The sequence below is a fragment of the Magnolia sinica genome, chromosome 19 (assembly GCF_029962835.1).
Source record: "Magnolia sinica isolate HGM2019 chromosome 19, MsV1, whole genome shotgun sequence".
Lineage (NCBI taxonomy): Eukaryota > Viridiplantae > Streptophyta > Magnoliopsida > Magnoliales > Magnoliaceae > Magnolia > Magnolia sinica.
The window spans coordinates 3982776-4054864 of NC_080591.1; the positions used below are offsets into that span (position 1 = coordinate 3982776).

Consider the following 72089-nt stretch of genomic DNA (forward strand, 5'->3'; position numbering starts at 1 on the left):
TTGGAAGGAGGCATGGCCTTATCCATCTGAGTGAGAGGGCTATAAGCTAGACTGAGTATGACCAGCTCATAAATGGGTCCGCTATCGATGAGCCGGGCTTGATATTGGCAGGCGGATAGTGAGGTCTCTTCCACTTGCTTGGCTGTACAACTAGGGAGGAGGCAGTCAGTGTGGAGTGTAATAGACCCCGATGATTTCTCCAGAGAGCAACCATACTGATATGTGGACTTATTGAGTAAGAATTGCATATCCATTCATTCATTCATTCACTATCCACTCGGGCTGGTGGTGCGTAACTATTTATTACGTATACCTTTGCATGACCAGAATTTTGATTGGGCACGTGACTAACCTGAGATCAGGAGTTTACCACATTGAGTCGGACTATGCAAATTTAGGTATGGGACTGGTTTGGATGGAAGTCCCTTGTGGTGAACCCCGTAGCCTGCGATACTACGTACTATCATTCCGACTTCATATTCCAGCGTGGCCATTTCATTCGCACCGCATATTACATTGCATTCGCAATACTTAGCATTTTGGGTTACTATGTTTTTACACTTATATGGCCTAGATGAGGTTGGTGGTATTCGTGACTCATCAGGATTTGCATATTGCATTGCATCCTCCGCATCTGTTATTATCTTATTATGTTTTGCATCGCATAGTCTTGGTACGGCTGATAGCACTCATGGACTTACCAGTATATTCCGCTTACTCTGATATCGTATCATTCATGATCTTGTCAATATTTTCACTTATTTCGATGATGTATGATTTATAGGCCTTATGGTATACTTGACACTTATCTTGTGCACACACTTTCACCACCCTCTAAGCTTTTGTAAGCTTATGCACGATAGATGCGTGCAGGTGGCGTTAGGTTGCAACAGCGTTGAGGTTGGAGTGTGCAGCTGTCCTCTGGAGCTTTGATTTCGATATATATGTATTTCCCTTTCTGTATTATATCCAAATGATTATATTAGTGGATATGTGATGATGATGTTGCCTTTATGATTTAGGTATACTTGTGGTTATGCTTCTCATGAGACAAATGTACGTTGAAAAATTCCCCTTGTAGGATCCCAGGATCGAAACCTGGCATATGTATGCTAGGGGCTGAGAATGGGGTACTACGGAGGCTGTCAGCACCGGGTTCGGCGATCGGAATTCCTGTGAATCCGATTTTCGGGTTTAGGGCGTAACATTATGGATGTTAGGGTGATGTGCATGAGTAATCTAAAGAAAACCTAATTAAGAACCTACATGATAGGTCCGCCAACTTGCTTGAAATGATAAATTTTTGTTTAATTGGTCTTCAACATGTTTGGGCATGAAATTGGTGTTACATGTTCTTTGTCACATTTGATTTTTGAATGATCTTCCCTGTAGCATGTATGATTGCTTCATTTCTTGTTATATTTTTGTAATATGAGTGATGTGTTGTCCTTGGTCTCTTAGGTAATCCAGCACCACACACACACACACATTTACTTTATACTATTAAGAGTAGTTGCATTCATATTAACAATCCGAAATTTTATGCTCGATGTATTGTACGCATGATTCTACCTGTACTAGAAGATGAACTCTTAATTGCTTGAAGTATTATTGAATACAACCCATTTTCTGAGTTGGTCAGGGAACTGAGATTTGTGAAGGTGGTTCCATTGGTTGGACCGTCCAGTGACTAGTCTGACTGATTTGTGCGGATGCAAACGGGTGACGGTAGCAGGACTACATGGGTTGCTTGCACCCGATGTCGTGTGTTGCGTGCTCGCCTAAACTTGGGCGGTTTAGTCCACCGACTGACCAACCATATTTGTTAACCATGTTTGCTCATGCCTGTTTGGAACCTGGAATACCCCTCGCCCACTGACAATAGCTAGAAACTGATCCACAGTCTCATGACCCGGGCATGGTGGAATGAGACACTATGTCCAAGCTGTCTGCCTACGCTGGGGTGACGAGTCTTCCCGTAGTGACCGCGAGCGATCCCACTTCCCAGCACTCCCTACGTGCTTGCAATCAGGGGTGGGGAGTCCGATGGGATCAAAGATCGCAGGGTCTGGCCTTGCACGTTGATGGGTACTGGCTTCACAAATAGATGAGGGCATTGATATCGTTCGTCGGGGTATACCAGTTTTCCCAACCTGCTGGATGAACGAAATTAACTTAAAAAACTCAGTTAATACATTATTTACGCATCGCATTAGTTAGGATTTGGCGACTCGGCAGTTAAGGTTGCAATGAGGGAGTGTTGGTCATGCGTGACCGTGAGACGAAGTCGCTCGAGAGGGTGTTGTGGGTGAGGTCATGCATCACACATAACTCATGCACATGCATTAACAAAGACTAGTTAGTGATTTATGAATTTATGTTTTTCATTAAATTCATCATGGAATTGTTATTTGATGAAACTTATGGCTAATGATACCCACTAAGTTAGTTACTCACTCCTACTCTGGGACAGTGTTTTAAAATACCAACCAGACACGTCATTAGAAGCAAGTGATGTAGAGCTCAATGAGCTGAGCGGGCGAGCATGGATGAGGAAGAGGAGCTTCCCTGCTTTCAGACTTTCTACGGATCCTTCTAGTCTGAGTTCGGGCTACCGCAGGTTGTGGGCCAGGGCTCTAGTCACTTTGGCTCATGTATGGGTGAGACTAGTTCCCTATTTAGATGATTTTGGATTTGTGGTTTGAATTTTTTTATATTTAAGTGGCACTTGATGCTGCTTTATGACTTACTTATGCTTCATGCCTTATTAAACTCTCCATTGTTTATAAGATTATCCAAATGTAATTAAAATCTGAAGCTCATTGGGACACTCGTGGCACCAGGGAATTCAGGAGTCGACTTCCTACATGGCCCCTGAAAACCCGGGGTGTTACAAAAACCCAAGCAAAAACTCATGTGCTAGACCCCGTATGTGCACACAATCGAGGGTGTAATTGGTTGTGTGGCCATTTTTCCGAAAACGGAAACCCCGCCCATTCCTCCTTGCCACACTGGCATTTTCCACATCCTAACCATCCATATTATAGTGGAAAGATATGGAAAATTAGGGTGCATGAATTAGGAGGGTAAACAGACTCCTCTATAGTAGGGCACACCAAAGCCTATAAGCCAGAGAGAGTGGAATAGAAAACTAATTATACATCATTTACACACTTGAAGTTTCCTCTGTCTAAAAACATAGAAGAAAGTAATCTGTGTACTGAAATTTGCAATAAAAAGTCCAAGCCATAACAAATGTGAAGCTACACAACTCAATTATTGCATAATTACTATGATATAGCTGCTCATTTAAGTACTTGAATATTTCTCAATCTACCTCCTTCCACATGTGAACACATCGGCCCCAAGCATGAGGTCCACCCAATAGATGACTCAGGTTAGCCCTTGACCCCTGTTAGAGCTAATGTAGTTCTCCACTCTCCTCCACCTAGGACAGGTTAGGGAGAGACTCTTTAAAACATCAGCGGCAGCAAAAATAAGTGGATTATAATGTATAAATATACATTATAGGATGCGTTTTTGTGTTTTCTTGAAGTATGACACTATCATGAACAAAGATCCATCATCGGACATTAAAATATGAAATTTTGAAAGTTAAATTTCATTGTGTTTCATCAAAAAATCTAACCAATGCCACGGCCCAAATATGGGTCCCCAATTAGGTGTCATAGTTCCTGAATCTAATGTACAATTGAACTTCCATTCACATGTCTGTAACTTTGTGGCCCACATGATTAATGTGGCAGCCTGATTTTTCAAAGAGATCATTAATAGATGAGACGCACCTGATGGACACTTTAGTTATTGCATATATCTACCTTGCTAGCACATGTATTGAATAATGTGTACACACAGTGAGGTTAGCAAACTTCGTATATATAATGAAGTGAAATACTACTTTTTATGCTTTGGATAAAGTTGAAAAAATAATAACAAACTATTGTAGGGGTTGTATGCATAACGAAAAATGAACTTATTTAAAAATTCAATCCAATGATTTCTCATGAATCCCCATGTACAATAATCTCATATTTCTACAAATTAAGACCATGATTAAGGGTTTAGATCTTACCTGTATCTCCACCTCGGGCAAAAGTAGTGAGTGATTTGATTGTGAGACTTTTTCTATCGATATAAATTTTAATGTTGATCCTCTAATTGAAGAGGTCTCTCCTAGTATATTATGGACAAAAGAGTGGAGTGAACATACATTTAATCCTCTAGTAAGGTCTAAGGCTGGTACAAACCGTTAAAGAAGTGACACCCAAAAGAGACATCTGTTGCGGGACTGCAAAAGCACATAGAGATGAATCAAGCAAAGTATTCCAATTGCACAATCAAGCCCAATCACAAAGACTTTGAATTTAACGACAAAGAGAATATCTGATTCGAACAAGCCTCAAATCACCCCTTATAAGCCCTTGAAAACCTTAGGAATGAATTAGAAAGTACCTTAATACACCCTCAATCCTGATTATACCCTTATATTTAGCCTTAAGAAGAATCACAATCGAAATCGAAAACAAATCCCACAAATACACAACTCTGGGTAACTTTACGCATTCTTTTGATGGTACTCTGATGGCATCGAACATCTTTCAATGTCATCGAACAGTTTTTTATTGCATCAAACTAAGTCCAAAATGTTCCAACGATTAAACATGAAAATTTGAAATTTTCACGATGGCATCGAGCATGACTTCGATGTCATCAAACAACCTGTGATGGCATCGAACAGGACACCTAAAGTGTCTAACAACCAACAGAGAAAATTCTGGAATTACGTGTTGGCATCGAGCAGGCCTTTGATGTCATCGAACAACCTTTGATGGCATCGACCAACCTTCGATGGCAACAAAAAGGGCACCTAAAGTGTTTGACAACTAACTCGATAAATTTCGGATTTTACCGATGGCATCAAAATCTGCTCGGTAGCATCGAACTGTCATCGACAGGCATGTTGATTTACATATTTAAGACATCAATCAACAATCTCCACCATGTCTTCAATCGTCGTTTTTCATATCTCATTTTTTCCAACCTCTAATCCCACCTTGCACCATAGTTCCACCATTACTTCTCGTGCACACTCCGTCGTCTTTTACGTCTTCGCCAAGTCCAGTGAAATTATACATAATTTGAACTTTTCTCTGTGGGAACCACCTTAGTGAGCATATCCGCCAGATTCACGCTAGTGTGAATCTTCCCCAGAATCACGCCTCCTTCCTCAAGCACCTATTGGATAAAATGGTGACGAACATTAATATGTTTAGTATGTGACTGGTAAATAAAGTTTTTAGCCAAATTGATAGTAGTTTCGCTTCATAATTAATTGGCACGACCTCCTGGTGAAGGCCCAACTGTTTTATTATCTCCATCAACCAAACACCTTCCTTGAATGCTCTATCATTATCATATACTCAGTTTCGTTTGTGGAAAGAGTCACCACAGACTGAAGTTTCAATATCCAACTGATTGCTCCACCCGTTAATACAAACGAGTAACTAGAAGTCGACCTTCTACTGTCCAAACTGTCCACGTAATCAAAATCTACATATCCAACTGACTTGCCTCTTAATTTCTCAAAAGATAAACCTAGTCCTTCGTACCTTGAATGTGTAGGCCCACGCCTGTTAATTGGACTACCTAAGGATTTGTGTAAGTGGGACCCACGCCACGAGTGTATTGTGCGGTCCACCTCGGATTGTGGCAAAAACCACAACTTTTAATCTGAGTGTCGCAATGGGGTGTGACGCGCGACGTTGAAATCACAGTGCCTATGCGGTCATCAAGGTATAACTCTCATGTCATGGTGGTAATAAAATAGGATCACGATCGAAGCTCATCGATCTGATCCATATAGGACATGTCGACACTGAAAACGAAGTGTATGGTTGATCTCCTGGGGTCATAAGTCTTACATGTGCCACATAAAAGCTTTAATTCTCTGAAACAATATGATGATTCATAAACACATAATTAGCGCCAACCGAACTAGCACACTACAATTTATCTTTAACTTATAACGTGACCCTGGTCCAGCCCAACCCTCTAAGGCTATGGCCAGGGCTTATGGCTTTAGGGCTGGGTCAGGGCCAACCTGGCCCAGCCCTAGGTTTGGCCATTCCCACCCCTACACGTATTGTACTCGTATATTTCTTCCTCTCTTCACACCATCTCTCTCTCTCCTTGTTCCTTCATCCTCTCCCATGTGCACTGCATGTGCCGTAATCTAATACATTTAATACCCCGTACTCGGACGCTTAAGGCAGATGGTTTAAAATATTTCTGTCATATCTGGCAAGAGAATCAACACAAATCTTCAAGCATTCAATTAATCAGGGCGGTAAAAACTATGCAAAAATTAAAGTTATGGAAAACGGTTTCAAAGAAAAGGCGCATTATTGAGTAATACAGAAGTGGATCACGTGATCTCATTAAAAAATATTACCATTTCTCAGATTGAGAAAATCTTTAATACTCTGGCAGAGCATAACTATTCACACACATGCACATACAAATTGTACATATTAGCATATAAGTAAACCAAATTAAACCATTTAAATTATTTTCAATATTAGCACCCACCAGGCATCTAATCCGCGTCTATGCAAGAGAACCGGGCTCATGTGGGCCCCACCACCTACGTCGTGCCCATGCTTCTCATCCCCGTTCGTTTTGTCACGTGGGAAATGAGCTCGTTTTGCATCCGTCGCGACTCAGAATGTAGTGTCTGTCGCTGCCCACCGGACCCACATGCTGAGTTTTCCAGTGGTAGGAAACATGACGATTCTTCCGGTAGATGAATTTAGAATAATGACAATGGTGAGTAATAGTTTTTCTCTTACCGCGGGGCCCACCTTCATATATTTGTTCTGTGTATCCACGCCCGCTCATCAGTTTTTATAGCAAAAATATATTAGATCCAAATATTAAGTGGACCACATCACAGGAAACAATGTTCATTGAATGTCCACCATTGAAAAATTCCTAGAGCCCACCTGAATTTTTATTTTCCATCCAACCTGTTGATAAGGTCGCTGAGACCTGGACGTAGGGAAAACATAAATTTCAGTTTGATTTAAAAATTTTGTAGCTCCTAAAAAGTTTTTAATGGTCAATAAATATTATTTCATGTGGTGTGGTGAGATTTTGATCCGAATAGATTTTGGGACCTTGCCCCAAAATGAGATGGGAAAACTTATGGACCGCGTAGATATAGAACATATTTATCAAGGTGGAACCCACGTTTAGGGAAGCACCCTACGGTGGTACCCGAGAGCTTGAACGGTTCAAATCATTGGACCATTTCAGCAAGTGAGCCCCACTGGATGGCGACACACTCTAGAATGCCTGTGTGGCGACAAAGGTAAGACGAACTCTTTGTAGAATTTTGACTCCTACTTGCAACTTGTTCTGTCCCACTTTGAAAATATAGTTATCCTTGATTAGATGGTGATGGAAAGTGGGCCCACTTTGATTTCGTCCATGGTAAGTTTGGCTCGAATTTCTTGACGATTAGTCATTGAAAGAAACAACAATCGGACAGAACTAAAGGATGCGTTTGCTGTAGTCACCTAATACCTGTCATTCTTCAACTATAGCATGGTTTTGATATAGGCTGATATGGGCACGTAACACCTACCAGTCCTTGTCTATAAGCATGCCTTGATATTGGCACCTACCGCACGGAACGACTTGTCTGACTCATTCACACTTGACTCAATCATGATCAAGTGGGTGAGTAGATCCAAACCTAGTAGACTACGTCCAATCCAAACTTAAACTGAGTCAAATTCGGGTTATCTAGTAACTCAACTCGACTTAACCCGAAATCCAACTCAGTACTGACTCAACTCAATCCGAAACTCGACTTGAATGCACCTAGGTTTTAAGTTGTGATTTCGACCTGGCTCAGTTCTGACTTGACCCAACTAGGTACTTGTAATCCGATTGGACTCGGTCCTGATTAGTCCAGGCCAGACCCTAGACTCAGATTGGATCAGGTGGTCTGAACTTGATACCAAGTCGGGTTGAGTTTGGGTCAAGTCTATTTTAAAACCAAATTAAGTTGGGTCAGCCCTAACTCGGTCTGATTTGACTAGATGCCCAGCTCTACCCATCATTCCTCAACTATATCGGAGGCAAATTGCATACATTAAAGATGGACAGTTTGATTGAGTGGTTATTGAAGAACAGCAAACTAATTGAAGCGATGTTGACAGCGAATGGTCTAGATATAATTATATAAAAGATGGACAACCTGATTGGGACAATTAAAATTGAAAGATCAAAACAGATTGATATTGGAGACCAATGGTTATATTGGGCTGAAGTTAGAAATGAATGGTCTGATTAGTCCAATGTATCAGCAGCAAGTTGGGAAACTCAGTTGAAGTAAGCTCCACGCCCTGCAGTGACTTCAGCTGTCTATGGGGCGCCTCTCTTGAATGGTACCTCCAACTGTACATTGAATTCGGCTGAAGAGAATGTGGTGTTTGGGTGTCCATATTTAGATCACAAGAATAACAAGTGTTAGAAGGTATTATCTATCCGCTCTGGTGCTCTATCGGTAGATACTTGACATAGGGATGGACGTGATGAGGCTGATCACTGTCTTCCTCAAGAGATAACTACTCTGAATCCATGAAGCTTCTCAGGATTTCTCTCAAAGATTCCTCAAATACAAAGGAGAAAAGAAATAAATTCGAAAATAACTTGATTATGATAAAAACAAATTTACAGCGCTTTAATTACTGATACCAAACTTAGAAGTTTTGGAATCAAATTCCAACTCAAATCCATAAAATTCATGACTCACCAGTAAACTTGCTATTTATATATGGTCATTATTCCTACTAGTAAAATTATTATTTATAAACGGTCATGATTCCTACTAAGACTTCATGCATGACCTACTAAGACTTTATGGTTTTCTCCCAAAAATAGTAAGTGTCCATTTTAGCCTAATTATGTTATTTTCCTAAAATGTCTAAGCCCTTTTCATGTTGGGCATGACTCCTAGAGCTCTAAGGATCAAGAGTTATGATCAAACTAAGACTTACGATAGATAGTAAAAATGAAATTAAAAAGGATTTTCAAAATCTTGTAAATGAGCTGGGCTGGCCTGCCTTGACTGGACCCTTGGCTGGAGCATCTGGCAGAGGGGACGGATTTGGACCATGTACAACAGGCCAAGGATCGGACTGGGGCTCAAGAGTCAAGCCCGTTTTTCAAACGGGCTGAATTTGGACCATGTACAACAGCCGCCGTGCCAGCCCAGTCCAGATCCAGCTCAGCCTGGGCAATTATGTCAGAATACACCAAAAAAAAAAAAAACCACAGTACTCATCTCTCCACAGCAACCCACACCCCCCTCTCTCTCCGAGGCTAAGCCTCAGGCCCAGCATAACCATGTCAGGCTGGACTCTATCACAGGTTTGGGTCTACATTGAATAATGCGAGCTGAGCTTGGACAAAGCTTAGCCCGGCATACCGACACCGGCACACATTTCATGCATGGACGAGATTGAAACCGGTCACTTTGTATTCCCAATAGTGTATGGTCCAAAAATCACAATGTTTGGACAGTCCTAACCTTTTCATCACATTCAATAAGGAAAGGTTCACATATTAGACAGTTAAGATAGACCAATCAGAGCAAATAAAAGCTCTGCCCGCGTAGGGTTATCAATGTGTGGTCTGGCCCATTAGAGCTTTGAGCATGGCCCACTTTGGGATGAGCATTGGACCGAGATATTAGGCCCGTGGTCCAAGGCCAGGCCTAAGATTTAAGTCCATTTATTAAATTGACAGAGCTCGATGGCCCGGTCCTCTCTGAATTTCAAGGGATTCTTTTGTCATACATCATGTGTGGTGGGGCAAACAAGAACGGTCCAGATCTTGCACAAAAGTGGGTGGCGGGGTTAGGGCTCACGGGTTGGGCTCGGACCTGTTTCTTTGGGCCTATGATGGTCCAGTTAAGGCTTGGGCCTGTTTCTTTTGCCTGTCCCCGGCTAGGGCTTACGAAAGGTTTTACTTTGCGGGCTGGGCTTGGATAGAGGTTATCCCAGCCCGTTGACAGCTATATTCACACGGGAGCGGATTAGGTCAACACGGTGCGTCGCTGACCGTGGGGCCCACCTTGTTGTATTTATTATATATCCATGCCGTCCATCTTTTTCCTAGCTCATTTTATGGGTAAAACCAAATGCAAAGCGTATCCAAATCTTAGGTGGACCACACCATAAGAAACATTGGTGATTTAAAGCCCACCATTAAAAACTTCCTAGGGCTGACCATAATTTTTAATTGCTATCCAACCTCATTCAAACCTGGATGGAGGGAAAAAAAATATAAGCTTTGATTCAAAACTTCCGTGGCCCACGAGAAATATTTAATGGTTAATCACCACTGTTTCTTCTGATTTGGTCCACCTGAGATTTGTATATAATTCATTTCTGGGGTCATGCCCTAAAATGAACTGGAAAAAACGGATGGACGGCGTGGATATATAATACATACATCATGGTGGTCCCCACAGTCAGAGCCGCACGGTGTTGGGTGAGGCCTGGACCGCACCTAATCGGGAAATCGGATTGCATACTGAGTTACTCATGTGGTTTATCCACGCCGTCTATCTGTTTTTCTGGATCATTTTAGGGGTTGAGCCCAAAATTGAAGTATATATAAAGCTCAAATATACGATACCACAGGAAACAGTGGAATTATTTATTGCCACCGTTGAAACCTTTCTAAGGCCCCCAGTGATGTTTATTTGTCATCCAAACGGTTCATAAGATCACGAAAACATGGATGTAGGGAAAACACAAATATCAGCTTGATATAAAACTTATGTTATCCCCTAAGAACTTTTCAACAGTAGACTTTAATTCACACTGTTTCTGGTGGTGTGGTCCACTTGAAATTTGGACTTGCTTAATATTTGAACTAAAACCCTAAATTTATATGATAAAATGGATGGACGGAATTGATACAATGCATTAATGACGGTGAGCCCCACAGAGTTTACTCAGTACGCATTTCGCTTCCCCTAGTCGGCTTCCTGTTCGCATAGGATCCGCCCGATTATTAAATACCGGTTATATTTGGAAAAGTGGGCCACATCAGATTGCATTTTGCAATCTTTATCGTCACCCATTCCCAAGGTACCCGCACTTTTAGACGTATCACATGCATATGATATGCCTTTTACAGTTGTCCTCAATAATATATATGCTTAATGGCAATTTTACCAAAAACTGCCTGAATGATATGAAATTTATATTCTAGTACTTTTTTAAATTGGTTTTCAAAAGGCTACATTATTAGCAAATGGGTTGGTAGCTTGGGTGGCCAATCAATTTTTATTTTTTTTTATACGTAAAATTCACTTTGACCACTAGGTGTGTCACTTAATGATTCGAGTGATCCACATGATAGGAACTAGTACATAGGGAAATGCTTGACTTCCAAATTGTTTCTACTAGTGTGTATCAGTGAATCCCAGGTGGGTGTAAGTATTGAACCATAGGGTTAAAATTTTGTGTGAAATCTAATAGTTGGAGTAAATTTTATATAATTACGATGGGTGCTATAAAAATTAAGGATAAACATCTCTCTTCTAATTGTTCTTTGTGGCTTGATTTCTTTTTCCAAGCCCTAAGATTGGACGAAATATCCAACGGTTGGAGTGGGTCTCACGTAAACATCACATTGGGTCCTTAAAATCAAGAACATAATCCCATGCAATTTGGCTTTCATCTCAATCATCTTTGGAAAGTAATGTAGGTACTTGATTTTCTGGCAAGGCACACGGTGATACGAATGTGAAATCACTCTCACTATTATATGTATAATCTAATTTAAGCTTGTAACCAAAAAATCAGACTGACTTGGGATTGAGGTGCACCTCCAAATGAAAGCAGTTGAGAGAGTTGTCACCTTTGATTTTTACAGGGCCAACCGTAACGATTGTTTGAATTCCACACCAACCATTAGGTGTCACATCAAAATTTAGGGTGGTGCCTAAAAATTAAGTCCATCCATGATTCAGGTGATAATAAAAAGGGAAATAAATTGGAGGGTAATTATTGTTCTATCTACTATTTCAAATCATGCGGTCCACTTGTATTAGGGCTGGGGTGGATTTTACGTCTACATCACGGTGGGAACTACCCATGCGGCCAGCCTATTTTCTAGCATACTCACCCAACTTAGAAGGGATGGTAATCGAATGATAATTATAGCCATTAGAGAGGGCAGCTTTTTTGTAAAAAGGTACTGAAATGTAAATTTTATAATAATTAGTTAGTTTTTGTAAAATTTTATATACCATGAATAAACTGTTGATATTCTTTAATCTCCTCTCTCCGAATCCTACAGCTACAGCGTAATATGAATTTCTACGGGATGGATTGCTTTGTAAGACCCAAGTGGGCCACCCAAAATTAACCATGATCGGATAATCACAACCATACAGTTAAAGAGATTCCTTTATTTGAATGAATACAACCGCCGGATCAGTCGATATTGGAGCCGCATACAATCTACAAAGGGCCCCATCTATCCAACCGTCCACATGATCATAGGCAGGCCCACTTTGACCAAAATGTAAATTGGCACCATAACAAGGTATAGGGAAGATTAGCACCGTATGATACCACAAATGTGAGAATCCCATTCCTATATGACATTGGCATGATGATGGAGTAGGGACCAAGGAATATAAAAACGACGATGGAGAGAGTGACGTCCATTCCTTTTGTGAACAATCCTATCAAAACCGTCCTTTTTTTAAGCAATAAACGACTCGTGACTCAGTTCAACCTCGCATTTATTCTACCTTTCTTGTTATACTCTATTTTCTCTATCTTATTCTCCAAGACAAGCCAACTTGCTGTTTCCAGAAATTGACCAAAATATATCCCTGGGGGGCTGACATCTGTGGGGTCCACAATGATGTTTGAATGAGATCCATCCCTTTCATGAGATGTGTGCCCTTGGATGTTAGGAGATTGGGATAAAAATCAGCATGATCGGAAAGTGGACCACACCACATGGGATAAAAATCCCTTTCATGAGATTCCTTTATTTGAATGAATACAACCTTATTGGCTGCTTGTGGGGCCAACCTGTTGTGTATATGTCATCCAATCCATATATCAGCCGTGCCCCACTGGGATGAAGGGACACAACAAAAATCGTGCCTTTCCAAAAGGCAGGTGGGCCATACCGAATGTATTTATGGCGTGTTTGGTCCGTGGAATTGAATGGCATTGAATTGTATTAGATGGGATTAACATCGTTATTATTGCACAATGATTGCATGTATGGAAATACCATTGTATTGTAGCCATTCAATCCCATGTTAATTTGGTAGAAAAGTTTTGCTATGGGAAAATACGGGATTAAGCAAAATCAGGTTTGATAGACCATGGAATTGTAATCAACAGACCAAATTCACAACAGATGTCGTTTACTTATACACATATATAACTGAAATGTCACGTGTAAATGGTGTATATGGTTGGACGGCATGGATAAAGGGATGCATCAATGTAGGGCCTACATGTGTAGTGGATTTCAAAATCCATGAAAATCCTGCATGGAACCAAATGCAATTTCATGGGACTAAATGCAATTCCATCCCACCTAATCCCAACCTTTCACATCATCTCCAAATGTTGGATTGAATTTAGTTATACCAAATGCAATTCTATCCCACGTAATCCCTTCTATTACCCAAACGTTTCCAAAATGTTTTGGGAATTATTTTATGTTGTCCCCTCGAGTATAGCCCACTGCCCACTTGAGTGTCTGATTGGCATGATTTTTGTGCTTTTGGGGGTGTACTATACAATTGATTGAATCTAGAGGTTTTAGGAATGATTTTATGTTGTTCTCTTGGGATGTGGGCCTATGTTTGGAGCATGAGATGAGGAGGTATTGAATTATATTTGGTTGAATATAAATTCCATCGTGTGTAGAGGTAGGCAGGATCTGACCCGATTCAACCGAACTGATTAGATCCAAACCGAAATCTAGGGTCGGGTTAGATTAAGTAGACTCACTCGTGTGTAGAGGTGAGCAGGATCTGACCCGACTCAACCGAATCAATCGAATCCGAACCAAAATCCAGGGTCGGGTTAGATTAAGTAGACTTACTTGAATCCGACACCAAACCGATTGGAGTTCGGGTCACGTAGCAACTTGATCCGATCCGATCCGAAATCCAATTTAGTCGGATCCGATCCAATTTGGTCGGATCCGATCCGATTCGGACCGGAATCGGGTGGTATAAAGTCAGATTTTACTTCTTTTTTTTTTTTTTTTTAAACATTACCCTTCTTTTACCCGAACCATAACCCTACTTGAGCCGACGCCGCTAGATGAACCTATTCGGCACCGCAACCCGAGCCAATTTTCTCTCCTTCCCCCTTTCTTTCTCTCCTCCTTTCTGTCCCTCTTTCTCTTCTAATTTTCCTCATGTTTCCTTCCTAACACCGGAGTCTCCGGCTTGGCTTGACTCAGATTAAATCAACCGAACAAACTCAACCCGATCTGACTCGATTTTCCTGACCGAGTCGAACTTGATTCGGGTCAGGCCAGCAAAGAATAGGTTCGGATTGAGTCAGCCTTGTTGGACTCGGTCCCGAATTGGATCGATTTCAAGTCAGGTACTTGCAAAAACCAGATTGAGTCGAGTTAGACCTAATCCGGTCCGACTCGACTCGATACCCACCTCTAATTGTGTGTTCAAGAAAGATGGGAAGGATTTGATTATCATCGAGTCCAATTAAAAGCTACGGCAAGATTTCTCATGGATTTCAAAATCCATTACATTTGTGGGCCACATTGATGCATGATTTATCCACACCATCCATCCATATGCACCCTTGACACATGACAATCAAGTTGCATACGCATATGCCTACGCATATAGGTGACCAGCATCAATTGTGACATCTGGTCTGCTTTTTATAAATTCATGGTCCATCAAACATAGGTTTCACTCAATAAAGTGGTTTTTTCCAAAGGTACAATTTAATCCCAAACGTAAAATTGGATGGTCAAAATGCCATGGTATTTTCAGACATATAATCCTTGTATAATAAGGATGTTAATTCAACCTAATTGTGCATATAAATATCATTTAATCCAGTATTTCAAAGCCCACCTAAGGTCAATTGAGGTTAATTCTTGGGCTCCCGAATGAACTTGAGGTAGCGCACCCGATGGACATAGACGGAACAAATGTCATGCACACATCATGGGGGGCCCACAGAGCTCAACACTACACTAATGGATCTTTCCATGTGGATTATGATTCTTCCATTTTTATGAGAACATTTAAGGGTTAGTCATAAAATATAGTGAAATTGTTAAAAATTTCAGAGCCGACGTATGGTGGGCAACCACATAAATCTCGGCGCCTAGATACATGGCCATGTTGATGATTTGGGCTTTTATCTGATGGTCCTAAATGACAATGGGCCACCAGGGAAATTCGCACCCACTGGGCCATCAATCATGTGTTTGATCAGCGGCTCATTTGACGGGGAGATGTTGACAAGTTGCACATGTGGATTGTTGGGATGGTGCCGATTTCGGCGACATGGGAAATCCATGGTTAGCTGCCCTCCGATGGCTAAACTATTTTCAATGTATTTATTTAATACAATAATATGTTATGTGTGGGATTCAACCCGTTCAACAAGTTTGCCCTATTACGAGAATTATATACATAAAAAATCAGTTCCATCTATTCATTAGGTGGGTTACAGGTTGAAAACAATGAATAACTGCTGATAAAATAACAAAGTACATGCACACTAGGTAGAAAGCCGACAGAGGCAGACTTTGCACGAGATAATTCTCATGAGAGGTCAAACCTTTTGGACGGGTTGGATGTCTCACGAATACGGCATGATGGAAATCATTCATTGGTTGGATGGTAAGTCAGTGGTCCATTTGCTATATACGGGCCTCTCTAAATTGAATTTAATAAAAAGCATGCACGTGGGTAAACTGAAACTGAAAACATGAACTGGACATACGTTGTGGCTTACTTTTCAGCTAAGTTATGCTCATGGTGGGCCCCACCTAACGAATAGCTCCATTCACCACATGGGTTACATGGCTGGCATAATGCTAGGCAAGTTCATGTGCATGAGAGAGAGAGGGAGAGAGAAAGAGAGGGTGTGTCTCTCCTTTTAAGACTGGGGCGAGTCTGATGCTTGACTCATCTGAGTCGACTTGGACTCAACATCTGGTTCCATAAGTCAGCTCCAACTCAGGTGAGCTAGAGTTATTCAGCCCCAGCTCAACTCAGGAACGAACGGGTTCATTCAACAGCACATGGCAAGGCGTGTTTTTCAGTTTGTGCCTATGCATAGAGGCTTTGATACCAACTGCTATTTTAGCTTAATGCGGAAATTCCAGAGATGTTGTTGTGCATAGGATATAGAGATTTATGGTTTGGATGGCTTACCTAACTGATACGCCATAGATGAAAAAGTAGAATACTAGAAATCAATGCTAAGATCTTCCTCTCCTTCACACTCGTTTGCAAAACAATAGATGAGACTTAAGCTTCTACCATGGTGTAGGGTCGAGGACCCAACTATCTTATATAGATTACGTGGGGATGAGAGTTTGAAACCCATCACAACTAGGGGTGTACATCGACCCGAACTGAGTTGAGCTGACCTCAGCTCGACTCAACTTGAACACTCGCTGACCTCAGGTCGAACTCGGCTCGGCTCGGTCCTCGAGCCTAACTGGCCAGCTCGACTCGGTTCGGTCAGCAGCTTGGGCCAAGTTCGAGCCGAGTTCTCCATTGAGGCATTTTTACAAACACCTGAACCGCAACTTCAAAAACTCACAGTTTTACAAACAGAGGCAATGGTTTGACAAGTGTTTTATCAAACACCTTCTAAGTAACATAAAAACTTTAAAAAAAAAAAAAAAAAAAAAAAAAACACGTGAAAAAAACATGAAAAAGAGGTATTGGTTTAATGTACATACCTTGCTTGCCACCAGCCAAACCTTCTTTGCCACCGGCCACATCTCGTTGAGTCATTTTATCGAATAGTTGGTGAGCAACATCAATGGCAAAGTAACCAAGTCACCAAACTGGTTCGATTCGAGCTGGATTCGATCCGAGTCGAGTCGAGCTGGGGCTTGCTCGAACTCATTTTTGAGCTCAAAAAATCAGCTCGACTTGGCTTGAACTCAGCTTCGAACCAAGTCAAATCGAGCTTTTTCGAGTCGAGTAGAGCGAGCTAACCGAGCTACCTCGGTTCGTGTATACCCCTAATCACAACTCTCTCTCACGGCTCCACACTGACTTATCCTAGTCAAACACAAATAGCTTTGTCTATCAAGCTATAGCATTCCAACCATTCATATACAGATGCACTTCATAAATCACACTGAAGTGGGGTCTACTGGTTTACACGATCACACAGTCTAACTATCAGGTCACTCTAAACCGTTGATCAATAAGGGCCCACCTTATAGAGTTCTTACGAGAGTGTGTGTGGGTTTTCTTTTTTAAGAGTGGGACGAGTTGCATATGACTCATCCAAGTCATCATGGACCCAATAGCACCCGATCTAGTTCGATTACATGAGTCATCACCTCCAACTTGAATGAGTTACCTCCAACTTGAATGAGTTAGAGCGACTCAGTCCTGACTTGGGGAGGCAGGTTGGAGGGAAAGGGGCGCTTGAATGGAAGAATTAGCTTCTACTTTTTAAGAGAAAACTAAAAAAAATGATTTTTATTTTTTATTTTTTATTTTTTTTAAACACTTCTTATTGGTTATGTGATTCTTAAATTTTAATATGAAAGGTGTTTTTATTTATTTTTAAGATATACAATGTAAGTACTTTTGTTATATAAACATGTATTTCCAACCAATTGGACCACGAATACAGCTTGATCCAAAACATCAATGACCCCTGGGAAGTTTTCAACTATGAGCGTCTAGCTCCCACAATCTCCTATGGTGTGATCCACTTGGGCTTTGGATATGCTAGAAATTTTTTAACCCTAAAATGAGTTGGAAAAACAGACGGATATCTGTAGATAAAAACACATACATTACGGTGGCCTCATAAAGTTGACCCACCACCTCACTATACCATCTGCATCCCTTATTTTCTAACCAGTGGGACATTATCATCCCCTTATATATATGGAAGTGGTATTATGAGGTCTGACTTCATGGGAAGCTTCCTGTGAGGTTGAGCTGTGTGGGCTCCACTGTGATCTACATCAGACATCCACCCCATCAATGACATGCACCCTTCCATGGTAGGCCACGGGCCTAAAATTTAGGCCAATCCAAGAGTTAGGTGGGCTACACCATATACAACAGTTGAGAGTAGATATCCACCCATTGAAATCTCCATGATCATTTATTGGGCACACTAAGATGTGTTTTAGAAATCCAGCCCATCCATTGTGTGTGTTCCACTTGGATGAGAGGTCACACTAAGTTTCAGCAATATCCAAAACTTGGGAAGACACCAACATGCAGTTTAGATGTTATAGGCATTATTTCACCCTTGTTTAGAGGGTATGACCCACTTGAGTTATGGATAAGGCTGATTGTCTACACATCCCCTAACCTAGAGGGAACCTACCCAATGCATTGCCTGGATGTCCATCACACATCATGGTGGGGCTATGCAGCTCCCATGAGGTCTTGTTGTGTGGGCCCACCATAATGTATATCAGACATCTAGGCATTTGGTGGGTCCCTATTAGGTTGTGGGATATCCCAGGAGTCATCCTTATTCGGGACTCAAGTGGGGCCACATGACGCAGCGAAGGGTATGAAAGGATAAAGAGGAAAAAAACTGTCTTCCTCGGAGGAGTGAATAAGACATTGAATCCACGAGTATAATAGCTTGGAAACCAAGAGAGTTGAGAAAATTCAAAATTGCTTTTTTTTTTTTTTAATATATCCCTTAAACAAGATTGCAAAACTTTAAATAATAAAATAAAATCCTTTTTGTTTTAAAAAGTAAATAAATTAAAACTTTTTTAAAATAGTAAAATTTACTAAAATAAAAAAGTTTTAATCCAACTACGCACGATGATTCCTAAAAAACTCTAAGAAAACACTAAATACCAAAACTCTAAGAATAAAAAGCTACGTCCTACTTAGAACTTATTGAAAATAGTAAGTTTTTGGAAAAATGAAATACTTGAGTAAGAATAAGCCATTTTCTCATGAAATGAAAAGATGCGACACACTTGTGGGTATTTGTTGGCCTCAAAATGAAATTTCGGTCGAAATTCATAGGTCATGCATATCGTAACTCATTTTGGATCAAAATTATGGTTGATTTATGGTTTGTGCTTTGAACAACGATTTTTCTCGATTCGACATGAATTCTTTGATGTAATATGTCTGCTCTACATCACCTGATGCTCAGTTACATCATGCCCCACGTAAGACTGGGTCTACATCTGATGTACCATGTCTGCTCTACATCACCTCACCATCTAAAATTGTGTAAAATCATGACTTAAAACAAAGCACTTGTTTTGGCTCACTGCAAGTTTGGATAGGGCTAAAGCTTGGCATGACATCCCTTCAAGTGAGACACACACAATGGATCAGTTGGATTTCTAAACCATATCTTGGTAGGCCTTATAAACTATCACGAAGGATTCAATGGGTTTATATTCACTCTCAACAGCTATCTATGATGTGGCCCACCTAAGTTGTGGATTGGCCTGATTTCCATGCATGTGGCCCACTATGAAAGAGTGCATCTGATTGATGGGGTGGATCTCTGTCTCACATCACAATGGGGCTCATAGAGCTCAACCTCATGATACCTTTTCCCATATATATGCATAGAGAGAGAGAGAGAGAGAGATTTTACTGTGGGTAGCCCACTGTCTTAAAAGTCACGCAGGTTGGATGCTTTTCACAGCAGATAGCCAGGATGGCTATGAATTAGAATTACAAAGCAACGTTCACACTACAGTAGATGTGATTTGTTAATCATGGCCCAACTAAACAGGGCCCACCAGATGGGTAACTCTGACAATCTCAGCAAAGGGGCTGGAACTGTCAATGGGCTGACATCCATATAAGCTTGGCCAGCCCACAGCACGGTTTCACCAACCATTCGAGCGGTAGATTATCCCCCCCGAGTCAACTTAGTGGTCGACATGCGCCAAATCTCCACGTGTGCCACATGGGCCACCATCACTCTGACAGATGGCGTGGATATAACACATACACCACAGCGGGCCCTACAGCGTAGAGCGTCTCTGGGTGCAGCGCATGTACCGTGACATGTTCCATCATCATTCCCCCACATCTTCATCATTTTCCTCCAATCGTCCACGTCCTTCGAGTGGACCAATGCATACATGCACATCCATCTTTTCCACCCTAACATGCCACATGTAACGCCATGATATATATGTGCTTTATCCATGCCTTTCATCTACTTTCACGTATCGTTTCAGAGCATGAGTCCAAAAATGAAGCAGATCCAAATCTCATTTGGACCACACTAAAGGAAAAACTGATGATTAAATACCCACCATTAAAAACTTCTTAGGGACAAGAAAAGTTTTTAATCAAGCTTTGCATTTCCCCTTCACCTAGGTCCGTGTGACCTTATCAACATGTTGGATGGCAAAATAAATATTACGGTAGGCTTAAGGAAGTTTTAGTGGTGGGCGTTCAATCACCACTGTTTTCCTGTGGATCTGCCTTATTTTTGTGCTCATGCCCTAAAATGAGCTAGTAAAATGGATGGACCGCGTGGATTAAAAAGCATATATTATGGTTATGGTGGGCCCACAGAGCACCAATACGTCGGTACTGGTGGATATACAATCTGGGTCCATTCCAGTGTGCACACATGACCGGATTCGGTTGGTCAGACGTGCCGCCCAAGCCCATATACTTATCTTGGTTTGACGTGTAGCCCAAGCCCGTCCGGATTGCCTGACCCCCGGGTAGACAGATATTCGTGTGCTCGAGGATGTGTGAGGTCCACAGACATGTATATCATAAATCCACTCCGTCCATCTGTTTTGTAAGATCACAATAGGTTAGTAGTCGAAAAATTAGGAAGATCCAGAAATCATGTGGTCCATACCACACTAAACAGTGGGGATTAAACGCCTGAGGTGACAGAAGTTTTATATCAGGATAATATTTGTTTTCACATTTAATCTGAGTAGTAATAACCCTTTGAACGGTTTGGATGGCATATAAACATCATGTTAAGCTCTAGGGAGGTTTCAGTGGTGGACGTTTCCATTCCAACTGTCTCGTTGGTGTGGCCCATCTGAGTTTTGGAAATTCATGATTGCAAGGTAATCCTCCGATTTTGGTCTTTTAAAACAGATGGACGGATTGGATTTGTCACAGACGTATCCGTAGACTCCACGAAGCCCCTCGCCCAGGTATATCGGAGGCAATCCGCTGCCGTACAAGTGACCCGTAATCAATGCATACGTTCCAGAAGAAGCGAAATAAAAAACTAGTAAGGGTATTTTCGAAACTTGGCAATTTCAATATACGGAGCCAACTTCAGAACGTGGTCGAAAGTTCGAAACAGAAACGATTGTTAGTGTACCGTGTTAGTTCACCACTGTTTTAAAACTGGTGGTGACCCTGCAATCAAACAACATGGCATAATATTACGCCAATCAAGACCGTCCAACATGGCATATTTTATGGACGGATCAGAAATGAAAAATACTATGAAAAAGTAACAATTTGAATTTTTCTTCGGACTTTATTCCGCTGACTACTCACTACTATCCGTCCATTCGACGGACGTTAATTGGAAGATTAGAATGTCTTCATCAGTTTAATTTTAGATACATGGTCCATTTAAAATGCTTTCCACGAATTTGATGTTGTAGATGGTCGCACATGAGTGCCATGTGAGATGAGTTTGAGTCGCCACCATTTTCCAAATGGCAGTCAACTAACATAAAAAACTGTTTCCGTCACCCGGCCAAAATGAAGAGGAGTGGATTTGGTGCCGCCCCGGCATCACCAAAGACGGTGCAGCCCTTACCTCGAGGGCCCACCTTGATCGATAAATTCTACATCCACGCCTTCCATACTTTTCAAATTGTTTTAATTCATGATCTAAAAACTGAAGAAGATCTTGGACCATACCACAGAAAACAGTGATGGCTGACCATTAAAAACTTATTATGGGTCACAAAAGTCTTCGATTAAGATGATATTTATTTTTCCTCCATAAAGGTTTCTTTTAACCTTTTTGACAGGTTAGATGGAAAATAAACGTTACGGTGGGCCCTGGGAAGTTTTTAATGATGGGCCGTTCAATCATCACTATTTCCTATAGTATGGTTCACATGAGATTTGGATCTTTTTCATATTTTTTATTCCTGATCTAAAATGATCTGAAAAAACAGATGGACGGTGTGGATATAGTATATATATATGCATGAAGATGGGCCCCACGGTAAGGGCCGCACTGTCTTGGGTGAACCCGGAGCCGCACTTAATCCGCTCCCAACGTGATCCCCCAGCTTCTTGTCAACGGAACTCGCTCGACTGTGAGACTGAATTTTCATCGCATAAATCTAGAAAATACATATATATCTTATAGATCTGAAACGTTCTTAAAATTAGAAACAAATTCAAAATCCATTTATAAGAAAAAAAATAGTATAATAATTTCATAATAATCTCTAAATATACATGAATAATTAGACGGTTAAAGAGAAAGGAAAGAATTTCTATGATAAAATTATAAAATATTACATTAATAGAAATAACTATAACAAATTACTTTATAGTCGGCTTTGATCTCATACACGCACAATATTCATCCATTGGAACGCGAAGTAATTTATCTATTTCACGCAAGCGACTTCACTAGATAAATACAGATTGCTCCACCATCTCTCTATATAAAAAACGTTGGGCGTAAGAAAACAACATGCGTCTGGCACCGGCCAAAACGCGGACGCAGAGAGAGAGAAAGGCGGTTTCTTCTTACTGTTATAAAGATAACCGTTTTTCTTCTCTCTCCATCTCTTCGTCCTCAAGAAATTCATTCTCCGAAACCCTAACCTCTTTCTATCAGAATCTCTCTGTAGATGCACGGTAATCCTCTCTCTCTCTCTCTCTCTCTCTCTCTCTCTCTCTCTCTCTCTCTCTCTCTCTCTGTTTCGCATTTATTTGAGATACTGAGATTACGGATTTCAAGATCAGATCATTCTCGGTTTTGTACTTCTTTAATGGGGTTATATTGATTGCTTCATTTTGTTTTTGGAAGAGAACTATTTTGTTTTTGGAGATTTTAGCTCGAATTCCTTGAGAAAAACGTCCGGATTGAAGTTAGTTTTGCGATTTTTAGGTGACTTTTAGCTCGAATTCGTTGAGAAAAACGTCCGCAAGAGGATTAGTTTTTTATATTTGTAGGTGTGTTTTTTTAGCTCGAAAGGCTCCCGAAAAACGTCTGGAAAGTGGTTAGCTTTGTGATTTTAGGTGATTTTTTAGCTCAAATTACTTGAGAGAGAATAAAAAAATCGGGATTGCGGTTAGTTTTGTGATTTCTAGCTCGAATTCCTTGAGAAAAACTATAGAATTGCGATTAGTTTTGTGATTTCAGGTGATTTTTTTAGCTAGAATCCCTCGATAAAAATGTCAGGATGTCTGTTAGTTTTGTGTTTTTTAGCTCAAATTCATTGAGAAAAACGTTGGGATGGTGTTATTTATATGAATTTAGCTGATGTTTAGCTCAAATTCCTTAAGAAAAACATCAGGATTGCAGTCAGTTTGTGATTTGAGGCCGAAGGATAGCACCTGCTTTTTTTCTTCTTTTTTCTTTGTGATTTTTAGGCTCAAGGATATTGCACTTTTGTAATTTTCAGTTGATTTTAGAGCAGCCTATGGTGCAGTTATTTTTGTAATTTTTAGGTGATTTTATGTCAAAAGATAAATGGGATTGCTCCATTGGTTGATTGATTGAAGATGCTCTGCTATTCCTTCTTTCCTCTGCCTTTCTTGCTGTTTGAACGTAGCGTTGTGTAATCTCACTAAGAATCTTTAGAAGGAGAAAAATCTGCTTTCCTTTTCCTTGATTGAAGTTTTTAAGCTTGAATTTGTGAATATTCCTTACAGTGATATTGAAATTGTAGTGATTCATGTTCTTCTTTTGTTTCTCATGTGATTTTGGTTTGCTGATTTTAGGTTAACAGAACAGAAGAAATTCCTTTCAGGTTGAACTTTATCTGGAATTTGTAGGTCTGATCTTCATTGATGGTTAACTCAATGCATTACAGACTGGTATTCGGATCTATTTGTAGCGATGATGATATCTTACATAAACCGACTCCATTTTTTAAGGCTTAGTGATTTAGGATCTAGCAGTCCAATTTAGATTCTTATTAGTGTTTCTGCCGGTTTCTTTGAACCCTAGATTAGAGAAATTGTAAAAACTTGAAATCATGGACAACAGAAGAAAAGATTGTGCTTGTTTGGATCTCTTAGGGGGTAGAGATTCTAAAACAGAAAGAATTAATGGCCCGGGGAATCATACTGATCATGGAGAATCAGTGTCAGAGACTATCCATGATCAGGAAGCGTTGGTCTCGGACTCCGAAAGTTGCACTACCAGCCCATTTCCAAGGAAGTTTGATTGTTTAGGCGACGGCCAGATACTGCTGGAAGAGGGAGATAAAGATTATAGTTTTGTCAAGCGCATCTTCCTTGCTGGCATGGGCAGTCTTGCAAAGAACACTAGCGTCGAGGCCATACATAGAAACCAGCATTCAAGTTTCTTGGGGAAATCCCGGTTGCAAACATTCCGAATTTATTCAGAGGCTATGATGAAGAAGTGTGGAGACAATATCAATATGAGGTTCGCTTGGTATGGTGCTTCTAAGGATGATATTTGTGGGATTCTACAGCATGGTTTTGGTCAGTATGAAACGCCTGAAAATGGTGGATTGTATGGCTATGGTCTCTATCTTTCTCCTGCAGGCTCTTCAGTTAACAGGTATGCTGAAAAATCACAACTTATACTGGTTTTATATGTGTGTAAAGGCTGTTAATGGGTCAGGTTCGGATCCTAGAGTTCCCAGATCTGGTCTAATTGGATTCTGGTCTTGCCAGGTTAGTACCTTTGGGTCCAGGTCTTGTTTTCTAGGACCCAGATCTGATTGGGTTTCGGGTACCAATCCGGTCTCTGGACCTTGTTTTCCAGTCAGGTTTGAGGCTGTCAAATGAGGACATTGTCATGGTCAGCCCACTTGAATGGAAGGATTAAATGACACGGTTGTATTGTGTGATAGTTTGACACATGGGAGGTGCTATGGATTGGCAGACCTCATCCCATTGCTAAAATACTTAAATGTATCCTTCAACATATATAAGATTACTTAATCTGATCCAAGACAGTGGACCCAGACCCGACTAGGCCTGGTTGAAAAACTGGGTCAATGAGGCAGACCCAAACCCAACCGACTACTAAATGGGTATGAAAAATTGGACCCAGAAGCATTAACATTGGGTCAGGTCCATGGGGTTCCCATGGGTCTGGATACCCATTAACAGCCTGTGTGCGCTTATTAGATCTATGGAACAGGAGAATTTGAATCATGAAATTCCCCTGTACAAAAATCTAACTTAACTGCATTGTTATCCAGTGTGGCATCTTCAAATGCCGACGAGAATGGGTTGAGGCATGTATTGTTTTGTCGAGTGATATTGGGAAACCTGGAGGAGGTTCTTCCTGGTTCAAGACAGTTCCATCCAAGCTCTGAGGAGTTCGATTCTGGTGTAGATAATCAGTCATCTCCCAAGAAATACATTGTCTGGAGTACGCACATGAACACTCATATCTTACCAGAATACACCATAAGCTTCAGGTTGCCTTCTCTTACCACCAGAGGTTTGTAATTGAACTTCACCATTCCTATTCCTGTTAGAATATCTCAAGGTCCAAAAAATATATGAACTCTACATTTTTGGGATTCGGTTTCATGGGAGCGGTACTTCTTTCCAGGATTTCGAAGGACGCGAGAGCCTTTGAGGAAACCCAGCTCAGCTTGGATGCCGTTTCCCAAGTTGATAACCATGCTGTCGGGGTCCTTGCCCTCCTCTACAATCAGCTTGATTAAAAGACACCACAATGACTACATGGTAAATATACCTGAAATATCAAGTTCGCTTCAGTTTATAGTATTTCTGTTATAGATGGTATGGTCTTTTCAGTATTTTGATCTTGTGAAAAAAAAAAAAAAAAACATCTCTGCAGGAAAAGAAAATCACGCGGGAGTATCTTATACAGCGAGTGAGACAGTTAGCAGGAGACAAGCTGCTGGTAGCGGCTATTAGATCTTTTCGAGGGAAGGTAATGGAATAGAGGCGTTTTATTCAAGGTCACTGGAATTGTAGATTGTAATCCATCCAATTCACAAACGTTCTTTGAATGCAATGTTATTAAAGGAATTGATGGTACATGTTTTACTACTGAGGATTGCAAATCGAAGCCACTTGTATAGCCAAGCCCATCTCCTTCATGCCAGCACACAAATGTCAAGTCAGGATACATGTGTATGAATTAACCAAGCCAACCACTGGGTTGGCCCTGCCCTGTTAGATTCCATGGCCCAAAAATCAGGCTGCTGCAACCATCATTTTATTTGTTCAGTATATAGTCTCGACCGGTTGCTAGTGTCCCGTCTGATGCATGGATTGGATGTTTACCACACATGCCCTATCGGCATCTACCTAAAGTGTAGACGGGCTAGGATACCATCCCACATGGCCATGTGGCTATAGGTATGTGCGTTTGTTCACCATGAGAATGCAGCTCTTACTGCACTCTTATGATTCTGACGCAGGGATGAACGTGATGAGGATAACTACTCCGAATTCACGGAGCTTCTCTGGACTCCTCACAGAGACTTCTCGAATCCACGAGGAAAGAAAACAAAAAATAGAAATAAATTCTAATAAATTCGAAATTGATTAATTGATGAATAAAAATGAGTTCACAACCCTTTAAATAGGGGTACCAAGCAATGGGAAAGAAATCATAATCAAACTACAACTCAAACTCGTTGAATCCGCGACTTACTATAAATAGTAAACTTACTATTTATAGACGGTCATGGTGTCTACTAGTGCGCAAGGTTTTCCGCCAAAAATAATAAGTGTCCTATTTGGCTTCACCAAACCGTTCTCCTAATTATTCTAAGCTCTTTTCACGTTGGGCGCAACTCCTAAAGCCCGACGGATGAAGAGTTATAATCAAACTAAAACTTACTATTTATAGTAAAAACGAAATTAAAATAGGGAAACGACCATCGATCCAGGAGTTTTTTGCAATTTTGGGCTGCGTAACCCGACATAGCGGGGTTGGTTGGTTAAAGTAGCTCGTGCTACTCCAAAATCATATATTTTACGTCAGATAACTCATCCCGGATTGCGAGATACGCCCGATCTAAGGTCCGACGGCCCGAATCACTTCTGTCGTCGACTGAGTCTTTTCTGATCCATCTTGGCCATGAAACTGTATGCGACCCGCTCTACATCAGTCCCCTCCACTTCAAAAGAACTCGTCATCGAGCTCTCATCCTGCGCTGGTTCATGATACTCAGTCAAGTCCGCGACGTTGAAAGTCTATGAGATCGCCATGTCATCTGGAAGATCAACAACATAAGTGTTGTTATTGATCTTTCGAATGATTGGGACGGGTCCAATCTTCTTATTTTTCAACTTGTTGTACGTCCCGGTCAAAAATCTCTCTTTGCACATATGGACCATAACGCGGTCGCCTACCTCGAACACTTTTTGTCGCCGATGCTTGTCCGCTTGTTCCTTGAACTTCTCATTCGAGGCATGTAGCTTGGTCTGTACTTCTGCATGGATGCCCATGATCTTGTCTGCCATATATTTTGCTGTAATGCTCGTGCCTGGGTGCTTGGGTAAAGGGACCAAGTCAAGTGTGTGGCGAGACACTCGTCTGTAGATAATCTGGAACGGTGATCTCCCTGTCGAGCGGTTCACCATGTTGTTGAATACAAACTCTCCTTAAGACAAGGCCAAATCTCACTGCTTCGGTTTTTCTCCTGAAATACAGCGAAGGAGGTTTCCCAACGTGCGATTCACAACTTCGGTCTGCCCATCAGTCTATGGGTGGTAAGTACTGCTGAATTGAAGTCGTGTATCGAATCGATTCCATAAAGTCCGCCAAAAGTGGCTAATGAACTTCGTGTCACGATCGAAAGTAATGATCTTGGGGACCCCGTATAGCCGTACGACCTCCCTGAAAAATAGATTCGCCACGTGTATTGCATCGAGGGTCATCTTGCACGGGATAAAGTGCGCCATCTTGGAGAAACGATCTACCACCACGAACATCGAATCCATGCCGCATTGTGTTCGTGGGAAACCAAGCACGAAATCCATTGATAAATCCTCCTAAGGACTATCAGGTACAGGTAATGGGGTGTAGAGGCCCATATTCTGAGATTATCCCTTGGAGGTCTGACAAACATGACAACATTGTACAGCTTTTCCCACATCGCATACTAATTATGGCCAGTAATACCGCTCTTCCACAAGAGCTTGCGTCTTGTCTCGCCCCAGGTATCCATCGAGGCCACCTCCATGTATCTCCTGAATAATCCGCTCCCTCAGAGAACTTTGAGGGATGCACAATCGATTCCCTTTATAGAGAAAATCGTCCTGTATATGAAGGTCACTGGGGTGACCTTCTTGGCACTTCATCTAAAAATCTTTGAAGTCTCCATCCTCGGCATACAGCTCCTTGAGACAGTCGAAGTTAACCACCTCGTTACTCATCGTAACAAGTAGTGATGCACGACGGCTAAGTGCATCAGCCACCTTGTTCTACTGCCCTGACTTGTGCTTCAGAACGAACGTGACTTCCTATAAAAACGTAACCCATCTAGCATGCACACGATTCACGTTAGTCTGACTATTAATAAACTTTAATGCTTAATGGTCAGTATGCAAAACAAACTCTCTTTGAATCAGATAATGCCGCCAATGTCGCAGCGCCTGAACAACTGCGTACAAGTCAAGCTCATAAGTCGACCACTTCTTTCGGGCTTCGCTGAGCTTCTCGCTGTAGAAGGCTACTGGCCTGCCTTCCTGTGATAATATTCCTTCAATTCTGACATATAAAGTGTCACACTCAACCTCAAATAATTTGTCGAAATTAGGAAACATCAAGACCGGTGTTGTAGACAAACGATGCTTGATCTCGTGAAAGCTCTTGTCAGCTTTATCGGTCCACTGGAACGGTCCTTTTTTCATGCAATTTGTTATAAGTGCGACTATGGTGCTAAAATCTCGCACAAATCAACGATAGAAAGTCGTCAACCCGTGAAAACTCCTCACCTCATGAATGTTTGTCGGGATCGATCATTCCCTAATAGCTCGCACATTTTCATCATCCACACGAATGCCTGTGGACGTTACAACAAATCCTAGAAACAACAAGCTGTCAGTTAAAAAACTACGCTTTTTCAAGTTGAGGTACAACTTGTTAATTTATAGGACCTGCATCACCTGCCTGAGATGTTTCCTGAGCTCCGCCTCATCCTGACTATATATCAATATGTCATCAAAATATACTATCACAAATCGGCCAGTGAACAGTTTTAGAACTTGATTCATTAAACGCATAAAAGTACTTGGTGCATTCAATAGGCCGAAGGACATGACCAGCCACTCATACAACTCTTCCTTGGTCTTGAATGCCGTTTTTCACTCATCACCGGGTCGAATACGAATCTGATGGTACCTGCTCCTTAGATATAGTTTAGAGAACACCTTAGACCCTTCTAACATATCGAGCATGTCGTCCAACCGTGGTATTGGGAACCGATATTTGATGGTATTGCGCTAGCTTCCATCTTTTTTTATGTTAATAATGCTGGTACGGCACATGAGCTCATGCTTTCTCTCAAGAGACCCTTACGGATCAATTCCTCCACTTGCCCCTGAAGTATCTCACACTCCTTCGAACTCATCCGATAATGAGGGCGGTTGGGCAGACTAGCCCCAGGGATGAGGTCTATGTGATGTTGGATGTCCCTCATGGGGGGCAATCCATCAGGTAAATCCTCAGGCCAGACTTCTTTAAATTCGTTTAGTAACAGTCTTAAACTTGGAGGGATGTTTGAAGGTTCTTCTTCCTCGCCCTTCACCACTATGGCGTATACCTCGCCGATTTCCTTGGATTCCTCCATGAAATCTCGAATGGTCAAGAGGGAACTCCCCTCCACTTAAGAGGCTTCAGGGTGGTTCTCTGGTGTTATAAGGGCAAGGATTATTTTTCGACTATCCTTGACAAATACGTAAACATTATCTCGTCCCCGATGGGTCGCATCACGGTCCGACTGCCAGGGTCGACCGAGTAACATATGACAAGCTTCCATATCGACCACGTCACAAAGTATTTGATCCTTATAATTTTTGCCAATTGAAAACGAGATAGTGCATTATTCAGTTACCTTGGTCTCATTCACCTTTTTTATCCAACCAATTGAGTACGGGGAAGGATGTTTCATCATTGGTAGCCGTAACTTGTCCACCATCACTCTCGAGACGATGTTCTCGCTACTACCACTATCTATGATCACATCACAGACCTTTCCGTTGACGAAGTGGCCTGGTTGTCCACAGCGGTAACAATTGTTCGACCTTGGCCTAGCATAAGGATTTGGAATCCTACTCGAACCCGCTGTTGTGGGTGCTGCACGTTGAGGTCTGGATGAGCCACTCCCCGTATCACGGTTTGCAGTTGTATGAAGTTGAGGTACTGAGTCTTTTCCTCGTTGCAGCACTAGATCCTGCGTGGGACCCGTCATGGGGGGTCGAGTTGAAGGATATAGACGAGTAGGAGCTCTTGCAAGTTGTGTTTCTGCCCTACCCGCTAATTGAACTGTTTCATCCACGGTCCCGACTAGGTACATCTAAACTCGGTCCTGAATTGTCAGTCGCAACCCACCTATAAATCGTGCCACCTTCTATGACTCAGATTCTGACAGATCGTTTCGTGTAGCCAATCATTAGAATTCTTCAGTGTAATCTGTGACGGTTCGATTTTCTTGTCTGCAATTTTGATATTACTGGAATAATATCTGCTCATAATCATTGAGGAGAAATCGTGATCGAAGAAGATGTCTCATCCGTAGCCATGATGAGATAGGCGCCTTGTTCTAACGGGCTCGTGAGAGTTGTAATTGTTTCCACCATGCAGAAGCACTAGATTTTAATTTAAACGTTACCAATTTTATCCTTTTATGATCTGGCACGTTCATATAATCAAAATATCTCTCTACTTCGGCTAGCCAATCGAGAAAATCTTCTATACGTAATAAACCGTTAAAACTAGGAAGTTCAGCCTTACCTCGATAGTCTCTTTCAACACGATCTAGATGATCACCTCCATGGATTGGTCGTCAAGTAAAACCCTCATTAAGGTCCCCGTCGCTAGAATTCGAATCATCTGATATAGCCCTACGGCAAAATCGAGGTTGCGTCGTACAGCAACCATGGGTGGTGGAGCCACCATGGCTGGGGGAGCAACCAAAGGTGGTGGAGCACCGCCTAGGGCTTGGAGCGGAAGTAGCGCATCCGCAAGACGGTCGAGAGTTGCCTGCAGCCCTTGCATGGTCAACTGACTCTCCCGGTGGAAAGCTTCCATTCTTTTCGAAAGATAACGAATCTCTTGATCACCATTCACAAAATTTTGATTCATACCTTCATTATTTGCCATCGGCCCGAGAGGAATCCTTACTCTGATACCAATTAATGCAGGGATGAACGTGATGAGGATAACTACTCCGAATCAACGGAGCTTCTCTGGACTCCTCACAAAGATTTCTCGAATCCACGAGGAAAGAAAGCAGAAAATAGAAATAAATTCTAATAAATTCAAAATTGATTAATTGATTAATTGATTAATAAAAACGAGTTCACAACCCTTTAAATAGGGGTACCAAGCAATCAGAAAAAAAATCAGAATCAAACTACAACTCAAACTCCTAGAATCCGCGGCTTACTATAAATAGTAAACTTACTATTTATAGACAATTGTGGTGTCTACTAGTGTGCAAGGTTAGGCCAAAAATAGTAAGTGTCCTATTTGGCTTCACCAAACCGTTCTCCTAATTATTCTAAGCTCTTTTCACGTTGGGCGCAACTCCTAAAGCCCGACGAATGAAGAGTTATAATCAAACTAAAACTTACTATTTATAGTAAAAACGAAATTAAAACAGAGAAACGACCATCAATCCAGGGGTTCTTGGCAATTCCGGGCTGTGCAACCCAGTTTTTTAAAATTCCGGGCTGCGCAACCCGGCGTAGTGGGTTTGGTTGGCTAAAGTAGCTCATTCTACCCCCAAAATCAAATATTTTACGTCAGATAACTCATTCTGGATTGCGAGATACGCCCGATCTAAGGTCCGACGGCCCAGATCACTTCTGTCGTCAACTAGGTCTTTTCTAATCCATCTTGGCCATGAAATTGTCTGCGAACCGCTCTACATCAGATTCACCCATAGTTTCCACCTAGCCACAATGCAGGCATGAATTCCATATCCCCAGATTTCTTAAGCCCATGCGCCTGTTGACATGGACGCCAAGCCAGCATGGCATGATAGGTCGAAGATCCAATCCATCCGTTAGAATGGTTACACTATATTGATGATGTAGCTCAAGAATCAGATTTACTTGGGTATCTAACACATGCCACGACGCCCAAATGAGGTTGATCCACTGGTCAGGTGGACAACAGTTTGGCTGATTTTATTATATTAAATCCAACCTATCCATCTGTTTCCAATTTTGGGGCCCGCATGCTGGGTGGGCCAGATTTATTTTTGAGAAAACATGTAGGAGGACCAACCAGATGGATGGATTGGAGATGGCACGTATGTGCCATGCCGGCTCATACGGTGTGTAGATGAGCTTTATTGCACACATGAGTCCGCTTAGGAAAGCTCCCATATCTGTCGCTTTAGTCTCTTTTGAGAAAGGAGGTATATTTGGGTTCTTTTCTTTACTTTGCTTCAGCAACCAAGGTCGATGGCTTATACACCAAGCATTCCATGACGTTTGCTGAAGCATCTGCAATCAATCAGGTGATGCTGATCGTTAATTTATCATCCACTTTGATGGTGGAAGGGGGCCATTACGGAATAATCGAGCTGGCAATGATCAACTTCAGGACAGATGATCCATAAATAGAAGTAAAGGATAGAGCTTGCAGATGTTATCTTCTAAAGGCATCGACGGTGTAGATCAATAGAACAGAGGAAATCAGCCTCTTTAGAAACTGAAATTTTGTTATTGCTACTTCCAATATAAGAGTTCCACATCATTCATTTTACGTATTTCATGCCACTATTCGCCCGTGGAAGGAAAGAATCTAATATTAAAGACCCTTGCTGCCTATTATGCTCGATACCCCTAGTAGCTTAAAAATCTTCCGAAAATCACACTCGTCTCTACTGCGAGTAGCATTTGGTCAGTTTTACCACTCCACTGCAATCATCTGAAGGACTTAAAAATGAGTACCTTTTGAGATGCAACTTGCCCTTTAATTGATGGTATTCTTGTAATTTCAATCCCCCTGCGGTATGCACTGACCGCACGGATGGGAACCTGTGCTTTGTTGCTGCCTCTATAATGACTTTGTGACATCCTACTCCAACATTTATTAAGCTAGATCATGTGAAAGTTCAGCACAATGAGTATATTTGAAGCTAGAGTTTGTTGATGCATTTTTGAAGTTAGAGTTGATCATGGCAAAGTGAAGATAAATTAATTCTCTTGTAAAGTGTAAAATATTATGAAAACTCTCTTTTTCTATCTCTACGTGTAGACACGTGCATTTTCCTCACCCTACTTCTAGCTTATCATCGCAGGATTCTTAGTATAACATAATAAATAGGATTAGCCTTTCGTCTCCACCATATATAAATGAGTACAAGTAGGGGTGTACAATACGAGTAGGAGGGGGGCCGAATGATTGTTTTCAAGATAGCTTAAACTTTATGGAAGGATGGAAGGAGGCGTTTTAAAGTAAAATTAAGGGTATTTTCGTCATTTCTGAAGAGTGTAGTTAGCCTTGTCAATGGGCTGGACTAGGGTTGGGCCAGCTTCTGTCCAAGCCTGGCTTACATTGTTCAACTTAAGCCCCTAACCCAGCCCAGGTCCGTGATGGGTTAAAATAGTCCAGCCCAAGCCTAGCCCGGAACATTTACACAGTGCCTGGCCCGAGCCTGAGCCCATAAACAACTTTCAATATGAGAGTTCAAATGGAATGGACAAAAATAGCCCTCTCATCATTAAATGGAATGGACAAAAATACCGCTCTCATCATTTTACAGAGGCATTTTGCAGGTCCATTTACTTTTGAGACTTACCAAATCCCCAAACTACCTCTGCAGCAACTCGGGTTGGAGTCATCATTTTATAGTGCACCACCTCTCGGTCCAGCAGTAAGACCCAGCAATGGTGTCATGCCATGAACAGAAAATGAAGAGGACGCAGTGGGCCATCTCATTGGGAGGGTTGGAGGTGAGGGAGAGAGGGAGAGAGGAAGAGTAGGGCGGCTCCAACCAGCGCGCTTGAGAGAGGGAGAGAGAGAGAGGGAGAGAGAGAGAGAGAGAGAGAGAGAAGAAATGAGATTGTAAAGCCCTAACGGGCCGCATTTTGCATTTAAAAAATAGGGCTCGTATTTAAAAGACCAAGCCCTCAGCCCTGACACTCCAGCCCGGCCCATTAGCAGCCCTACGTGTAGCTAATCTGTCTCTTTTGCATTTAAAAAATGAGGACACTTTGATACTCAAGCAAAGCATGGTGGTTAATGCACAAGTACTAAGAATGGACACGTGAACTTGGACTAAACTGTAAAAATCAGTCCCTAGTTACCTTTCCCAAAAAAAATAATAATAATAATAATTAATCAGGCTCCTATTTGACATGGCTCTTAAACAAAAGGTTGAATTGATTTGTGTTCGTAGCAGATTGATTGTTGGATATTTGGGAGACGAGTGAAAATTGAAAATATTCAAATGGTTTAATTTTGAACAAACAGATGCTTATTAAAGAGATCAGGATCATTAAATCAATTTTGAGTTTTGGACGATGGCCTACCTCGATTTGTTCCATGACCTCCATATTCTAGTTGAATTAATCCTCTGGCATGCGTACAATTCCAAAGTCCCTGATTATCAAATGACCATACCATGCTAGACTACATCAAATAACTCTTTCTTCGACCGCTTCACCATCTCTCCTTTTTCCTATGCCTAGAAAACCTCTCTCTCTCTCTCTCTCTCTCTCTCTCTCTCTCTCTCTCATGCACTATCATGGCACTTCCTGTACTACTCTTCTTTACCCACAGGCTTTAGAAGAGAATACACTTGCTTTTCATGGAGTCGTCTCAGAGCAAAGGAGGAGCCATCCAGCCTTTCGCATGCAGTAAAAAGCAGGAACTGATTATAGCAGTTGCAATTGTCAGTTGAGGAACTTGTTCATGACTTCTTCATAAATGAATTTGTCGCTGAATGAGAATTGTGGAATTTTCTTCTATTGCATGCTTTTTTTTAGTGGGCTATGTTCTGCTATCCATCTCTCCATCTCCTCCACAAAACTACCATCTTTATCCCTCTCATGTAAAGAGAGAACAGAATTTATAAACACCCAAATCGATTGGAAGGAGATTAGAATTTCCAAACCATGGATGATAATGATTACAGTATAGGGGAGATGAGCCTCTGATTCTCTCATTTTGATGGCCCAGATCAAAGCCTGCACTGTGCGATGGTTGAAAGCTGAATTTTGCACTGTCTCAGGTAATCCTGTCCCTCGATTCTGAGGTCTTGTTCTTGTTGGATGCGTTGGGTGGGACTTCTAGCGTGCCTTATTACTGGTTGATTTTCTTTACACAGTGCCAAAGTGAGCACACCTATGACCAATGCAACACCATATGGCAGACTGAAGATGAACCTAATCATGGCCATAAAATTAAGGGCATGCAAAATGGATGGTGGAGCATACCATTTTTGAAGTTACTCAAATGGCCCTGATTGCCCAATTAGGGTAATATGTCCAGTGTGCAATCCAAGGTTAGTCCTTCCTATCTAGCCCCACATAAAAATTTTATTCTCAGTTTTGGATTAGTGCAAGTACTTTCCCTCTAATAGAGGGGATGAAAGAATCTGTTCCAAATGTCAAAGATACTCTTACATGAGTTCGTTTTGCCAGTGTGGGATGGGGCCTACCCTTGTGTATACAACAGCATTCAATACGCCCATCAGGGTCAGTAAATGTTGGATGCCAAAAAATCATGCTAATCCTATCATTGAGTGGGCCACGCGATAGAAAACAATGGAGAAACACAATTCTCTAAATTTACACCGTGGGCCACCTGATGGTAGGATCAGCCAGATTTTTGGCATATCTGGTTTCCATGGTGGGCTGACCATGTGGAACGAGTTGGATGACACACATACACACTCCCGGTAGGGGGTCAAAACAGTCAATAGTTCAAATATAGGGTGTTAATAGACAGAATCATAATGAATCTGTGAAGAGGGGAGGTACTTGCAACAATCCAGAGGGTAACTGTTTACAATTATTCCAAAATTTCACTGGAACATGAGTTTGAACTGGTACTTTGCTGTCAATAGGCAGATCCAAATTGAAGATAACACACAGGAACAAGATACAAGCTGCTCATGAGGCCGATCCCACCAACCACACTGGCTTGAACATCAAATGGGTCGCACATTTAAAAGATAGAAATGGATGGTTGACTGAAATAAGATGTATAGCTTACCTGAGATGGGGCTAATGGAGGGGCTCACCTGATGAGTGTCCTCTCTATCCATCTCACATGAACAGAGATGCTTACCACTTACAAATGGTGTAAAAATTGCAGTAAATGAGAGAGAGAGAGAGAGAGAGAGAGAGAGAGAGAGAGAGAGAGAGATTAAACAACCAAAATGAATGAATTACCGAATACGATATAAAATTTACCAAAATACAATATGAATAAATCATTAAGGGTGCGTTTGGTTGCACCAAATATCATCAAAGTTCATGATTAAATCAGTTTAATTTGGTGTAAAACATGATGAAATTTCATGATATTTGGTGCGACTAAACACAGCCTAAATTACAAGATACTTATAATGAGTCCATATATATTATAATAATATCTCAAAATTGGGTATTCTTGCCACTCCCACATAGTAAATGTACACTAGAAATACAAAGGCATCTGAAGCATGCTATTGTGAAGAAAGCAGTGTGCACCATACCTCATCAGCTGATACAAGCTCTTTGGTTGGGTAAAACTGATGAGTAGAGGATGTCACTGCTTATTCTCTCTCCATGTCCTCTCCTCTTCTTCCTTGTTCCACACTAGCGCATTCAATTGTCGCTCCAGCTGAAAAAAATGCAAGGTTATAGAATCCACGAAACTTAAATCCCACATGTCGTATGGAGGAATTATATGATTGCCGGGCCTAAGGATTACATGTAGCAATCTCGGGTTTTCAGTTTGTAAGAGTGAGGCCCATGGTTCAGTGATCCAGATCCTTGATCTGATGGGTTCCCTTCCTGAATGGACAATGGCCGAAAGATATCTTCAATTGGACAGTCCTAACTGTTCATTTGGTGGCCTGCAAATAAATGGCTATAAAGACCTAGTACAGAAATGGCCCACATTCAGCTAAAAAGAGTTCAAAGATGGAATGGCTAGGATCCTCCTATCTATGAGTATTTTGCAGCCCAAATCACCAAACCATGAGCCCCACTTGGGCAAGCTAAAAACTCAAGGATACAATCTCTGTCCAGCAGGCTGAGCCTGGGCTGGGCAAATGATGGGTTACGCTCAATAGGTGCAACACCCGCAGTTCCTAATTTGAGTCCAAGACATTTCCAGGCCCAACAATTGCGACACGTACTTGGGTTGTGGATCATGTTTATTTATTTATTTATTTGTGAAAAATGATAATTCCTTGGCCGATAGTAACAACAAACGCATATGACATCATATGCAGTCATATGGTAAACAAATATAAATAGCCCACCTGAGCATTCTTCATCTTCAACATCTGCAACTCTTTGGCAATGCTCTCGATGCTGTCATCAAGACAACTTTGAGTACGATGCTGAAAAACCAGGTACAAAAGTGCCGGAGATGGAAAATACAGTATCATACCGTTGCTGCAGATGGAGCACCTGAGACTCCAATTCTCTTTCTCTATTCGGAGCTGGAGGAAGCTGCATATTGAAGTTGATTCTGATTACTTTAACAAGATCAGCGTACAGCCAGCAATTATTCTCAATACATGGATTACTAATAATCTTTCTCGGAGACTGAATAGCATGATCCAAGGAAATACTTGAGACAATAATTGACAATTTAAGCCATAAATCATCTCACATAAGCAAACATAAAGCCCTGCTTTTCTGAAAAGGGATGAGATCCAAAGCCTCCAGAGGCATGAGCTTTCATGATTATCTGAACCATGCAGCCAAGAAGCTCCACCATGTTTCCACCACAAAGTTTAACTGATTGGACTATCCTAATTCCTAACCATCTGATAACTGAATTTTCTATGCTGAGTGTGATCCATTGCTAATTTTTGCCTGTTAGTGTCACAACACTGGTTTAAGGTTATGATCATCCAACAAGTGTGACTTTTGGTCTATGGCCCATTCAATTTTGGACCTACTGAACAAAACAAAACAAAACAAAACAAATAATAATAAATCTGATCACATCCATGTACACCACAGGCGGCAATGACATGGAAGCATGGGACTGCTTCCCCTATGCCGCTAGAGGCACTGAATCAGCTCCTGTACGTGCTTAAATGGCTATACCATGTACCTGTGGTAGGTCACTAGTAAATGCATCAGGAATCTCCATCCGGTGGCCTGTATCAAGCAAATAACATGCAGACTACATTACTCAATGCAGGTTGAGAAGGCTACATTGAAATAATTTTTTTTAAAAAAAGATGTTTGACAGACTACCAGATGTTTGCTCTGCACATTTGGTCAGTTTAATTAGTTGCTCCTATCAGCAATGCCAGGAAAAAAAATAAAGAATTAGAGATATGAAACTCAAAGATAGAGATAAATGAAGAAGTTTGTCTTGGCAAACCCTTTGCAAAGCATTCTGCTGTAATAGATATTGCAACGACGGAAGCAGGGAGGCAGCCACAATGGTAGAGTTAGTTGAAGCTTGACCAATAGTATTCACAGAGCAATTTGGAGGAGAACCCTGAGTGATAGACAAGAAGTTCTAATGGTTACAAAATCACTGCCATAATGTCAAAATATATGAAGAGACGTCGTTGTGGAAGAGGATTGACCGCCTACATATGGCATGTGCAAATGTGTCACTTCCATACAACATCTGAGCTGTGCATAAGGAGGCCCCACCATGAATATCCACCTGGAGAAAAAATCAGACCAGTCCACTCATCAGGCAGGCCACAAGTGTACAATGAATCAGACAGTTGGCAGGCAATTTTAAAAATTCATTTTTTTTTTTGTACACATGGCTTGACTGATAAGTAGACAGGCCTCATTATTGAGCATCAGGTGCTCTTCATGGCAAGGCGTACCTCATGCACGCAGGTCAGACATCCTACCCATATGAAACACTGGCATGTGAGCTAGGTTGCACATGAAATTCACACACAACTAGTTGTAGGTGGATCATTGCTCATGGAAAAATGAGAGAGAGAGAGAGAGAGAGAGGAAGAAGTCCGTGGAGACATTGTACACATTAACAAACTTCTTCACACAAGAAAGACAAGGTCAACAAAATCAAATCTGCTCAAGGAAAGTTACAGGAAGATTTTACTCTACGCGAAAGATTGGGTTAGAAAGAAATTTAGTAAATAAGGATCATCAAGTAAGATTTCAGCTAGCTCTTAAGCTGTTACTGGGGCCAGCTAAATAAGAGTCAGTTAAATTGTACATCAGTGGAGACATTCTACACGTTAACAAACTTCCTCACACAAGAAAGATGAGCTTAAGAAAGTACATGGAAGGCAAATTATTGGCTTGGTGGTCTTTGCAATTACTAATGCCAAGTTCCTAAAAGTTGAGGCCTGGTATCAACACAAAACTAAATTGACTCGGGCAAGTTCCAAGTCGACCCAACAATTTTACACAGCTTTGTGAGATCTAGAAGCCCTTACCAGGCAGACAATTGCAAGAACACATGGGGAAGTAAGCAGTTATATCTCATCCAACTAATATAAGACTGCCAAGTTTCAAGAAGCACATTCTGGATTGTTATGATTAGAAAACCCTTTGTTTTTCTAAAATAACTGAACTTCATAATATATAGTAGATTTCAGATTTTTTTTTTCCCTTTTCCTTGAAGGTTTCGGTCCCAATACTCATCATAACCTGTCATTAGCCTTAGCAAGGTCCAAAAGTAAGATGTCCATAAGAGTGGAGACACTTCCCAATTGATGCATAACTACAAGTTCATGGTGTCAGTATACCTTCGGACCAACATCTGCTGATGTGACCTTGAAGCGCCCCTTCTGTTGGACAACTGTTCCTTCTGATGTATCATCCAGTGAATGCATGTTTGCTGGAATGTCAAAATATATCTGTGACGATCTCTTTATTTACCAAAGAAGGGGGATAAAAATGAGAAGGCGGAATGAATTGAATATAAAAGGAAGACCAGCACAAACCAGATGCATAATTATTGATATCCCTCTTTTGGCGATAAGATAATGGACCACTGTAATACTGTTCACTTGGATACTTCTGTCGGAGATTTTCCCTACAAAATATTTTCAAGATCAATGAAGTTAAGATGATAACATATGTATGAAAGTCTTTATTCAAATACTGAAGAGAATTTGCGAATTCCGTTAGCATCCTTAATCAGATAAACATTACCTAGATAAATCAAAACAGCAATGCATGCCTTCCTTGCAAAGAAACTGTGACATGTTGAGGATGGGCACTTGTACGATGTTCAAGTACCATTAGCTCTTTATCATCCACTTTATAATAAGATAAAGAGGAAAAAATTGTCAAAGACATTTGGATTGGAAATCTTCAGAAATTTCAGAAATTTCCATGAAGTCAGTGCCAAAGAGTTGCAGACATTGCAATCAAAATCACCTCCAGTTAACTCAGATGGAGTTATTACGAGAGGAGATTTCTCTACACAACTTGATGGATGGTTTGATGATGGCTATTTTCTTGTCCATAAATCTTTCCTATCCGACAAAATTCAGTTTATCAAGGATGAAGCAGAGAAGTCCGATTTAGTTCATGTGAAGGAAGTAACGTTATGAAAACCATAAAAATTCTGGAAATTGTTCTACAGTGTCTGTAGATGATTGATGGCTATCAAGGAAATGAACTCCTCATAACAGCTCGACTCGGTTTCATGACAATAACCATAAGAGTTCTGGAAATTAGATAAATGATGGCTATCAAGGAAATAAAACTCATCATAACCGAATCAAATTATCTGCTTGACTTTGTTTCAATGACGAACAAACCGGTTGAGAAATCACTGTGCAAGTCGTTCATCTGAGCCAAAGCTGACTTAATTGTAATGGTCTGGCCCCCAGACAAGTCGTGCTCCAAAACCAGGCTTTAATACTTCGATGGCTACCCATAGAGCATTGGCAATTCTCAAGAGAGCAGCAAGAATGATGACCATTTAAGACGGGACCTTTTGTTCCTTTGATAGCTATTAGAGGGGCATCAGTAGGAAGTACAATTACTTAAGTCATAATATAGGGGGGAGTGTTAGCTGAATGAAAGGGGAAAGTGGAAGTGCTTCAAAAATGGTAGCTGTCACACCGTGGTTCTCAAAAAATGAAAGAGTCAAAGCACATGAGGACCATCTAAAGCTAATTTTAAACACATTTAAGGGATGTTGGGAGCTCATCCATATATCAGTGATGTTGATAGAGTGGAATGGCGGAACAGGATTCATGCAGCCAACCCCAATTAACTGGGATGAGGCTTAGATGATGATGTTGTTGTTGATGGGATTTTACATATAGAACTTACATTTTGAAATTAGAGGAGAGATATATTCTCAAGGTGCCCCATTACATGTACACAATGCATATGTCAGGCATTGATTTCCTGCAGCCAAAGCTTCCACCATATTGGCTCATCAAAAGACCTAGTTTTTACGAATAATGACACATCACACATCTACTATAAACTCATAAGATGTATCAAGAACTTGTGAAAGCATTTGAAAATAAAGGCTAGACCTCACTACACCATCTTTTTTGTCATGGCATTGGCAATTCAATAAGCCTTTCCTCCCACATGGACAAATGAAATAATCTAATCAAAAGTGAAGGAGAGCTCTATGATTCAGACCATATAATCTCATCAAAGCCAAAGCTTCCACTTTATATATATATATATAGAGAGTCTTGCTCCCCTGCGCACCTACGCACGTGCGCACTTTTGCACACGTGTCATGGGTGTCTAATCTGAACGGTCCATGTGATGCGGAATTCCATGAAACCCCATGTGACAAATTTTCACCCTGGTCTAAAATTCTGTTGGGCCATAGCAAAGAGAAATGCAAATCAAGGGAGGAAAATGTTTTCATTCTTCATGGGCCATCAAAGTTTTAGATCAAAGTAAAACTTAGGCCCGGCGGGTTTCACGAGGTGCTGCTTCACATGAACGGTTCAGATTTTGGATCCACATCACGTAGGATGGGTTCTCAAAAAAGTTCGTATGTAGCACGTACGAACTGGTTCGCAGGTGAGCGTTTCCGTATATATATATATATATATATATATATATATATTCTTTTTTATGAATAACGAGATTTCTATTAGAAACTATGAAGATATAACAGGAAAACAGGAAGCATTTCCAATACAATGGTTGGATCCAGCTAAACTCTTTTGATAACCTGTTGATGCCGTTGGCTACTCTTCTGACATAATCAAACAAAATGACTATCCTATAAGTTATGAATACTGAATAGTTATCATCAAAATTAAAGAAGATCCTCTTTCTTGCTAAATGCTTGCTAGACACTCAAGAGATGAGTTCTTGAATTCTATTCCACGAGTAGATTACCAGGAAAAATATGAAGCCTAGTCCTTAATCTCTACGCAAGGGCCTTCGCTTCCTCCTAATTAGAATCACCCTGCTGGTTGGCCAAAAGACAGAAAAGACCTCACCCTTGATTATGCAAACTATGAACCATGTGCATGACTTGGTGATGCTAAATGGTAAACAACAATCATCAATCATATGTTCCTAATACATGTGTGACTTACATTGATCAAAATAAATAAATAATACACACAGACACACACACGTACGTGTGACTCACATGTCCTAACCAGCTGTATGAACTCAAGAATGAAGCCATTGTATGCTACCTAACCACGTGGGCTATTAAGCCAAGCCCAATCCTAAAGACCTGCCAAGTTGTCCAGTTAAGTCAATTTTGCACGCGCAATGGTCCCACGACCTCGTTAACCACATACTATAGCTATATGAGACTTGTCCTCACACCAACTACATCTAAATTAAAGAGCCTACATTATGAAGAGCCACAATGGATGAGGGTTAATACATGTACAATTTAAAATGCTATACAGAATACCATGAAAAAATCATAACAGGATTTGGCTCTCAACCATGATATTCATTCTCTTTTTTTTTTTTCTTTTTTTTTCTTTTTTGATGGACAACCATGATATGCATTCAACCAGCATGTTGACCATTATTGTAATCATAAAGCTTTTCTTTCACACTGACTTGCAACCAAATACAAATTTCATGAGTTTAGAAGCAGGCAGAAAGTGTCTAGATGTCATTCATTGAAACAGGAATATGCTGATAAGATAACAAATTCCACACTAATGTCATATATAAGCTCTAAAGAATGACTTACCTGTCCCCATCTGCCACAACTTTTCTAGAAGAGGAAACAGCATGCTCTGGTAGAAGTGAACCACTAAAGAATCTTTGACATTGTCCAGGAATGACAATGTTCTTGGGTAAAGAGCTACTTCTTTTCACGTCACCATTATGCCTTTCAGTTTCTTGGTCCTCTGCTTGTGATGACTGCTGCAGTTGAAACACTTGTTCAGAATCTGATTGGATAACATCCTTGCAATTAGGGCTGCTTCCATTGACATCATCCTCACAAACATCAAAATAACCTCTGCACCAAGGTAGATTATTGCATGAATAAAAGATAACAAGAAAATCAAATTTATTGGACCACTTCATCTAACCAAATCAAATTATTTTTTATATGAATGCCTTGAAAGAACATTGAAGATTATAGGCCTCTAGGAGAAGCCAATGCATTTAACTTACCATGTAATACATGCATTTTTATTTTTTTTTGTTAACAAGGATATACACATAATAAATACATAGAACATATATAAAGGGGTGAGCTCACATGGAACTACCAACCGCAACTTGGCTGCGACCCCAGAACCAAGGATGTGGGTGGGACCCTGACCATAGAGCCCACCTTGATGCATGCATTGTATATCCACATCGTCCATCTGTTTTTACAGTTTATTTTAGGGGGGTGTCCCAAAAATGAAGATACAAATTTCAGGTGGACCACATGCTAGGAAGCAGTGGTTGTTGAACAGCCACCATTAAAAACTTCATAGGGTCCACCGTAATGTTTGTTGACCATCCAACCTGTTGATAAGGTCAAACAAACATGGATGAAAGGAAAAAAAAACAAATATCAGCTTGATCCAAAACTTGTGTGGCCCACAAAAGGTTTTTAATGGTCCATAACCACTGTTTCCTGTGGTGTGGTCCACCTGAAATTTGTAATTGCTTCATTTTTTGAACCATGCCCTAAAATAAACTCTAAAAACAGATGGACAGCGTGGATATACAATGCATGTATCGAGGTGGGCCCTACAGTTAGGGTCCCACCCACATCGTTGGTTCTGGGGTCGCAGCCAAGTCCCACTTGGTGGTATCAGCCTATTGTGGGCCCAATTGCTGTGTGCATCAGATCCACCCTATCCATTGTGCACAACCCTTATGTTCACCATAGAGCCCAAAAATCAGGGCAATCCAAGACTCATGTGGGCTACACCATAGGGAGCAATGTGTACTCATGTGTACAACCTCTATATAAGCTTCTATAAACCAGAGGGAAACATGGAAAATGCAGATCAAATGTACAGACATACTTAAGTGCCTCAAGAGGACGAATTGGAAATGAAGCAAGTGAACCCTTTGCATTCTGAAGGTCATTGAATCCATCCTTAAACAGAGAAAATAGAAAGAATAATCAAAGAGATTGGATACAACAAGTTAAAAGGACAGAAAGGTAGCATATACAGAGAGTATTTTAGCTCAATCATGATACCTTCTGCACAGGAACAGCACTAGGATGGTTAACCTTTTTGGGTGACAGCATATTAGGTACAAAGTCTGAACCATCTGATCCATTCTTTTTCTTGCTATTTGTGTCTGGATCTTCGATATTGGAAATGCCATCACACTCCTCAATCTGCTACACAGGAAGCTGCATTAGTGAAGGGATACTGAGACCATTAATATTTCTCTTTTCTGAGTGCAATTGTGGATGTTGGACTTCCTTACCAGAGCAGCCTGAGTTTTTAAATCCTCAAGATTAAAATTCCACCCGCTGATTCCACGTATGTATTCTTGCTGCAAGGTCACGGGAGCTCCAGTTCAGAAAACATAATTTACTGGTAATGTCAACATCACCTATTTTCTTGCTGCATTTACACCTATATTATTAACATTTTAAGCCCAAAAAGGAAAATTTTTCACCAGGATTTTTTTGTATAAGGTCAGATATATATAAATGCCCACATGATCTTCAAACAATGTCAAGGATGTCAAGTGAAAACTAAGCTCATTTAGAACTAGAAATCCAAATCATAAACATTTATGAATTTTAAATGCTCAAGTAACTCAAGGCCACATCAATATCCATAGAGAGATCCAAATCTAGAAGATTCTACAGAATGAAAATAAACTGATAAGATGATTTGAATTCCGCATAATCCAAGGTTATTAGAATATCGGAGAACCCAAATGAACATTTCTGACAAACAAATAGACAGAATAAACTAACGAGTGAGATACCTATCATTTCAATAACAGACAAAACTTGCACAAGTGGAATGTCTTTGTTACATAGCATATGCAACTTCTCTAAGTCAGATTATCTCGATATGATCATTGATGGATGAAATGAAATTTTTTTTAGTTACTTAGAAGCACAATTTTTATACCATTTACGTCATGGCCAGAATGAGATCACAATTACTCCAACACATTGTATTGAGTATTGATACAAATCATCCAACATTAGACAGATCACATAATTGATATGATAAATAAAGGAGAAAGTGACAGTCCTACAATGCTCATCTAATAAACAAACACAAAAAACCTGCAAACAAATATCATATTTAACAAATTCATAATCTCAACTGTAAATAAACACTGAGGTTACATAATCTTATTTCTCCTTTGGGCTACATAAATTTTATAACATCATCTACCATTTGCTAACATGAACCTCGGCCATGACTGGTTCCAGGACAAAGGTAAAAGAGGAAGGTTGATGTCTGGTGGGCAGCCTATTGTAAAACTTTGCCAATCTATACCATTCAAAAGCTAACGCCAAACTGCTGAGACAAGGCTAAGATGATGACAATGACAATGATGATAAAACAAATCCTGAAGTTGCTCACCTGTGACAGCTGTTCTTTGTCCCCATACATCACCTTATTCTGTACGAGAAAATCTGCCTCTTTCAACTGAAAACAGAAGGCAAACAATAAGCATGGCAGAAGTGATGGGATTTCTTCAGACAGAATACACATGTTTGTGGGCCTGAAGAACAGTTAGGAGTAAACCACAGACCTTCAGCATCCTAAAACGTTCACCAAGTGGACGAAGGCCGTTAAGAATGGTGCGAGTCAAATATTCATTTGAACGGGCATGTTTAAAGAAATGGTGCTTCAAAAGCTTTGCTGAAGTGAGACGCTTCTTTGGATCCTTCACTAAGCAAGTAGCTACCATCTCTTTAAAAGACTACAAAAACATATTACCTTCAAAACAATATTCAACTTACAGTTGCAATCAAAGTCTCAATTGAAAAGCAAAAAACCTTAGAAAATCTCTTATCCCTTTCATAGTCAAGGCCTGGTGGTGCATTTTGTAAGGTCATTAGCAGAACCTACAATATGAGGGGAAACAGTTAGGACCCAAATACACCACAAAGATCGCCCAGAGTGTTCTGTGAACAGATTGACAGCCTAACTGCAGGGATTTGACAGACATTCACCTTCATTGGTGGATACTTAGAAAATGGGGCATGGCCATGGGCAAGTTCCAAGGCCGTTATTCCAAATGACCAAATGTCCGCTCTGCATACATAAAAGAAATCAAAGGTTCCAAATGCTTTCAGTTTCAAAATACAAGGTTAGAAGTCCATGTTAATCATCCACTCACTTAAAGTCATATCCATGTAACTGCTGCATAACTTCAGGGGCCATCCTACAGAACATGGTAGTCCATAGAAAGCATTAGTTTCAGTCAACGGTCACAACTCATTTCACATCAACAAAATTGCAACCAACAAAATGATAAATTAGACCTCAAAAGTTACCAGCATGGAGTCCCCACAAATGTATTTCTAGAGCGTTGTCTATCCCCCGCATCAAACATGCAAGCAGAAACACCAAAGTCTGCTAACTTGACAGAACCATTAGCATCAATTAGGATATTTCCTGCCTGCAGAGAGTACTAGAGAACATGAGAAGTGAAAACATCCATAGAACACTAAAAATTAAGCAGTCAAGAAAGATAGTGACCATGAGCAGCAGCAATTTCAAGTGGCAGATAATTGTTTGCATTGAAGATATCATTACAGTTTCAAATCCTTTAGGGTGGTTAGGACGCAGGATCAAAATATAATGAAGCAGAAATTACCAATTTGTAAATTCCGTTAGCATTCATACTGAGGAACTGGACATCAAATTGGAATTACATTACTTTCAAGTCACAGACGAAGGAATGTAACTGCAATGTAAGGGCTGCTTCCTCATTGCGAATACATGGAAACATCATTAATTTCGTCATTTTCACACTTGATTAAACTGCATGTTCATCATTCAATTCACACGTACATCCAAACATCACCCGACCTATCCATGAGATCATTGACAGTTCAATGCACATGTGTGTGAAGATCAATCATTCTAAAGCTGTTTCAAGGTTCACTAAGTGCCTCACAGCTGAGGAAAACATGTAGATAGATGAGAAAGGCAGAGAAATCTAATTCCTATGCACCTAGAGTGTGAACTAATTTGCCAATAAATAGAAACTGGATTCTTAATATGATAATGATCTTCAGATGGAATTCTATCCAATCATGAGAAGTTCAATAGCAGCCTGGGAGCAATGGGAGCAAAAGCAAATTTACCAAAACAACAGAAACCATGGTCGCTCATGGAAAAATTACTAAGATTTGTAATCCTCCCTATCATTCTGCTATGTTGTCAAATTCATCTCTTTCAGATTTTCCAGCTAACACATGCCGTTAGACTTTCTTAGTACATAATGAAAACCAACACTTAAATTTAACAGTTATGTACTTGAAAGGATTGACAGATGCGCTAGCTACTGGCATGGAATATCATAATATGGTACCTTAACATCTCTGTGGATGTACCCATGGCTGTGGAGATATACAAGAGCTTTCAAAACTTCACATAATAGTGTTGCAATAACTGGCTCTTCAAAACCTTCAGGATAAGAAGATTTCATTATATGAAGGCAAGATCCCCCAGCCATATAAGGCATCACAACCCAAAGGCTGCAATCCGTGGTGAATGAGCAATGTGCCCGTAATACATTGGGATGATCAATCAAGCTTATTGTTTGCACCTCACGACGAATTCCATCCTGCACAAAGGACAAAAAAAAAAAAAAATTTAAAAACATCATCAACAAGATACCCTTCCTTCACAGGTTCATCATGTTGGCAAATGGTGATCTCATCCCCTATTAACGTTCTCAATAACAATTCTACATTGTCAAAGATAAATTGCAGTCACATCACAACCCTTATTTCGATATTGATATTTATTCCACACTCCACAGAAGTGAGACCTGCGCTGTCAACAGAAATACGTCTGCAGCATCTATAACGAGGGGGGCAGCATTGTAATTTTTTCTACGCATGAGTTTTCTTAAGTATTGTAAGAAAAAAAGTTTGACATCAATAAAGTTCTCTCATTCTCTACTAAATATTCTTGTGGGTGTACTCTTGTCCATTTCTTTGTGATTTGAGTATCAAGATCTCATTGTACCAGGTTGCACCACATCCCTAGTTCCATGCACAAATGAACACAATGTTTTCTGCACATGCACCACATGTGCGACCATCTATGTTCAAGAGCCCCACAACGTGCCACATGTGCTACCATTAATATCCATGCGCCTTACATGTGCTACATATGTCAATGTGCACGTGCCATAAATGTTACATGTGTACTAATGTGCACATGCACCTTAAACGCTACATGTGTACTAATGTGCACATGCACCTTAAACGCTACATGTGTTACTAACCACCTTTAGCTCCCCACATGTGCCACATTTCATCTTTATTTCTTGTTCCAAGTGTTTGACAATCAATGAACAGAACAGCTAATCCAATACATGACATGGACAGCATAAGCATGACCTAGAACATGACTTTGCTAGCATCAAAATGGCCCCTAAGATGCTGATGTATCGTATAATTGTCATATATCTACTGTGACTTGTCAGTCTATCAAGTTCCCAAGGGTTTGTGTCAGACAGCTCATGTCCATGTTTATACGTTACAACTGTGTTTTAAACAGCAAATAGCGTGTAGCATAGCATTCACTCCTCTGAAGCGTGAGGCATAAGCTACATAGCATATAGCGTAAGCTACATGCTACTTCTAGATTCTTAAACAAGGGTGCGCTTGGTTGCATCAATTTCATGATATTCACCAAATTAAACTTATTAATAATGAAATTTAACAAAATTTCATGATATTTGGTGCAACCAAACACAACCTAAAGTAATAGGAAAGGGTAATCATTATGTATTGAGGTAAAGAAGGAGCAAGGAAACTAATTAATAGTGTTACTTATATTATTTTTTACTAAAAGCATTGAAAAGATAACTATTTTTATTGAAAATACAAAAATGTAACCAATCATTGAAAACATTAATTGATTTTAATGTTGTAGTAAAAATAACTTGTAATGTGAGCTACATAACATCTAGCGTAGTCTATGTAGCATGTAGCATATGCAAATTATCATGTAGTGTAGGCTACACGCGAATTAAGCTATTTTCATGAGTTACAGTGTTAAAGCTAAGCTACGCTACAAGTGTAAACTACATGCCACAGCATAGCTATTTAAAACACCGGTTAGAACAACCACTTCCACTATACAATTGATTCCGGAGGCCTTATACGGTAGAGCCTCTCTAAGGCTTTGCTTGGATCTAACAATACTTGCTAGACAGGAAATATCACAAGGCCTGAAAATAGCATTTAGTTATGTTTCGGTCTAACAAGAATGTGGGGGGCTAGGGGAGAAGTCCCATTTTCAGGAGAAGTGGAAGTTGGTGAATTTAAGGAGGCATTGATTTAAGATTCCCAGATGGCACTGCCTTTGTGGAGAAATTTGATTTCAGCCAATTGCGTCAAAATGCCCTTCAGTGTTACATCCAAACTGGACCAGAACTGTTCCACCAACAAGTCTGGGTATGTCATCCTTATTTTGTTCTCCGCTGTGCAATAAGGAATAACAGTCCAAAAGCTGCACAAACTGATGCATTTATAAGCAGAATGCTTGGGGGAAGATGTAAATAGAATAAATGAAACTAATATGAATATCAACCATACTGAACAGTTCAATATCTATTCACATGCAACATATAATTAAGCCTAGCATGAAGGGAAGTTACCAGATAACAAGTATCTTAGCTGTTAGTAGGAAAGAAGCCAACATACCAGATCATTGTTGCACTTTTCCAGGTCCAGAACCTTGATAGCAACTATCTCATTAAGCGGAATGCAGAGGGCCCTGTACACAGTAGCACTGACACCTTCACCAACTTCCTCATATAGTTTATAATCTTTCGAACTGACTGGATATCTCTTCTCAGATAAATGTTCCATCTTTCTTTCTTATAGCACATTATTAAAGTGCTCTGCAGTCCTCAAATTTCCAGAATGCATAAATAGCGGTATAACTAGTGAGGTATCAATCAATATGAGGTTTCTTCCAATTCAGCAATGGGCCACCTTTGTTCAAAACATTGTATATGAACCCTGGAATTTCATGAAGTTGTTCCCACACAAGAAATTCTCATGTCATGCAAAACTATTCAACTGAGTAACTGCAGTGAGTATTTAATCCAGCCCCTGAGCATTTCCATTTTTGTCTTATCTCATTATATATTAGAATTTCTCATCTCAAATGAGTGCCCCCATGTAATCATTTCTGGTTTCAAACTTTTCTTGAGAAGTCCACTAATCTAAAACTTGTGCACTATCATGACAAGCATTGCATCTGAAAAGACCATGCACATCCAAACTAGCAACTCCAAGACAAACGAAGCTCTTCAATAACTCCAGATAGGTCTATTCCATATCAGGCACCAAAGGAAGCTGGAGAATATTCCTGGGAAGACAGAGCAGATAATGTTTTTAAAACCAACAAAAGCATCTGAAAATTATCACTAATTACAACCATGTGAAATCATCTAACTAATAGCAAGGATAATAAGAAATTGTGGAAACCTCTTCGAAAAAAAAAAAAATTTAAAGGACACAAAATCAATGATCTTCCAAGCATTGAATAAAACAGCATACAAATCTCAGTCAGTTTCTTTCTCTGTCACAGAAAAAGAAGCAAGCATAAGAGCATTGGAGCAAAGAACAATGGGAATATAAAGTATCTTGAGAAAGGGGTCGTGGAAAGTCATAGGTGGAACAAAGAAGAGGGGAAAAGAACTTGACTTGTCGAGAAGACACCAATTTTAGCTTGTCTCCAATCCTTCAGAGAAATTCAGAACCTCGAAACTGTAAGAGCAGTGAAATCACCATATTTATGAAAATTCAAATACATAAAGTTTCTAGTTCCTGTACCTTCCAAATATAGGCAATTTCATGAATTAAAAATGGCATGAATTTCTTAATGACTATTACGTGAATTCATGAAAATTCGCATTTATAGAGTTTCCAGTTAGCGTCACTTCCAAAAATGCTATATCTCATACATTCAACTACAGTCCTCCAAAGAAATTCAGGACCTCAAAAATGAAACTGGATTTCGTGAAAATTCACATTTATAGATTTTCCAGTTCAAGTTCCGTCCAATGAAGCCACAATTGCAAATACATTCCACTGCAGGTTTTGCATCCACATACAGACTTAGCATTTCAAAATTGCAGCATCTGGATGCAATAAAACGACATTGGAACTTCTCCCGAAATCCCAACTGCTTCCACCAACAATCAAATCCATATTCGGGAAACCGTCATGAAATCAGAACAGGATCAAACTCAAATTATCCAATCAAAACTTCAATATCGAGATTTAGAACCAAAAATACCCCTAAAATGTGAGAAAAAAATGCAGCACGCATAGATAAAAGAATTCAAAAATAGAAAGATACAGAGAGCAAGATCGCAAATGAGAAATCAAACAGAAATCAATCGTTTGAGCACCTGAGCGAGCGATTCTCGGAAATCTAGGGTTTCGCAGCAGATCGACAGTAAAAATGAGAGAGAGAAGTGAAATGAAAAGTAGAATGGAAGAGAGGAGGTCTATAAGGAAGGATTTTTTTGTATTTCCGTTCTTGTCCTTCGCCTCGTACGACATGGGCGGAAGGATCTGGAGCTGTTTTAACGTTATTTTCTGGATTCTGAGATGGGCTTTTTCGGTATGGATTAAAAAACGAAGAAAAAGATAGCTTTTATGCGTTCTGAGAAACAGAGTTTATTTATCGAGAGGAGAAAATGAGGAGAGAAGGATCTACAGAGAGAGGGACGGAAGCGGATTGCGTACTGAATAACTTAGTACGCTTGAGCGTACTGAGTAAACTCTGTGGGGCCCACCGTTATTAATGTATTTTATCCACGCAGTGCATCCGTTTTACCAGCTCATTGTAGTTCATGATCCAAAAATTGAAGTATATCCAAATCTCAAGTAGACCACACCGCAAGAAACAGTTTGAATTGAATACCTACCGTTGAAAACTTTTTGGGGGCCACAGAAGTTTTGGATCAAGCTTATATTTGTGTTTTCCGTTCATCCATATCTTTTTTACCTTATGAACAGTATGGATGATAAATAAATATCACTGTGGTTCCTGGGAAGGTTTCAACGGTGGACATCATTATTCCCACTTTTTTCTGTGGTGTGGTCCACTTGATCTTTGGATATAATTAAATTTTTGGATCATGACCTAAAATCATCTTTAAAAACGGATTTACGGAGTGGATAAGACACATACATCCACTGTGGGCCCCACCTGTAGTTTACTCAGTACGCTATGCTTCTGAGAGGGACAGTCCTGCATGAAGTGGGCCCATTCCAGTAGAGATGCTGGTTTTTACGAAATCGTATCTCTTATCATCGTACTGAGTAAACTCAGTTGGGCTCACTGTGATTGTATTTTCTTATCCACTCTGTCCATCCGTTTTTTCATATCATTTTAGTCGTTGAGACCAAATTTAAGATATATCTAAAGCTCTAGTGGACCATACCACAGGAAACCATGGGAATAATGATTTTCACCGTTGAAACCTTTCTATGGCCCACGGTAATGTTTATTTTTCATCCAAACTGTTCATAATATCACAAAGACATGAATTAAGTGAAAACACAAATATCAGATTGATATAAAACTTCCTGGCCCTCACGAAATTTTCAATGGTAGCTGTTTAATTCACACTTTTTCCAGTGGTTTGGTCCCTGGATATGTTTCATTTTTCGGCTAACGACTTAAACGTATCTTCTAAAATGTATGGACTGAGTGGATAAAATTCTTGAATGACTGTGGGATCCACAGAGTTTACTCAGTACGCAATCCGCTCCGGGCTTTTTCAGTTCAGGGTAGGTAAAAAGCCGCAAACGCTACTCCTCGTTCCTACTCTCGCCACACGTGCTATTACCCTGCTTATGTGGGCCGTTCGTTATGTGGACCCCACGCATGCTATTCCTATTCTGGCCACACGTGCCATTGTTTCGTGAGTGCACCACATCGGACCTTTCATCGTATGGACTCCTATTTGGCCCAAAATGGCCTGGTGGGGACTGTTCACATGCGTTCTACCGTATGGTCGATCTGCGTGGGGCCCACGGTGATGTTTGAGTTCCATCTGATCCGTCCATTAGATGCACCCCCCAACCATGTTATTCATATGTCATCCAACGAGTAATCAGGTGAAACCCACTGGGATGAAGAAACACACACGAAATCAAGCCTCTCTAAATTTTAAGTGGGCCATATAGGTTCTAGGTGTGATTTTACATTGCTTCCTGTGGTGTGCCCCACCTGAATTTTTTACAAAGATACTTCTATGAATGTACGGTGCCCACGAGTAGGCCCACCAGATGCACGGTTTGGATTCCACATACACATCGCATGTGGGCCCCGAAGATCTCCAATGTATGGTAATCACCACGTTTCAAATTACACGTGATCTTTCCCCAGGCCGAAAATAGACTGGTCCATTATCCAGTGGGCCAGACGTGCATAAAGAAGATGGATGGATAGAAACGATGACCAGTGATCTGTATTCGAGGGACAACGAACGACCAGATAGCTTGATCTTTCAGCACTCGAGGAGGTCCAGATAGAGTTCGCAAGGAGGAGCGGCACTAGTACACGGATGAATCATTTCGTGTTGGTTCACACGCAAACACTAACATATTGTACACGTGCCGTACACGTAACGATCAAACACGTCAAATCGCGGGGCCCACTGTTGATAGGTCAGAAACGCATAACCAGATTGATTGGATATCCGAATTCACTGATGACCATATGTTTATTGGATATGAAGCGTTGACCGTCCATTGGATATCCACCAAACTGCCATTTATAAGATGATTTCTCCCTGACTTTTAGTTTATGACCCATCTAAAGTGGGGCCCACTGTGTTAGACGGCTGATTTGAATTACATTATACCACGTATAAAATTTCTAAGTGCTTGCGTATGGACCACCAACCTCTCTCATGCAATCAATACCTTGTGTATTTGTATTTTCGGCGCAGTCAGGTTGTCAGTCACGTCTGACCGTGGGACTCAACTTGATGCACGTGTTGTATATCCCCGCCGTCCATCCGTTTTTTCAGCTTATTTTAGGACGTGGGCCAAAAATTGAAATAGATCCAAATCTCAGGTGGACTACACAATCGGAAACAGTGGTGATGGACCATTAAAACCTTCTTATGAACCACAAAAGTTTTAGATAAAGCTTATATTTTGATTTTCACTTCATCCAGGTCTGTTTCTGTTTGGCCTTATCAACGGGTTGGATAGCAAATAAACATTTCGGTGGGCCCTAGGAAGTTTTTAATAATAGGTGTTCAAATTTCCTATGGTGTGGTTAACAAGAGATTTGGATCTTCTACAGTTTTGGGCACACTTGCTAAAACAAGCTGGAAAAACAGATGGACGGTGTAGATGTACAACATATACAATGAGGTGGACCCTACAGTCACGACTTGACCTAGCCGAATCCGCGCCCACTTTTTCTGACCACATGTGGGGACACGTGCGATTTAGAATCCTATTCCTGCGTAGTAACCTTGGCAAGACTCGCACGAGAAATTTGCAAGTGTGGCTTGCTAGCATACATGCATATGGCTCTATGATAACTTGCAGCTTTAGGTCATCTTTCAATTATTCAAACAGTCTGTATGATGGGCGTCACATTGGATGGTGGATATAAAAAAATATACCTTAGATTAAAATATTTCAACTTTTAATTTAATCATTTGAATCTTTTACTTTGAATATATCCATGTCATGGGGCTGAATTCCCAACGTATGCGATTGAAATGCATTAGACGTATCTGTTACATGGAGCCATCTATCTACTGAAATATGTCCTCGACCGTTGTTTTGGTGGGATATCAAGTAGATGGTCCATTGCCAAAATGAAAGGCAATCAAGCCATGCTTGCCATTGAACTATGTTTGGAATTAATTAGTTTGGTGGGTGCGACCCTGGATCCACCTAGGTGGGTGGGACCCTGAATGTGGAGCCCACTATGATGTATTTGACTACATCTAGGCCGCCCATATGTCTTGAAAGATCATTTTAGAATATGATACAAAAATGAAGCAGATCCAAATTTCAGATGGACCATAGTACATGAAACAGTGGAGATAGACCATTAAAAACTTCTTGTGGGCCACAAAATCATTGGATCAACATGATATTTGTGTGGTCACTTCATCTAGGGCTTTTTTTACCTTATGAACAGATTGGATGGAAAATACACATTCCGGTGAAATCCATGAAGTTTTTAATGGTGATAATTCAATCACTGACTGTGTCCTATGGTGTGATCCACCTAAGATTTGAATCTGGTTCATTTTTGGGATCATGAACTAAAATGAGTTGTCAAAATGGTTGGACGGTGTGGATTTAGGGCACATACATCACAGTGGGCTCCACAATCAAGGGTCCACCCACCTCGGTGGATCCGGGGTCTCACCTAATTCGCTACCCAGACTACGGTAGCTCACAAAGTAATGTTATTTTTTTTTGGCGGATCGATGTCAATACCTCAAGTGTTAAAACGAGGTATCTTTCACTCGGTCTACCACCTGAGCTATGGATCAGGGTGTGCTCGCAAGTAATGCTTACCAGTACGGTTGATTGTTTGGTTAGTGGAGCTACGTTACCCGCAAGTAATACTACAGACGGTTGCTTGCACAACTCCAGCTCTTTAACTCCACACGCGGTAATTATCAAGGGTGGTCCGAAGGGTTGATCTAGTGGGCCACTCATGGACAGTACCATACGGAAAACACTCGGATCCATCATTCCTTTTGGGGTTGTTTGGCACCGTGGATTGGAGGAGATTGGAAGGGATTTCCCTTGGTTGTTTGGCAGCACGAAATAACAAGGGGTTTCAAATCTAGGAGGTTTCTAACCCCCTTGGTTGTTTACCGGCATAAAGTAAGAGGGGTTTTCAAATCCAGTGGTTTCTAACCCTTTTTCAATGGGTTTGCGATTCACGATGAGAGCTTGAATTACACCAAAAATCATTTCAACAATGGTAGGTGTAACATTTGTGTAACTGTACACTACCATTCTATTGGGCACATGACCCACTAATGATGACCAGCACCGTCCAAACATTGTCTATGTAAATCAGCACCATCCAAACATTGTCCAACACTGTCCAAACATTGTCCATATTAATCAATGATTAAAAATCGTAGGTTAGTCACTCAAACATGATTTTGTGCTTGCGGTCCATCCGAGACTTGGAATTTCATCATTTTCAAGCAAAGCATATATTTCAACGGGCTTATCACAACCATGGTGTCAAAAATTATATATTTCACTAATTATGGATATTAAAATTGATTTAGTAAGTAAATTCAAACCCCTATAATATATGCCATACATAGGTATTTTTGAATTAGAGTTGACTCACACTCAGGGTGCCAAACACACCGGAGGAGGATTGCCAATCCTGGATGATCCGAATCCAGGGGTTTCGAAATCCACGCTCCCAAAGAGGCACTTACTATTCCACTTTCCCTACGTAGATAAACGAGATTGTGCCTATGGCCAGAATCTTTGCAAAATGGACGTGAATTTTCAATGATCAAAAGTGGGGCCATGTCCTACCGAAAATAGGTTGGATCCCATAGATTGACAATCTGAATGGTTAGTTGCTGCATACCAATGTAGAGAGAAATGCATTAAGATTTTCCTCGCTAGAGCATCTGGCCTACTACAGATAGACAGTTGATGAGATAAACACATCACTGGTCGAAATCAATGGACCAATGTTTTCAAATCTACAAAGTTTCTGTGGCACTTCCGCTGACATTGGCCCTCTTTGAACCAATGGTCTAGATTATTATGACATGGAACCCAATTACCAAAATTGACTGAGCAAGGATTGTGGGTCAGATATCATGTGATATAGTGTGATGCCATCAAGCTGTCACCTCACCAACCATCTAATGATTGAATCCGACTTCAATCGAGTAATGACCAGATTGTGAAAGATTCGCCCTCCATCAATTATCTTACCATGAGACTCGGTTACGACCAAGCAATGAACGGACCATCATAACCGTCTTGCTACTATTGTTGTCTCCCAAACTAATCGTTAGTGTCATTACTATAAAAATCATTAATAAAAGAATACTTTCAACTTTTATCTGATTTCTCTATTATTCTTATTATTGATCTATGGTAATAAATTACGTTGAAAGAACAAGTCCTTAATTTTATAGATGCAAGTCTATTGTTAGTTGTTACATGACAAAAAGAATTTGGCTAACCTCTATCCTTTTAAAAATCTCCTTAACACTAAGCATAATCAATGATCAAGAGAATAACTAGATCATCTATCCAGTCTCCAACCTGTCCATCTCAACACAAGAGGAGCATCAACAGCTCAATCAAACCTTGAATCGAGTAAACTTTATCATGCCCATGCATCATACCCACAAATGAAAACAGAATACGTGTGACCTTGTTTAATTGAATTGGCAGTAACAATGTGATTTTAGGACAAGATTAGGTGTGGCCAGGATAAGATTAGGTGTGGCCGACTCTCACCATAAGGCTTACCTTGATGTGTGTATTTTATATCCATACAGTCCATTTGTTCTGATAAATCATTTTAGGGAATAAACCCAAAAATAAAGAAGATTCAAATCTCAACTAGACCATATATAGGAAATGGTGATGATTAAATGCCCTACTAGTTATTTCCATAGTGGTTATTTGCCATCAAACTTATTGATAAGGTTACACAAACCTAGATGAAATGAAAAATTAAATATAAGTTAGGTTCAAAACTTTTATGACCCATTAATGAGGCAATTGAGAATTAGATTTTTCTTAATTTTGAAGTCATGCATTAAAATGATTTGGCAAAATGGACAGATGACGTAGATATAGAATACATACATCAAGGTATGCCCCATGGTTAGGACTGCACCTAATCCCATTTCCTTGTTTTTAAGATGGGATGGTCGCTGTGACTACCCAGCGTTGTTAGATGATACAGTGTAGCCAGTAAAACCTTAATATGATGGAATCATATTTCCATTCAAGAATATCCATGTGCTAAAACCCATTACAGATGGAAATTGATTCAAGATATGCATGCAGCTAGTGATACAGGCCATCTAAAAAGTGGCCTAAATCCACTGTTGGAAAGAGAAACGGGTGATGGTTAACATTGGGTGCTGAAGAATAGAAGTAACAGCTACGGACTTCCTCAAAACAGCTTCCATCTATAGTGTGGCCCACTAGTTTTCCCTTCCACGTGTCATGTATAGAAATGGCTTCACCATACTAGAGATCTTCTAGCTCACCAGCGCTGCCATTTGAGAGAGCAGGGCTTACCTAGGTCGAGGTGGTTGGGATCCCTGACCGTGGGGCCCACCGTGATGTATGTGCCCTTTTATGTATGCCATCCATACATTTTGAAAACTCATTTTAGAGCATGATCCAAAAAACGAAGCAGATCCAAATCTCGAGTGGACCATAATACAGGAAACAGTGGCAATTGATCATTAAAAACTTTTTGTGGGCCACAAAAGTTTTGGGTCAAGCTGATATTTGTGTAGTCTCTTCATCCATGTCTTTGTGACCTTATTAACAAGTTGGATGACAAATAAACATTCTGGTGGCCCTCATGAAGCTTTTAATGGTGGGGTTCAATCATGACTATTTCCTGCGGTATGGTCCACTTAAGATTTAGATCTGCTTCATTTTTCGAATCATGCCCTAAAATGAGTTGTCAAAATGGATAGATAATATAAATGTAAGGCACATACATCACAGTGAGTGATACAATTAGGGATCCATGAGATCCACCCAAACCGTGCCCCATTTTAGAGGATTCATTACTCTCTCTCTTCCGTCGCCTTTCATTTAGCTAGACTATTATATATCTATCCTTTTTTTAAATAATAGCCACTGAATTATGCATGTGGCTTACTTGTGGTTTGATTTTGGGTCCTTTCTAATGTCTCAAACTATCTATATGATGAGCCTTACATGAAAAGTGAGAAAACTCAAAGATAAAAAACTTCTAAATTGAAACATTTCAACCCTTTAATTACTCGAAAGCTATGGCCAACACCCATATTTAAAGGAAAATGATCAAATGGTAAATGATTTTCATTTCTTTTTATATTTTCTGGATATCCTCATCAAAGTGAGGCCCATCAAATAAGCATTTTCATTGGTTGAAATGACTCTAATTTGAAGGCCACGTCAGCTTAATAACCATTTAAGTTTTGTTCGAATGTACGTCTTAAACATATTTGTCCACCAGCCACAATGGACCTGGTTTCGATAATGTCCCCACCAGTACACTAAATGGAGATCAGTGCTGAAAAATCTCCATGGCCGTACCATTATATATATATATATATATATATATATATATATATATATATATATATATATATATATATATTATCCATGTTGTCCATCAATTTGCCAGTTCTTTTCAAGACATGAGCTCAAAAATGAAGCAAATCAAACCTTAGATGGATCACACCATAAAAAATAGTTGTGAATGAATGTTGACCATTAAAATGTGAGCAGACTCAGATGAAGGAAAAACACAAATATTAGCTTGTTTGACACTTTTGTGACCCCAACCATTGTTTCTTATGATATTATCCACTTAAGATTTAGATTTACCCTGTTGTATATAGCGCATACTCTAAAATGAGATGACAAAACAATAGATGAAACACATACATCATGGTAGCGCATACAGTTTTTTCCAACACCAACCAGCCTTTTCTACCTTCTTTCTTTCCAACACCAACCAGCTCTAAGGCAGAGAGCCTGTTTTGCCCCAGTGATTGATATTTAGCTAAATGCCCAGGTATTCATGTCTCCCATATACACATTCAGCATAATGGTACGTATGGACACTTGGCTGGCTTCCAGACTTATACTGGCACATGTGACATGTTTGCATCATTCCAAGTATGGTGATGGCATCGTCCACATTAGTGCAAATGGGTTGCTCGAACATTAATGGTAGCATATGTGGGCCAGGTGCTTAAAAGCTGGATATGACACGTGCGTGGGATTATTATTATTAAAAAAAAAACCGTTTTGAGGAGTCCACCTGACATGAGTATGAAAGGAAGGGGAGTGGATTAGGTGAGACGCAAGATGCACTAAGGTGGGTGGGACCCCTGAATGCGGGTCCCACTGATGTATGTGACTACATCCATACCGTCCATCCGTATTGAAAGCTTATCTCAGGGCATTATTCAAAAAATGAAGCAGATTCAATCTCAGGTGGACCATAATATAGGAAACGTGGGAAGGATCCAGAGCTATTGGTCGATCTAGCTAGATCAAGTTGACATTTATGTGGTGTCTTCATACAAGCCGTGAATGCTAAATAGCCTTTAATTTATATGTTTTATGAAAAATATTATGTTCCATCAGTGTCCCAACTAGTATAAAATTTATATATTTTATGAAAAATATTATGTTCCATCAGTGTCCCAACTAGTATAAAATTTATATATTTTATGAAAAATATTATGTTCCATCAGAGTGTCCCAACCAGTATAAGTATCAATATGGTGAGGCTTAGGTGGACGGCGGTGGGGCCCACCGTGATGTATGTTCCTTATATCCATGTCGTACATCCCTTTTTAAAACTCATTTTAGAACATGATCCCAAAAAATGAAGGAAATCTAAATCTCAGGTGGACTATATATAAAGTAGGAAACAGATTTTTAATATGAGTAACTTATTCTACAACACTTATTCACCTATTCGCCAGCATTTTAAATGTTATTCCACAGTAAGGGGAGATGGGATAGGGTTAGGTAGTTGCTATAGAGAAATGCAGAAGGCGGGAGGAAGTGGATTGGTAAGCTCTAATGGGCTAGGCCCGATTCGGGCCGAGCTGACGGGCTGCTGTACTTAGTCCAACTGTCCAAGCCCCTGTTTACAAAATGGCCTTCAGTCATAGGTTCATGTCTGGCCCGCGGGCCTGATATTACAGTCCAAACCTAGACTATGAGCCAACACAGCCCACTGACAACCCTAGTTATTATGGATTTTATATTTTATAAAATTGAGATTATCAAACCGGGGTTCGATAGAGGTTACTATGAAATCTGAATTTTAAAAATATTTAAATTCTGTTACGTTTACAAAAAATCCAAATGTGGTAACTAGAACCGAGTCAGTTTTGTAGCGAACTTATGTGGTAGGTGTGAGTCCCGTCAAGGAAATTGTTACTACTGTCGGTGCAAGCCTAATGTTGAATACTAACTGTCGGTGCAAGCCTACTACAATAATTGAAAACTCATCCTCATAGTTGTTACTTATTCTTTTGTATATATCTTCTTAAAACTCCTTTCCTTTTTCAAAATAACAGTTTTCTCGTATTTATAAAGTCCGTGTGTAAATCATAACTCCTCTCCTTATATTTTTCTATCACATATTTAAGTAGTAAAATAACTTTAGAGGTGGACCTTTCTCATAAAACCAAGTTACTTTTTTGATATATTTGTCTCATGTTTGAGTCTTCGCTCGATCTTCATTTTCCAAAATTTCATAATATATAAGTTTAATTCCGCAATAATTAATGTAGCTAATTATTAAAACTAATTTACTTACCGGCATCTACGGTTTCTAAATTCAAATGTGTTCTAATTATAAGCATCTAAACATAATTAGGCATTCCTGTTCGCAATTTTCTTTTGAATTCCAGTGAAATCAATTACAAGCATCCAAATGAGCCCGAGGATAGAAAAACCATCTGATGTCCTTTCACAAGATAACTTTGGCATCCTAGAAAATACAATTTCTAGAAAAATCATACCCTTCCTGCTCGTGTTATATAGTGGAATGCATGATATCTACCATCTAATCTGGCCCTTGAATTTGGACCATCCGCTATTTTGCTTCTACCATCCATTTGATTACCATCGATTGAATGACTAGAGTTTCTTGACCGTCTATTTTAGTGCAGGGCAACAATTTGGGTGGCCTAGATGGATTGGTATACTTGTTATTTTCCATTATAAACAAGTCCAAGTTTATCTCATTTGATATTTTTCACTACCAAATATCGCAATTCCCATGTGATGCTGTCTCACTATCCTCCTCCTTTCTTACGTCATGAACAAACCACAACCATTAATTTACTCACCAATCACCATCAAAGAACTGAATGTGGGCCCCACTGTAGGTTCAAGCTCCCCACCTGGTGCGCCTGTGCTACACTTCTCTCCTGGATCAGATTCGTCCGCAACACCCTTTCCATGCAGAGCGTGAAATACCCAACACTGTGGGGCCCACCATAATGGATATGTAAAATCCACGTCGTCCATCATGTTAGAACCCTTATTTTTAAAGATAGACCATGGTGTCCCCACACAAAAACCTGTGGTTGGTGTCCCATTCCCTTTGTTCCTAGTGGTGTGGACCACCAGAGTTGAGACTCTCTCTGATTTTTGGCCATTTACCCTAGCATCGAAGATAACACCTGATGGACGGAGCAGATTTCACACTCGTAAGATGTTGGGCCCACACAGTTTGATTGCTGTCGGCGCTGCCCAAAACAGGCGTTGCAGAGGATTCGGCTACCTCGTCCATGGTTGGTAAAACCTGTTCAAGTGAGGCCCATATAAATTTCAAAATTGAAATATAATCCCCAAAATGGCCGACGGGCCTTACAATTGGGTCCCACCTGGGCTCATTGTCGCCAGCCTCTCTCTCGGGATTGAAAATAGGCCTGAGAATGGCCCACAGGTCCAAGCATGGCCCGCGGCGAGCTGAGCCATTTGGGTGGGTCCCACTGATCCCAATGAGGATAGAGCTTACCTTTGGTTTGGCACACTTAGAAATGTTACGTGGGCATCAGCCTAATATACTATATATACTACATGTGCGATTATCTAAGTTCAAGCACTTCACATGTGTGACTTTGCACAAGCTATATGTTACACCAAAGACATCTGCCCATGATTCTTATACACAAAGTTGGGGTGCACATCGAACTGGTAAAACTGTGGAACCGGGCCGGAACAGACCAAACAGTCCGGTCCGGTTCCTGTTCTAAAAATTAAAGAACTGCTTAGTTCGGTTCGGTACCAGTTTGAGAGTATGTAGAACTAAACCGAACTATGATTCGAACCGTGGATCCGAATCGTGAATTAGAACTGTGGATACATTCGTGGAACCGAACTTGAAATCAAACCGTGGAACTATGAGTTTACAATATATTTGACTCATGATTTATGGTTTATAATGCACAATTTGCTTGTTTTCATAAATATATTTTTTCACACAATATACAATATCTAAACCATTTATCAAGTGGATCATAACACGAATGGGCATGGGCTAAATTATAAAATAGAACATGCAATTGGGCTGGATTATAAAAATCCCGAAATCGTGGAATCGATCCGGAACCAATCCGGTTTTCACGGTCCGGTTCTGGTTCGGTTCTAGGGTGCTAACGGTCCAGTTCTGGTTCCGAAAATCCTGAAACCACGCGTAAGGAACAATTCGGTTCTAGTTTCACACCAGAACTGGATCGAACCGAACCATGTGCACCCTAACACAAAGCGCCAAAACTACATAGGAAACTGGCCAAATGGGAGGGACAAAAGATATAAAGATTTATATGATTTAGTTATATGCCTATTCTATAATACCGTAATGTAAGTTTTCTTTTTTTATTAAAACAAGAAATATCAAAGATGCACGACTTCTCCTCCACCCATACAAGAACTCTCATCAATGAGTATGGTAGAAAATGATACAACTATATAAATAATCCGTCCATAGTGCAACTATATAACTGCTACAAGGGCCGTGTCACTCTATGTCCCAATATATTTGCCCAGCCAGAAATATAATAAACTAGACAGAGTACGGTTTTAAGTCGGCATAATCGTTCAACAATGATAGGTCATATTGCCCCATATCACTCTTCTACCGTGCCATTTCACGGGCTCCCTCTATCCATAAAATAATTTTTAGGTTGGAGAAAAAATGAAGAATATCCAAAACTCAAGTGAACCACACTACAGGATGTGAATTGAAAATTGAAAAATTCTTAGGAGCCATGGAAGTTTTGGATTAAGTTGACATTTGTGTTTCTCCTTCATTCATGTCTGTGTGATCTTACCAACAGGTTAGATGGCAAATAAACATTACTGTGGGCCCTAGGAAGGTTTCAGCTGTGGAAATCATAATCCCCACCGTTTCCAGTGGTGAGGTCCACTTGAGCATTGGATGTGCTTCAATTTCAGGTTCAACCCTTAAAATGAGCTAAAAAAACTGATGGACAGTGTAGATAAACCACATCCATTTAAGATGCACCAAACAGAGTTTACTCAGTGCGATAAAAGCATACTAAGTTACTCCGTACGCAATCTGATTTCTAAAAAAGTGGGGACATGATGTGCTGAGGTTCTTGCCCTTTAGACAGATACAAGAAGAGAGGACTCCTGGCCGTTTATTAACTGGGTTCATATCTCGGGCCTGAATCCAACCCAAGGGCATTAGCTGTTAGTTTCTGCGATGGGTTGTAGAGCTTAACAGAGGATCCATGAGCCCATGGATTAAACCCGGGCTCAGTTTTAAAGACCAATAACTAAATGGGCCGGGCTTGCATCTGAGTCTGCCTTAAGCTGACCCATATAATTTACTATTGGGCTGAGCATAGTCCAAGTGGGTCCCACCTTGCTGGATCCCTTACTTTGCATGCACTGATGGGCTTAGGTCTCCTTAGCTCATAGGCTGGACATGACATTCTTTGACCAGGCCCGGCCCATGAAAAGTACAGAGATTGATTAACTATCAAGATTCGATGGTGAGAATTGATGCCCAAAATCATCTGACTGATGCGCTTTTCAATCGTGGCCCACCGATGGATAGGACCCGCCAGATGGAGGGTGTGGATCCACCCTCCACCTACCAAGTGTTGGATGACAAAGGGCCACCTTTCCCAGGCTGGAGGAGATGTGGGGATCCCTCAATCCAAGTTTGTACGAAGTGGGACCCACGTCTTGGTGATCCAGACCGCTTATACTATGGGTCTTATCTTGAATGGTCCGTGTCCCAAGATATTCCTTGATTAAACTATTCTAACCCTTTGATTGGGGACCCGCAAATAGACAATCAAGGAAAAGGTACAACAACTCATCGAGTTCCATATAGGTTAGAAAGAAGGCCATAGATCTTATTGCCATGGATCGTTCATGACGAATGATTGTATGGGCACGCTGCATCCATGGTGGGTCCTATCAGATCAACGGTCTGGATCAAAGAAACATGAGGAGCATTTCCTCTGCCAAGAATCATATAATTCTTCGTGAAACTACACATGGCAGAGATGAATCCATAGACCGTTAATCCATCTAGGCTAGTAGAAATTGGACAGCTCAGCCAGTGGGGCCCACGATGGATGGACCAACCTCAAAATAACATAGAAACAGATCACACCCTGAACGTAGGGTTGGCGATGGGCCAGTCCAGTCTAGGCCCAGATTGGTCCCCTCCAAAAGGCCCAAGCCCGGCTTGGAAAATTGGTGGGGCCCGGGTTCAACCCAGTCCGACCTTGAAACGGAATAAAACACTATTACGAAGGTCGATCTTCATAATTCATCCGTTGATCAGGGAATGGATGGTTGCGGATTGGGTACTACCCCAGTCAGGACCTAACTAGAGAGGGAGGGTACTGTCACGGGCTTGGTGGGGCCACCATGATGTATGAGTTTTATCCACACCGTCCATCCATTTTAAGAGATCATTTGATGGTACGATCCAAAAAATAAATCAAATATAAATTCAAGTGGACCACACCACAGGAATCCATGGTTACAATGACGTCCACCGTTGAAACCTTCCTAGCGCCCACCATGATGTTTATTTTCCATCTAACCTATTAATAAGGTATCAGGGACATGGATGAAGCGAAAACATAAATATTAGCTTGATCCAAAACTTCTGTGACCCCTAAGACATTTTGAACAGTAGGCGTTCAATCTCCACTGCTTCCTATGATGTGGTCCTAGTTGAGCCTTAGATCAGTCTAAATTTTGGGCTCAATTCCTAAAATGATATTTTAAAATGGATAGACAGAGTGGATAAAACAAATACATCACAGTGGACTCCACAAAGCCCCTGACAGGACCGTCTAACTCTACCTGGGTCCTAGCCGGGGTAGTACCCAATCCGCGCCCGGAATGGATATTTTCAGGATAGAACACATGTACACATGCAGTTGGGCTAGGCCGTGTCGGCTAAAATGACCTGAGATCCAACCATGGGTCCATTGGCCGAGCTAATAGGTCTAAAAAAGCCGGGACAGGCTCACATTACTTCAATGTGGCCCATTAATTATCTTTGTACGGTCTTACAGTCCAACTGTCCACCACCGTCCTATGATTCTGATGACGAGATGTGGGGTCCATTTTTTGTACTGTTCGGATGAAATAAGAGGTGTGAGAGTGGATGCTGGCCTCACACACATCTCTCTCACGTAATGAATACGTGAATAGGATTCAGTGGCCTTATACAACCAAACGTACTTTTGCACCACGATGTTCTCTTTATTGCCATTTATCACCACCAAAAAGGTCCTTATCCGTTGGTTGTACATTTTCAACCGTTCATTTTCTTTTTTGCCAATCGTTTCATAAATAACCATTCATTTTAATCTTAGGGAATCCCATACTGACAAATCTCGTTCTCTTCAATTTCTGCGGGGATTTTAAAAAAAAAAAACCGAGAGAGAGAGAAGAAGAAGAAGAAGAAGAAGGAATTTTGCAAAAAACTAACTAATGATAACGGAAATTACAGCACCTGGTCCGGGTGGATTTTAAATAAACATCACGGTGGGCCCCAGCTGAGCCACCGACTCATGTGATCGGGATGGCTTCTGTAAGGAAAGGTAGCAGAATGATAAATATATGGATTAATGAGGTAGCTTTTTAAAAACCTTTTTAAAATAAAAAGTATGGAATGTAAATTTTATATTAATTAAGTAAATTTTTTTAATATTATATTTTTCCTCATAATATTATTTGGAATCTCGTTGAAAATATAATATTAAAAATATTATATAAATTAATAAATGATTTTAATTATTAAAAAAAAAGACAAAAACAAACCAGCAAGATTTTAAAAATCTCACAATATTATCGTAATAACATCGTTTGGTCTCATTTCATGATAATATTGCGAGATTTACAAAATCTCAGCAATATTCATCGCATGGTGTCGACAAAGATGTGCCATGGCGTGCACTCTGGGACCAAACCACATGTGGACAGTCATATCTACTGATTTGGATAGGTTATTCATGGTAATCGGAAAATTTATATATATATATATATATATATATATATATATATATATATATATATATATATATATATATATATAAACTTTGGTTTGCCAAAATCATGGATGGAATGGTCATGATCATCTGATCAAGTGAGTGGGCCAACCATCGATTTATAAGTCCATCAAAATACCGAAGCAATTCACTGTAGAAAAGCCATGCGGATTGAATGATCTTAACCATCCAACCATTATCTAAGCGGTATTCCACCTAATTGGACCACGACGTGGAATCCTGTTTTGTCATTTCACTGTATTAGGGTCATGTCCAAAATTAAACTATGGTTATCAAGTATTTTCTATCTCTACGTCATTTTCTGACTCTGTTGGATGCCTGCTGCTTTTGTCAAAAAAATGACCCCATTAATGAGTATATAATTTTCAAATAATTCTGCATGGGCTCATTTTTAACAATGGCATGTTGTCTAATCAAATTCCATCACATATCTTGATACAGAGCCTTTTAACTTGAACCAACTATCTTCTTCTAACTAGCATAAATCATCTTAACCATCCAAACAACAGCACAAAAATTGGTCATTTAATATAGAATCTAAAACCAAAATAACCAAATTATCACATTGAAACCCCTATATATATATAGTGTTTGTGAAAAAAAAAAGTTGGTTTTGAGAATGGTGCCTGGAGAAGAAAACATCTTATTAATAAGTAAAGTGTTGACTGTCTAAATATTTGCTTAGTGAAACAAATGAGTACCGAGACTTATGTGTTCTGGTGTTTGCACTGCATATTCCTGCATTGGATCACACGAGCACTAGCACAGGCTAGGGCTCGGCGTGAGGGAGCTAGTGGTCGGCACACTTTGCATTTCACGCGCGCATTATGTTGAAAATGGGTCACTCCCTCGCAACCTTACATGAAGTAGGTGCAAATCACAATGTGATAGTGGCTACGAGAGATGAGTTAGGTGTTAAGTATCTAATTAAGAGAGATGTGTTAGGTGGTTGGGTTTAGAGTGATGTGGGTAAGAGGTTTGAGATAGACCTCTCTGCCTTATATAAGAGTTGTTGAGCTGTATAAGATGCCTAGTGTAAGTGCTCACACAGTAATTAAGCAGACCATGCAAAAATTGCTACATGTGGCTAGCTCAACAGTCAAAAATGACTAGCCGCCGTGTCTAAACGGATAGCATGCAATTAATGTCTCACATGCAAAACGGTTAGAAACAATCGATTGCTTTTTTGACCTTGGACTAAAACATCCAACAATCTTTGCCTATATAAATAGATATTGACTGATTCATTTCAACATTGCAGACAAATCAACTCATTCTCTCAAATGAACTATTAAGATCCATAAGTTCTCTAATCAAGCTAACAAGTTCAATATGAGATTGAGCCAACTAACAAGTCTATAAGAATTAGACCAGTGCAATGGTTTAAGTCAGTAAAGCCAATTTTCTACTTTATCTCTCTTTTCATTTTGGATTTTTCTTTTTATCTTTCATCTACCAGTAAAATTATGTTGAAAGAGTTCCATCAATGGTTCCTAAGTGCTTATTGAACGCTTCACCACATATAGGCTCATCGTGTCCTATATAGAAGCTATTAGCTTACAATCTGTCAGCGGTCTCAATTATTTTGAAAATGGGCAATTAAGGCTTTAAGGATAGCGTGATCATACATGCTTCAATTTATCCTTAATATTATATTTTTTGATTATCTATTTCCTTCTATTTTATTATAATTATAAATTTGTAATTTAAAATTATCAAATCTCAACAACCACAACATAAAGATTTATATAATTTTCTTTTAATACGTCCACAGATTCATATATATTATTCCAAATAAACTAAGTTTTTTTTTTTCTTTTAAGGTTTAACGTCCTCTGAGCTGGGGCCTACGCCTCCGGGACCCCGAGAAGGGAGTAATGCGACCATGCAAGCTCAGTGCAAAGTTCCAAGAGTGAAAGTGGCATTGAATGAACAATACATCTCTAATGTTCAAGCTTCTTAGATCTTAACATCGGGACCACCCATTCATTGTTCGACTGTGATTTAACGATGGATTCACCCATAATCAAACTTGACAAATGGTATGTTTCACACCGGAAAAGGTGCAGTGTAGCTTTCTTTCGCAAATCAAAGATGACGAATGATGGGGCCATATCCGATGACGGCCAATAGAGTTAAAACCTGTTACAAGTCATTGCCTCCAGGAAAATTGAAATCAACGAAAGTAACCGAAGACGTTGATTTTTATAAGACAAGTTGTAATTTTCTACAAGGCTTCGAGAATTCCCACGGCATTCACGCTAAAGTGCGCTGGGTGTGTTACACTCAAAAGAGAAGGGATCCAGTGAGCGTATTAGGTGTTATCCGGGTAACACCTGAGTGGGTGTTAATCGTACCATGTGGTATCCATACCGTCTATGCATTTTATCATATCATTTTAAGACAAGATCCCAAATATTAAGTAGATTTAAACCTCATATAGACCACACTACCTGAAACAGTGGTGAATGGTCATTAAAAGATTTTTATAAGTCTGAAAATCTTAGATCAAGCTGATCTTCATATTTTCCCTTCATCCATGTCTGGTTAACCTTATCAACGGGTTGGATGGAAAAGAAACATTACGGTGAGCATTAATGTGGCCCCAAGGAAACTTGAGCATTCAATCAACAATGTTTCCTGTTTTGTGGTCATCTGAGATTTGAATCTGCTTAAGTTTTGGAAATTCGTCCTAAACTGCAGTGGAAAAATGGATGGACGGCATAGATATACAACACATCATTAAGGTGGGCCCCACTGTAAGGGTAACACTCACTAAGGTGATAGTATTGCCCGGGTAACACCTAATCCGCTCCCAGAAATCCAAAAGCCAGGTGGACTTAAAAAAAAATAAAAATAAAAATCTACCCGTTATCCTACTGCTATTTCTCGTCAACTCCTTAATTTCTAAGTCAGTTCCTATGGAAGGATCTTGGTTTCTTAAGTGTTTTTTCATGGTTTTTGCAGTCAACTACAACAATGACACTGACATTTTCCAAACCTCTTTGTAATCAAGGGTCCACATTTCACAGCAATTTCTTCAAATGAAGGACAAAAAAGAAATGGGTCCCACCAATGGCCCAGATTACACTGTGCACATTGATTAATGAGCAATGGTGAGGCCCACCGTTTTCTCGTGTATGGACTACTTCGTGGGCCATGCAGCCGTAGTAAATTATGGTATAGTTAGTGGTTACACTCGATTAACCGTCCCGTTAAAGATCAGACAGAGGTGAAAACGTAGCATGCCATACACCATAATTCTCAATAGGCTTTTTGGTCATAAAAAGCAAGATAAAAA

General features: G+C 40.3%; 2 protein-coding genes across 9 annotated transcripts; one reads left to right on the forward strand and one right to left on the reverse strand.

Annotated features, from left to right (window-relative positions):
• Positions 1–23999: 23999 nt before the first annotated feature.
• Positions 24000–26521, forward strand: LOC131235118 (probable inactive poly [ADP-ribose] polymerase SRO2). The gene is made up of 4 exons (XM_058232249.1): positions 24000–25058; positions 25708–25952; positions 26067–26203; positions 26319–26521. Exons 1-4 carry the CDS (start codon positions 24508–24510, stop codon positions 26424–26426), a joined length of 1041 nt encoding a protein of 346 aa, XP_058088232.1. The 5' UTR covers positions 24000–24507; the 3' UTR covers positions 26427–26521.
• Positions 26522–37243: 10722 nt separating this feature from the next.
• On the reverse strand, positions 37244–51695 carry LOC131234380 (serine/threonine-protein kinase BLUS1-like). Of its 8 annotated transcripts, none has more exons than XM_058231210.1 (22): positions 51144–51695; positions 48794–49048; positions 47751–47875; positions 47594–47638; positions 47427–47508; positions 47250–47318; positions 47003–47173; positions 46831–46896; positions 45704–45772; positions 45501–45611; positions 45289–45362; positions 44007–44279; positions 41003–41046; positions 40792–40883; positions 40594–40685; positions 39452–39527; positions 39234–39374; positions 39104–39146; positions 38958–39004; positions 38283–38344; positions 38152–38203; positions 37244–37505 (listed from the first exon to the last, which is right to left on the reverse strand). In XM_058231210.1, the coding sequence occupies exons 1-22, from the start codon at positions 51309–51311 to the stop codon at positions 37431–37433; spliced, it is 2232 nt and encodes a 743-aa protein (XP_058087193.1). In that variant the 5' UTR covers positions 51312–51695; the 3' UTR covers positions 37244–37430. The 8 variants fall into 8 exon arrangements, 7 of the variants coding, with proteins under 7 accessions (XP_058087193.1, XP_058087192.1, XP_058087191.1 ...); XM_058231209.1 differs by having other exon boundaries at positions 39234–39353; positions 45468–45611; XM_058231208.1 differs by having other exon boundaries at positions 45468–45611.
• Between the last annotated feature and the right edge of the window lie 20394 nt (positions 51696–72089).

Coding starts and splice junctions, on each gene's coding strand:
- LOC131235118 (XM_058232249.1), top strand. CDS start 24,508: ATGGACAACAGAAGAAAAGATTGTGCTTGTTTGGATCTCTTAGGGGGT. Junction 25,953..26,066: donor GCCTTCTCTTACCACCAGAG/GTTTGTAATTGA, acceptor ACTTCTTTCCAG/GATTTCGAAGGACGCGAGAG. Junction 26,204..26,318: donor GACACCACAATGACTACATG/GTAAATATACCT, acceptor ACATCTCTGCAG/GAAAAGAAAATCACGCGGGA.
- LOC131234380 (XM_058231208.1), bottom strand. CDS start 51,311: ATGGAACATTTATCTGAGAAGAGATATCCAGTCAGTTCGAAAGATTAT. Junction 49,049..51,143: donor AAAAGTGCAACAATGATCTG/GTATGTTGGCTT, acceptor TCCTTTGTGCAG/GATGGAATTCGTCGTGAGGT. Junction 39,005..39,103: donor ATGTGCAGAGCAAACATCTG/GTAGTCTGTCAA, acceptor TGCTTGATACAG/GCCACCGGATGGAGATTCCT.